The sequence below is a fragment of the Heptranchias perlo genome, chromosome X (genome assembly GCF_035084215.1).
Source record: "Heptranchias perlo isolate sHepPer1 chromosome X, sHepPer1.hap1, whole genome shotgun sequence".
Lineage (NCBI taxonomy): Eukaryota > Metazoa > Chordata > Chondrichthyes > Hexanchiformes > Hexanchidae > Heptranchias > Heptranchias perlo.
In genome coordinates this window covers 21,506,202-21,578,290 of record NC_090370.1, presented here as the reverse complement: position 1 = coordinate 21,578,290, position 72,089 = coordinate 21,506,202, and the positions used below count along the sequence as shown (strand labels likewise).

General features: G+C 43.7%; 2 long non-coding RNA genes across 2 annotated transcripts; one reads left to right on the top strand and one right to left on the bottom strand.

Moving 5' to 3' along the window:
• Positions 1-26,633: 26,633 nt before the first annotated feature.
• On the bottom strand, positions 26,634-71,056 carry LOC137307037 (uncharacterized). Its single transcript, XR_010959000.1, has 3 exons — positions 70,723-71,056; positions 68,955-69,050; positions 26,634-26,792 (listed from the first exon to the last, which is right to left on the bottom strand). It is a non-coding gene; the product is annotated as an uncharacterized lncRNA (long non-coding RNA).
• On the top strand, positions 45,242-47,259 carry LOC137307036 (uncharacterized). Its single transcript, XR_010958999.1, has 2 exons — positions 45,242-45,635; positions 46,964-47,259. It is a non-coding gene; the product is annotated as an uncharacterized lncRNA (long non-coding RNA).
• Positions 71,057-72,089: the final 1,033 nt, after the last annotated feature.

Sequence of the window (72,089 nt, the reverse complement as noted above, 5' to 3'; positions counted from 1 at the left end):
GTGAGTGTTAGTATTTACAGGATGTTGCTGAGTGAATGTCAGTATTTACAGGTTATTCTTGATTTACAGCTTATTCATGAGTGATTGTCAGTGTGAGTGATTGTCAGTGTTTACAGGTTGTTCTATAGTGAGTGTCAGTATTTACAGGTTGATCCTTAGTTCGTGTCAGCATTTACAGGATGTTCCTGAGTTAGTGTCGGAATTTACAGGATGTTCTTGAGTGAGTGTCAGTATTTACAGCTTATTCATGAGTGATTGTTAGTGTTTACAGGTTGTTCTATAGTGAGTGTCAGTATTTACAGGTTGTTCCTTAGTTCGTGTCAGCATTAACAGGATGTTCCTGAGTGAGTGTCAGCATTTACAGGATGTTCCGGAATGAGTGTCAGTATTTACAGGATGTTCCTGAATGAGTGTCAGTATTTCCAGGATGTTCCTGGGTGAGAGTTAGTATTTACAGGATGTTCCGGAATGAGTGTCAGTATTTACAGGATGTTCCTGAATGAGTGTCAGGATTTACAGGATGTTCCTCAGTTAGTGTCAATATTTACAGGTTGTTGCTCAGTTAGTTTCAGTCTTTACAGGATGTTCCTGGGTGAGTGTCAGCATTTACAGGATGTTCCTGAGTCAGTGTCAGTATTTACAGGATGTTCCTGGGTGAGTGTCAGTATTTACAGTTTATTCTTGAGTGAGTGTCAGTATTTACAGGTTGTTCCTGGGTGAGCGTCAGTGTTTACATGTTATTCTTAAGTGAGTGTCAGTATTTACAGGTTGTTCGTGAGTGAGTGAAAGTATTTACAGGATGTTCCTGGGTGAGTGTCAATATTTACAGGATGTTCCTGAGTGAGTGTCAGTATTTACAGGATTTTCCTGAATGAGTGTCAGTATTTACACGATGTTCTTGAGTGACTGTTAGTATTTTCACGCTGTTCCTGGGTGAGTTTCAGTATTTACAGTATACTCCTGGGTGAGTGTCAGTATTTACAGGTTATTCTTGAGTGAGTCTCAGTATTTACAGGTTGTTCCTGGGTGAGTGTCAGTGTTTACATGTTATTCTTAAGTGAGTGTCAGTATTTACAGGTTGTTCGTGAGTGAGTGTCAGTGTTTACAGGTTATTTTTGAGTGAGTGTCAGTACTTACAGGTTGTTGCTCAGTTAGTGTCAGCATTTACAGGATGTTCCTGAGTGAGTGTCAGTATTTACAGGATGTTCCTGGGTGAGTGTTAGTATTTACAGGATGTTGCTGAGTGAATGTCAGTATTTACAGGTTATTCTTGATTTACAGCTTATTCATGAGTGATTGTCAGTGTTTACAGGTTGTTCTATAGTGAGTGTCAGTATTTACAGGTTGTTCCTTAGTTCGTGTCAGCATTTACAGGATGTTCCTGAGTGAGTGTCGGAATTTACAGGATGTTCTTGAGTGAGTGTCAGTACTTACAGCTTATTCATGAGTGATTGTTAGTGTTTACAGGTTGTTCTATAGTGAGTGTCAGTATTTACAGGTTGTTCCTTAGTTCGTGTCAGCATTAACAGGATGTTCCTGAGTGAGTGTCAGCATTTACAGGATGTTGCTGAGTGAATGTCAGTATTTACAGGTTATTCTTGATTGAGTGTCAGTATTTACAGGATGTTCCTGAGTGAGAGTTAGTATTTACAGGATGTTCCGGAATGAGTGTCAGTATTTACAGGATGTTCCTGAATGAGTGTCAGTATTTACAGGATGTTCCTCAGTTAGTGTCAATATTTACAGGTTGTTGCTCAGTTAGTTTCAGTATTTACAGGATGTTCCTGGGTGAGTGTCAGCATTTACAGGATGTTCCTGAGTCAGTGTCAGTATTTACAGGATGTTCCTGGGTGAGTGTCAGTATTTACAGTTTATTCTTGAGTGAGTGTCAGTATTTACAGGTTGTTCCTGGGTGAGTGTCAGTGTTTACATGTTATTCTTAAGTGAGTGAAAGTATTTACAGGATGTTCCTGGGTGAGTGTCAATATTTACAGGATGTTCCTGAGTGAGTGTCAGTATTTACAGGATTTTCCTGAATGAGTGTCAGTATTTACACGATGTTCTTGAGTGACTGTTAGTATTTTCACGCTGTTCCTGGGTGAGTTTCAGTATTTACAGTATACTCCTGGGTGAGTGTCAGTATTTACAGGTTATTCTTGAGTGAGTGTCAGTATTTACAGGTTGTTCCTGGGTGAGTGTCAGTGTTTACATGTTATTCTTAAGTGAGTGTCAGTATTTACAGGTTGTTCGTGAGTGAGTGAAAGTATTTACAGGTTATTCTTGAGTGAGTGTCAGTATTTACAGGTTGTTCCTCAGTTAGTGTCAGCATTTACAGGATGTTCCTGAGTCAGTGTCAGTATTTACAGGATGTTCCTGGGTGAGGGTCAGTATTTTCACGCTGTTCCTGGGTGAGTTTCAGTATTTACAGGATACTCCTGGGTGAGTGTCAGTATCTACAGGTTGGTCCTGAGTGAGTTTCAGTATATACAGAATGTTCCTGAGTGAATGTCACGAATGATAAAATATTCCTTGGTAATTGTCAGTATTCAACAGGATATTCCTGAGTGAGTGTCAGTATTAACAGCATGTTCCTGATTGAGTGTCATTACTTGCAGGATGTTCCTGAGTGAGTGTCATTACTTACAGGATGTTCCTGAGTGAGTGTCAGGATTTACAGGATGTTCCTGAGTGAGTGTCAGTATTTACAGGTTATTCGTGAGTGAGTGTCAGTATTTACAGGATATTCCTGAGTGAGTGTCAGTATTAACAGCATGTTCCTGAGTGAGTGTCATTACTGACAGGATGCTCCTGAGTGAGTGTCATTACTTACAGGATGTTCCTGAGTGAGTGTCAGGATTTACAGGTTGTTACTGAGTGAGTGTCAGTATTTACAGGGTGTTCCTGAGTGAGTGTCAGTATTGACAGGGTGTTCCTGAGTGAGTGTGAGTATTCAGAGGAAGTTCCGAGGTGCGTGTCAGTATTTACACGAAGTACCTGTGTGATTGTCAGTATTTGCAGGATGTTCCTTGGTGAGTGTCAGTATTTAAAGGATACTCCTGGTTGAGTGTCAGTGTTTGCAGGTTATTCTCGAGTAAGTGTCAGTATTTAGAGGTTATTCTTGAGTGAATGTCAGTGTTTACAGGTTATTCTTGAGTGGGTGTCAGTATTTACAGGTTATTCTTGAGTGAGTGTCAGTAATTACAGGATGTTCCCGTGTGAGTGTCAGTATTTACAGGATGTTCCTGAGTGAGTGTCAGTAATTACAGAATGTTCCTGAGTGAGTGTCAGTGTTTACAGGATGTTCTCGTGTGAGTTTTGGTATTTAATGGATGTTCGTGAGTGAGTTTCAATATTTCGTGTGGGATCCTCGATGAGTGTCAGTATTTACAGGATATTCCTGAGTGAGTGTCAGAATTTACAGGATGTTCTTGAGTGAGTGTCAGTATTTACAGCTTATTCATGAGTGATTGTCAGTGTTTACAGGTTGTTCTATAGTGAGTGTCAGTATTTACAGGTTGTTCCTTAGTTCGTGTCAGCATTTACAGGATGTTCCTGAGTGAGTGTCAGCATTTACAGGATGTTCCTGAGTGAGTGGCAGTATTTACAGGATGTTCCTGAGTGAGTGTCTCCATTTACAGGATGTTCCTGAGTGAGTGGCAGTATTTACAGGATGTTCCTGAGTGAGTGTCTCCATTTACAGGATGTTCCTGAGTGAGTGTCATAATTACAGGATGTTTCTGATTGAGTGTTAGTATTCACAGGTTGTTCCTGAGTGAGTGTCCGTATTTACAGGATTTTACTGAGTGAATGTTAGTATTTACAGGTTGTTCCTTGGTGAGTGTCAGTGTTTACATATTATTCTTGAGTGAGTGTCAGTATTTACAGGTCATTCGTGAGTGAGTGTCAGTATTTAAAGGTTATTCTTGAGTGAGTGTCAGTATTTACAGATTATTCGTGAGTGAGTGTCAGTGTTGACATGTTATTCTTAAGTGAGTGTCAGTATTTACAGGTTGTTCGTGAGTGAGTGTCAGTGTTTACAGGTTATTTTTGAGTGAGTGTCAGTATTTACAGGTTGTTGCTCAGTTAGTGTCAATATTTACAGGTTGTTGCTCAGTTAGTTTCAGTATTTACAGGATGTTCCTGGGTGAGTGTCAGCATTTACAGGATGTTCCTGAGTCAGTGTCAGTATTTACAGGATGTTCCTGGGTGAGTGTCAGTATTTACAGTTTATTCTTGAGTGAGTGTCAGTATTTACAGGTTGTTCCTGGGTGAGCGTCAGTGTTTACATGTTATTCTTAAGTGAGTGTCAGTATTTACAGGTTGTTCGTGAGTGAGTGAAAGTATTTACAGGATGTTCCTGGGTGAGTGTCAATATTTACAGGATGTTCCTGAGTGAGTGTCAGTATTTACAGGATTTTCCTGAATGAGTGTCAGTATTTACACGATGTTCTTGAGTGACTGTTAGTATTTTCACGCTGTTCCTGGGTGAGTTTCAGTATTTACAGTATACTCCTGGGTGAGTGTCAGTATTTACAGGTTATTCTTGAGTGAGTGTCAGTATTTACAGGTTGTTCCTGGGTGAGTGTCAGTGTTTACATGTTATTCTTAAGTGAGTGTCAGTATTTACAGGTTGTTCGTGAGTGAGTGTCAGTGTTTACAGGTTATTTTTGAGTGAGTGTCAGGACTTACAGGTTGTTGCTCAGTTAGTGTCAGCATTTACAGGATGTTCCTGAGTGAGTGTCAGTATTTACAGGATGTTCCTGGGTGAGTGTTAGTATTTACAGGATGTTGCTGAGTGAATGTCAGTATTTACAGGTTATTCTTGATTTACAGCTTATTCATGAGTGATTGTCAGTGTTTACAGGTTGTTCTATAGTGAGTGTCAGTATTTACAGGTTGTTCCTTAGTTCGTGTCAGCATTTACAGGATGTTCCTGAGTGAGTGTCGGAATTTACAGGATGTTCTTGAGTGAGTGTCAGTACTTACAGCTTATTCATGAGTGATTGTTAGTGTTTACAGGTTGTTCTATAGTGAGTGTCAGTATTTACAGGTTGTTCCTTAGTTCGTGTCATCATTAACAGGATGTTCCTGAGTGAGTGTCAGCATTTACAGGATGTTGCTGAGTGAATGTCAGTATTTACAGGTTATTCTTGATTGAGTGTCAGTATTTACAGGATGTTCCTGAGTGAGTGTCAGTATTTCCAGGATGTTCCTGGGTGAGAGTTAGTATTTACAGGATGTTCCGGAATGAGTGTCAGTATTTACAGGATGTTCCTGAATGAGTGTCAGTATTTACAGGATGTTCCTCAGTTAGTGTCAATATTTACAGGTTGTTGCTCAGTTAGTTTCAGTATTTACAGGATGTTCCTGGGTGAGTGTCAGCATTTACAGGATGTTCCTGAGTCAGTGTCAGTATTTACAGGATGTTCCTGGGTGAGTGTCAGTATTTACAGTTTATTCTTGAGTGAGTGTCAGTATTTACAGGTTGTTCCTGGGTGAGTGTCAGTGTTTACATGTTATTCTTAAGTGAGTGTCAGTATTTACAGGTTGTTCGTGAGTGAGTGAAAGTATTTACAGGATGTTCCTGGGTGAGTGTCAATATTTACAGGATGTTCCTGAGTGAGTGTCAGTATTTACAGGATTTTCCTGAATGAGTGTCAGTATTTACACGATGTTCTTGAGTGACTGTTCGTATTTTCACGCTGTTCCTGGGTGAGTTTCAGTATTTACAGTATACTCCTGGGTGAGTGTCAGTATTTACAGGTTATTCTTGAGTGAGTGTCAGTATTTACAGGTTGTTCCTGGGTGAGTGTCAGTGTTTACATGTTATTCTTAAGTGAGTGTCAGTATTTACAGGTTGTTCGAGAGTGAATGAAAGTATTTACAGGTTATTCTTGAGTGAGTGTCAGTATTTACAGGTTGTTCCTCAGTTAGTGTCAGCATTTACAGGATGTTCCTGAGTCAGTGTCAGTATTTACAGGATGTTCCTGGGTGAGGGTCAGTATTTTCACGCTGTTCCTGGGTGAGTTTCAGTATTTACAGGATACTCCTGGGTGAGTGTCAGTATCTACAGGTTGGTCCTGAGTGAGTTTCAGTATATACAGAATGTTCCTGAGTGAATGTCACTAATGATAAAATATTCCTTGGTAATTGTCAGTATTCAACAGGATATTCCTGAGTGAGTGTCAGTATTAACAGCATGTTCCTGATTGAGTGTCATTACTTGCAGGATGTTCCTGAGTGAGTGTCATTACTTACAGGATGTTCCTGAGTGAGTGTCAGGATTTACAGGATGTTCCTGAGTGAGTGTCAGTATTAACAGCATGTTCCTGAGTGAGTGTCATTACTTACAGGATGCTCCTGAGTGAGTGTCATTACTTACAGGATGTTCCTGAGTGAGTGTCAGGATTTACAGGTTGTTCCTGAGTGAGTGTCAGTATTTACAGGGTGTTCCTGAGTGAGTGTCAGTATTGACAGGGTGTTCCTGAGTGAGTGTGAGTATTCAGAGGAAGTTCCGAGGTGCGTGTCAGTATTTACACGAAGTACCTGTGTGAGTGTCAGTATTTGCAGGATGTTCCTTGGTGAGTGTCAGTATTTAAAGGATACTCCTGGGTGAGTGTCAGTATTTGCAGGTTATTCTCGAGTAAGTGTCAGTATTTAGAGGTTATTCTTGAGTGAATGTCAGTGTTTACAGGTTATTCTTGAGTGGGTGTCAGTATTTACAGGTTATTCTTGAGTGAGTGTCAGTAATTACAGGATGTTCCCGTGTGAGTGTCAGTATTTACAGGATGTTCCTGAGTGAGTGTCAGTAATTACAGAATGTTCCTGAGTGAGTGTCAGTGTTTACAGGATGTTCTCGTGTGAGTTTTGGTATTTAATGGATGTTCGTGAGTGAGTTTCAATATTTCGTGTGGGATCCTCGATGAGTGTCAGTATTTACAGGATATTCCTGAGTGAGTGTCATTATTGACAGTGTGTTCCTGAGTGAGTGTGAGTATTTACAGGAAGTTACTAGGTGCGTGTCAGAATTCACATGATGTAACTGGGTGAGTGTCAGTATTTGCAGGATGTTCCAGGGTGAGTGTCAGTATTTACAGGATGTTCTTGAGTGAGTGTTAGTATTTTCAGTCTGTTCCTGGATGAGTGTCAGTATTTACAGGATACTCCTGGGTGAGTGTCAGTATTCACAGGTTATTCTTGAGTGAGTTTCAGTATTTACAGCTTATTCATGAGTGATTGTCAGTGTTTACAGTTTGTTCTATAGTGAGTGTCAGTATTTACAGGTTGTTCCTTAGTTCGTGTCAGCATTTACAGGATGTTCCTGAGTGAGTGTCAGAATTTACAGGATGTTCTTGAGTGAGTGTCAGTATTTACAGCTTATTCATGAGTGATTGTCAGTGTTTACAGGTTGTTCTATAGTGAGTGTCAGTATTTACAGGTTGTTCCTTAGTTCGTGTCAGCATTTACAGGATGTTCCTGAGTGAGTGTCAGCATTTACAGGATGTTCCTGAGTGAGTGGCAGTATTTACAGGATGTTCCTGAGTGAGTGTCTCCATTTACAGGATGTTCCTGAGTGAGTGGCAGTATTTACAGGATGTTCCTGAGTGAGTGTCTCCATTTACAGGATGTTCCTGAGTGAGTGTCAGTAATTACAGGATGTTTCTGATTGAGTGTTAGTATTCACAGGTTGTTCCTGAGTGAGTGTCCGTATTTACAGGATTTTACTGAGTGAATGTTAGTATTTACAGGTTGTTCCTTGGTGAGTGTCAGTGTTTACATGTTATTCTTGAGTGAGTGTCAGTATTTACAGGTCATTCGTGAGTGAGTGTCAGTATTTAAAGGTTATTCTTGAGTGAGTGTCAGTATTTACACATTATTCGTGAGTGAGTGTCAGTGTTTACATGTTATTCCTGAGTGAGTGTCAGTATTTACAGGTTATTCTTGATTTACAGCTTATTCATGAGTGATTGTCAGTGTGAGTGATTGTCAGTGTTTACAGGTTGTTCTATAGTGAGTGTCAGTATTTACAGGTTGTTCCTTAGTTCGTGTCAGCATTCACAGGATGTTCCTGAGTGAGTGTCGGAATTTACAGGATGTTCTTGAGTGAGTGTCAGTATTTACAGCTTATTCATGAGTGATTGTTAGTGTTTACAGGTTGTTCTATAGTGAGTGTCAGTATTTACAGGTTGTTCCTTAGTTCGTGTCAGCATTTACAGGATGTTCCTGAGTGAGTGTCCGCATTTACAGGATGTTGCTGAGTGAATGTCAGTATTTACAGGTTATTCTTGATTGTGTGTCAGTATTTACAGGATGTTCCTGAGTGAGTGTCAGTATTTCCAGGATGTTCCTGGGTGAGAGTTAGTATTTACAGGATGTTCCGGAATGAGTGTCAGTATTTACAGGATGTTCCTGAATGAGTGTCACTATTTACAGGATGTTCCTCAGTTAGTGTCAGTATTTACAGGTTGTTGCTCAGTTAGTATCAGTATTTACAGGATGTTCCTGGGTGAGTGTCAGCATTTACAGGATATTCCTGAGTGAGTGTCAGTATTAACAGCATGTTCCTGAGTGAGTGTCAGTATTTACAGGATGTTCCTGAGTGAGTGTCCGGATTTACAGGTTGTTCCTGAGTGAGTGTCAGTATTTACAGGGTGTTCCGGAGTGAGTGTCAGTATTGACAGGGTGTTCCTGAGTGAGTGTGAGTATTCAGAAGAAGTTCCGAGGTGCGTGTCAGTATTTACACGAAGTACCTGTGTGAGTGTCAGTATTTGCAGGATGTTCCTTGGTGAGTGTCAGTATTTAAAGGATACTCCTGGGTGAGTGTCAGTATTTGCAGGTTATTCTCGAGTAAGTGTCAGTATTTAGAGGTTATTCTTGAGTGAATGTCAGTGTTTGCAGGTTATTCTTGAGTGGGTGTCAGTATTTACAGTTTATTCTTGAGTGGGTGTCAGTATTTACAGGTTATTCTTGAGTGAGTATCAGTAATTACAGGATGTTCCCGTTTGAGTGTCAGTATTTACAGGATGTTCCTGAGTGAGTGTCAGTAATTACAGTATGTTCCTGAGTGAGTGTCAGTGTTTACAGGATGTTCTCGTGTGAGTTTTGGTATTTAATGGATGTTCGTGAGTGAGTTTCAATATTTCGTGTGGGATCCTCGATGAGTGTCAGTATTTACAAGATATTCCTGAGTGAGTGTCATTATTTATAGATCATTCCTGGGTCATTGTCAGTATTTATACGGTATTCTTGTGTGAGTGTCAGAATTTACAGGATGTCGCTGAGTGAGTGTCAGTATTGAAAGGGTGTTCCTGAGTGAGTGCGATTATTTACAGGAAGTTCCTCGGTGCGTGTCAGTATTTACACGATGTACCTGGGTGAGTGTCAGTATTTGCAGGATGTTCCTGGATGAGTGTCAGTATTTACAGGATGTTCCTGAGTGAGTGTCAGTGTTTACAGGATGTTCCTGAGTGAGTGTCAGTGTTTACAGCATGTTTCTTCGTGAGTGTCATTATTTCCAGGCTATTCCTAGCTGTGTATCAATATTCACAGGATGTTCCTGAGTGAGTGTCAGTATTTACAGGACGTTCCTTGGTTAGTTTCAGTATTTAAAGAATGTTCCTGGTTGAGTTTCAACATTTTCAGGATGTTTCTGAATGAGTGTCAGTATTTACTGGATCTTTCTTTGTGTCTGTCAGTAATAATAGGGTTTTCCTAAGTGATTCTCACTATTTACTGGATGTTCCTTTTTGCGTGTCAGTACTTGTGGAACGCAATCACCTTTTTTGTATTCCATTTTTATTTTAAAATCTGAGAGGTTTTCTCATCGACGTGTTTAAAGTCATAAATGCATTGAATAGGATAGATACCGACAAAATGTTTTCTATTCTGATCGAATCCAAAAGAAAAGGGCAAAATGTTCCATTTAGGAGCGAAATCAGGAGGCATTTTTTCACCCAACGGGTAGTGGAAACCTGAAACACTCTTCCCCAAATGACTGTGTGTATTGGGTCAATTCACATTTTCGAGACTGAAATCGACAGCTATTTGTTTATTGACAAATTATATGGATCAAAAGGGGGGTAAAAATGAGTTGAGATGCAGATCAGCTGTGATCTAATTGAATGGTGAAGAGACTCGAGCGGCTGAATGGCCTGCTCCTGATCCTGTGTGCTGGGTTCGCATTGACTTCTTGTGATAGAATCTGTACATATCAACGCACTCGGGGATTCCCTGAATGTGCACGCTCCCTGGTAACCCTGTGAATATTGACTCACCCACCCATGTAAACACTGACGCATTCTGGCGTCTGCCTGAATTTGTACACGCTCTGGTATTCCTTCGTTCGGCCTCAGCTGGATTCTGGTAACCATACTTTAGAAAGTTCGTTAAGAAACAGTGATGAGGACATTTGCTAAAATGGTAGCAGGGATAAAGGATTTGACTATGTGGAGAGACTAGAGAAGCTGGGATTGTTCACTTAGAGCAGAAAAATCCATGGGGAAATTGAATAAAGGTGTTTAAAATAATGAGGGGTTTTGAGAGAGTAAACAAGTCGAAACTGTTTCCACTGGCAGGAGGGTCGGTAACCAAAGGAACGGATTTGAGATAATTGGCAAATGAAGCAGGGGAGATGAGGAGAATGCTTTTTATGCAGCGAGTTATTATGATCTGGAAGGCATTGTCTGAAAGGTGGTGGAAGAAGATTCAACAGTAGCTTTCAAAAGGTAATTGGAAATATACTTGAAAAGGAAACATTTTCAGCGCTGTAAGGAAAGGGCAGGAGAGTGGGACTAACTGGATAACTCTTTCAAAGAGCCGACACGGGCACGGTGGCCCGAGTTTCCTCCTTGAGTATTAATATTTACACTTGTATCAAAGGCTCTACCAATATTTACAGGGGGATCTGAATCATTGGAAACCTATTATCTTTCATGTGTAATTTAATCCCGTTCTTTTATTTACTTCTCAATCCACTCCTGATTCCAGCAGAAATCCCTGTTTGTTTCTCTATTTCCCAGTCCAATCACTATTATTGTATTTAAACTCTGTCTGCAGTAGAAAGCCGTATCACAAGTATAATAATCAGATCCATCACTGGATGCAGTAACAAAGCAGCAAATTTCACCCCGAACTCCATCAAACTGCAGCTTTTGCTCCCAGCCTGATGTATAATTTCCCTGTTCATTTTCCTTCCTTACAGTTAACTTCGTGACGATTGTGATCCTGTCTCGGGGAAAGTGCGGTCTCTCCAAATGTGTCACTCGCTACCTGGTGGCCATGGCAGCGGCGGATCTACTGGTCGTTATCACCGATCTGATATTGAGGCAGATTCCGATTGTTTATTACGAACAATTTATTTTCCTGTACGACATCCGCGTGTGTAATATCCACGCCGTCCTGCTTTATGCAGCCACAGACTGTTCTGTCTGGTTCACCGTCACTTTCACCTTTGATCGATTGATTGCCATTTGTTGCCAGAAACTGAAAACTAAATATTGCACCGAGAAAACGGCGGCTGTGGTTCTGGGAACAGTGACTGTGCTGAGCTGTTTAAAGAACAGCACCTGGTACTTCATGTTATCGAGTTGGTATACTCTTGGTAACCTCCCCTGGTTTTGTACTGTATTCGGTCGTGTTAACAATTCCCGGGTATGGGGAGCAATCGAACTCCTTCATTATATTCTAACCCCGGGGGTCCCATTTGTTCTCATTCTGCTGCTCAATGTTTTAATCGTCAGACACATTGTAGTGGCCAACAGAGCCCGCAGGAGACTCCGGGACCACAGCAGTGAAGAGAGTCCCAGTGACCCAGAAATCACGAGTCGACGGAAGTCCATTATTTTACTGTTCGCCATCTCGGGGAATTTCATTCTGTTATGGGCGATGTTTATGTTGTATTCTATATGGATGCGGGTGTTGGGCTTTACCTATCAGCATGTAATTCCGCCTGTCCTTCTAATGGAACTGGGATTCATGCTCCAGCTCCTGAGTTGCTGCACGAACACTTGTATTTATGCTGTGACCCAGACTAAATTCAGAGAGCAGTTGAAGAAAATGCTGAAATATCCCTTTTCTCTAATTGTCAAAATCATGAGAATAACAGAAGAATTCCCAGCATCAGAACTCAATCCTCTTTCATATTCTGTCCGACCCGCTCCGCCCCCGGGGTTTGTGATGTAGAGATATTGGGGTCAATCGGCAATGACACTGAACCAGTCCAAAATGGTTCCCAATTTGAATGGAGGTTTGGGTACGATCACAGCCAATGAGGTCCCTGCGGTGGCTCTTGAATGGGGCCGGCAATTTCACTACTGCTTCCTGTCGAGACATTGTGGGACTGGCCAATCTTTGGAAGATGTTTTAAATTATTGAAATAAATTATCAATTAAATGTTCAGTAACATGACGGAAGACTCCTTTGAATATTTGCAAACTTAAATGGACAACAAGTGAACATTTACACAGTCAAGAAACACCCAGTAAACATTAACAGACTCAAGGAACACGCCGTAAACATGACCAGTCGTACAGAATGGCCCTATAAATAATAACCGACTCACAGAAACACCCTGTAAACATCAACATTCACAGAAACCACCTGTAAAAAATAACAGTTTCACAGATACACCATATAAATATTAACTGTCTGAGAGAAACACCCTGTAAATATGAACAGACTCACAGAAATCACGTGTAAAGATCAACAGTTTCACCAAAACACCCTGTAAACATTAACAAATTCACAGAAATAGGTTGTAAATAATAACATACTCAAAGACACTGTAAATATTAATAGAATCACAGAAACACTGTAAAATTTAACAGACTCACACAAATACACTGTAAACTTTAACAGACTGTCAGAAACACTGTAAATATTTACAGATTTAATGAAACACCCTCACTGAGACACTCTGTACTTCATAGCCCACCGCCAGAGACACCCTGTGAACTGTAAACCACTCCCACTGATCTGAGGAATATTAACACCCTGACAGAGACAGAGGTGAATATTAACAACAATAACTCACATTTATACAGCGCCTTTAACGTAGTGAAACGTCCCAGGGCGTTTCACAGGAGCGATTATCAAACAAAATTTGACACCGAGCCGCCTGAGGAAATATTAGGACATGTGACTAAAAGCATTGGTAAAGAGGTCGGTTTTAAGGAACGTTTTAAAGGCGGAAAGGAAGGGTGAGAGGCAGAGAGGTTCAGCGAGGGTACTTCAGAGGTCAGGCAGCTGAATGCATGGCCGCCAATGGTGGGGCGAATCAAATCGCAAAACGCAGGAGGCCAGAATTGGAGGGGCGCAGAGATCTCGAAGGGTTGTCGGGCTGGTGGAGGTAACGGAGATAAGGTGGGGCGAGGCCGTAAATGGATTTGAAGGCAAGGATGAACATTTTAAAATCGAGGCGTTGCTGGACCTGGAGCCAATGTCGGTCAGCGAACACAGAGGGGTGATGGGATAATGAGACTTGATTCGAGCGAGAATTTGGGAGCAGAGTTTTGAATGAGCTCAAGTTTGGTACAAGGTTGGACGCCGACCAGGAGAGCATTGAAGTAGTTGAGTCTGGAGGTAACAAAGGCATGGATGAGGGTTTCAGCAGCAGATGAGCTGAGGCAATGGGTGGAGACGGGCGATGTTCCAGAGGCGGAAGGAGGCGGTCTTGGTGATGGAAAGGATATGGGGTCAGAAGTTCATCTCAGGGTCAAATGCCGCGTTAAGGTTGCGAATTGTGTGGTTCAGCCTCACACATTGGCCAGGGAGAGGGATGGAGTCACTGTCTAGGAAATGGAATTATTGGCAGGGACCGAAGACAATGGCTTCGGTATTCCCAACGTTTAATCGGAGGAAATGTCTGTTCATCTAATACTGGATGATGGGGAAGCAGCGTGACAAATCAGAGGCGGTGGAGGGGTCGGGAGAGGTGGTCGGGATGTGGAGCTGGGTCTCGTCAGCAGCCTGAACTGGTTCCTCCCGTACTGAGCAGGATTACCATTGCAACAACACATCATCAGTGGGGTAAAACTAACCTGTCTCACGATGGTCTAATCCGAGCTCACGTTCAATATTCGTGTGTGAACAATCCAGCGCTGGGTGAAGTCAACTTCACAATGATAGGAACAGCCGACAGCGAAGGATCAAAAAGCGACATCCCTTCGAGCGCTGGATCGCCACAGGCCGTCTGGAACCTGACGTTGTGTTTTCGGATGACCTCGGCGAGGGGCAGCATGTAGAGGAGAAATAGGCGGGAGCGGGAAGAGAAGCCATTGTAGTTGATTCTCTGACGATGACTGGATAGGTGGGAATGGACCAGGCGATGGCAGTCCCTCCTCGGCAAAGAGTGAGGGGAAAGACCGTACCAAAGTCAGAGGGAGAGAGAGACACACAGTGAAAGAAGTGGTGAGAAATAGAGCGGGACAGATGAGAGAGAGGTCGGAGAGAGAGAGAGAGGGGGAGAGAATTATGGAGAAACAGAGAAAAGGTGTGACACAAACTCAGACAGAGCACGAGAGAAAATGAGCATCGCACACTGGTCCAGAATTAATAGAGAGAATCGCAAATAAGACCCGGTTCAATAGGTCCCCGTGAACCCTCTTTTTAAACCTCCCTTTAATACCTCCTTTTTATACCAATTTTATCCCTCCTTATTAAATCCACTTTAAATTGTCATTTGAAACGTCATTAAACCCCTTTTAATCCCTTTTAAACCTCATTTTTAAACCCGACTATTGAAGCCATTTTGCCCCCTTTTTAAACCCATTTTTTGGAGAGACTGTCTTTCTCCAAACTCTCCCACTCTGGTTCCTTTTCAAACCCATCTCTTTCTCACCGAGCTGACAGTCTCTCTCCTAACCACATTTTAAACCCCTTTGAAACCTCTTTAACCCACTTTTAACTATTTAACCTCCTTAAACCGATTATTACCATCCTTTTTAAAACTTTTAACTTCTCCAAACACTTTTTTTTTATCTCCAACCCCCTTTTTAAACGTTAACCCCCTTTTAGCCTTTTAACTTATTTAAAACTCTTTTTAACATCTTAAATACCATTTCAACCAGTAACTTATTTAACCCCTTTTAACCCTCTTTTTAACCCCTTTATAACATTAGTCTCCTTTTAAACCCTTTTTAAGCTCTTTAACATTACTCTGAATCCCCTCCTGTGAGAGAAGCAAAGCGACCACCAGACATTGATCACAATGGAGGTTTGCAGATAGTGGGAGGGGCAAGGGCTCTGGCCTCGGTGCGTCTCACAGGAAGTGACCTCACCGCGTCAGACAATGACGACCCAACATGGCCGCTTCCAACGTTACTGCCCCGCCCACTCCGCATCGTTACCCAGAAGTAACCTCGCCACGTCGATGCCAGCTCACCGTATCCGCCTCTGGGCCCAGCTGGGCTCCGTCTGTTGCCCCGCACCCGAGTGCCCGTTTGTGGAGTCACATGGACAGGTGACGCCATATCCCAGAGTGCAGCGCATCCAGAGCTGTGGTTCGATGGGGGCTTTTCTCCGCCGCGCTGGATTGTGTGAAGGCGGGGTCGCCATTCCCGCATCCGTCCAACCTGCTCCTGAAATCGGCAAAACCGCCGCCCTTCAACGGGGACCGGCAGCGAAAGGAGCTACAGTTGGGATTCAAACCCCGGGAGGCAACCAGGATCGCCCGTCGGCTCCTTCCAACCACCTGAACACATTCCCCACCCCATAAACCCATTCCCACTCCCTCAAGCCCTTCCCCAAACTCTGAACGACTTCCCTGAACAGCTTCCAATTCCCTGAAGCCCTTCCCACACTCTGAATTCGTTACACTCACAATGAATCGCTTCCCATCCCCTGAACCCCTTTTCAACCCCATTAACCCATTCTCGATACACTCAACCGTTTCTCCTCCCCTAAACCCCTTCCCATCCCCTGAACACCTTTCTACCCGCTGATATGATTCCAAGCCGTTGAGCATCTTCCCCAAATTCTTACCATCCCCTGAACCACTTCCCATCCCCTGAATCGCTTCCCACTCCCCGAACTCCTTCACTCCCTCTGAAACCCTGCCCCACCCTCTGAACCATTTCCAATCCTCTCGACGCCTTCCCCTCTCCCAGAACACCTTCCCACCCAATAAACCCCTTCCGCAGCCCATGAATCCCTGATCCCGTCCCAAACCGCTGAACCTCTTTCCCACTCTCTGAATCCCTACCATCCCCTTCCCACCCTTGAAGCAGTTTCACACACCCTGATCCCCTTCCCCAACACTTGAACCCACAAGGATCTGCACTGAGGCATCAACTATTCAGTATATTTATTATTGACATGGATAACACAATAGAGAGCCATTTATCCAAGTTTGCAAATGAAACAAGGATTGATGGCACAGCAAGTCGTGTGCATGGGAGCCGAAAATTACAAAGACACATTTGTAGATTAAGTGAGTGGGTAAAACGGTGGCCAATGGATTTCAAAGCAGTTAAATGGGAGGTCATCCATTTTGGACCAAAAAAGGGTCGATCCGAGGATTTGTTTAAATGGCTGTCATTCCATTGAGAATAGAAGATTCTAATTCGAATCGAAGTTCCAATTGAAGCGTTTAAGATGATAGAGAGGAATTGTTCCCTCTGGTGGGGGAGTGAAGAACACCGGGAATAACCTTAAAATTGGAACCGGGCCGTTCAGGGGTGATGACAGATAGAACTTCTTCACACAAAGGGCAGTGTAAATGTGGAACTCTCGCCCCCAAAAGCTGTTGAGGCTGGGGATCCATTGAAAATTCCAAAACTGAGATATATAGACTTTTGTTAGGCACGGGTATGATGAGTAACGGAACCGATGCGGGTAGATGGAGTTAAGTTTCAGATCAGCCGTGATCGAATTGAACGAAACAGGCTCGAGGTGTTGAATGGTCTACTCTTGTTCCTATGTTCCAATGTCCCGATGTTCCTTTGTTCCAATGTCCCGATGTTCCTATGTTCCAATGTCCCGATGTTCCTATGTTCCTCTGTCCCGATGTTCCTTTGTTCCTATGTTCCGATGTTCCTATGTTCCTATGTCCCGATGTTCCTTTGTTCCAATGTCCCGATGTTCCTATGTTCCTATGTCCCGATGTTCCTTTGTTCCTATGTTCCGATGTTCCTTTGTTCCAATGTCCCGATGTTCCTCAGTAACTATGTTCCAATGGAGTAGGGGTGGAAGTGATTATCCGACGGGTCAGTGCTGGGCCCACATCTCCGCTCCGAGAATATGGACCATTCGGATTTGGGAATCGGGAGCACAATCGGAACATTTGCTGATGACACAACATTTGGAGTTTTTACAACCAGTAACGTAAATTTAAATGAGTTCAGGAAGTCATTGATGGTTTGGACTGGAATGGATTGACAGGTGGCAGATGCCGTTTAATGTGGAGAAGTGTGAAGCACATTGAATAATGGTCCGGCAACGCCTCGAAATTAAATTTCCAATCCTCCTGTTAAAATCCTTCCAGGGCCTCACCGCTCCCGATCTCTGTATCGTCCTCCAGCCCAACATCACCCCCCACACCCCGAGAACTCCGCACTCCTCCAATTCTTGCCTCTTGTGCATTCCCAATTTTCATCGCTCCAGTACTGGCGGCCGCGCCTTCAGCTGCCCAGTCCGCAAGCTCTGGAATTCCCTCCCTAAACCTCTCCGCCTCTCTACCTCTGTCTCCTCCTTTAAGACGTTCCTTAAAATCTACCTCTTTGATCAAGATTTTAGTTAACTGTCCTAATGCCACCTTATGTGGCTCAGTGTCAAACTGTGTTTGATAATGTTCCTGTGATGCGACTTGGGACGTTTTACCGCGTTAAATGTGCTATATGAATGCAGGTTGTTGTCGATTATAGATAGAGAATCATAGAATTATAGAATTGTTACATTACAGAAGGAGGCCATTCAGTCCATCGTGCCCGTGCCTGCTCTTTGTAAGAGCAATCCATTTAGTCCCATTCTCCTGCTCTTTCCTCCTAACCCTGCTCATTTTTTACCCTTCAAGTATTTCTCCAATTCATTTTTGAAAGCCACGATTGAATCTGCTTCCACCACGCTTTCAGACAGGACATTCCAGATCATAACTACTCGCTGTGTAAAAAAAGTTTTTCCTCATGTCACCTTTGATTCTTTTGCCAATCACCTTAAGTCGGTGTCCTTTGTTTCTCGACTCTTCGGCCAATCGGAACAGTTTCTCTTCATTTACTTTATGTAAACCCTTCATGATTTTAAACACTTACAATCTCCTCTCACCCTTCTCTGCTCTGAGGAGAACAACCCCAGCTTCCCCAGTGTATCCAGTATCTGAAGTCCCTCATCCCTGGAATCATTCGAGTAAATGGTTTCTGCACCCTTTCGAAGGCCTTCACATTCTTCAAAAAGCGCGGTGTCCAGGATTGGATACAATACTCCAACTTTGGCCGAACCAGAGTTTTATGAAGGTTGAAAATAACTTCCTTGCCATTGTACTCTATGCCTCTATTTATAAAGCCCAGGAGCCCGTATGCTTTTTTAACCGCGTTCTCAACACATTCTGCCACCTTCAAAGATTTGTGCACATATACCCCCAGGTCTATCTGGACCTGCACCACCTTCAGTATTGTACCATTTATTTTATATTGCCTCTCCTCGTCATCCAGGGAGCTCTGCCTTTGGTTTCCCGACCTTTCCCCCTCGTGGGAATGTACCTGGTCTGTCCCCGAACCACCGGCTCTTTAAAGGCTGCCCATTGTTCGATTATAGTTTTCCGTGGCAATCTTTGATTCCAATTTCCCAGGGCCAGATCCGTTCTCAACTCACCAAAATTGGCCCATTTCCAATTCAAGATTTTTACTCTCGATTGTTCCATGTCCTTTTCCATCACTAACCTAAACCTTAGGATATTATTATCACTGTTCCCTAAATGTTCCCCCACTGACACTTGTTCCACTTGACCCACCTCATTCCCCAGAACCAGATTCAGCATTGGGCCGGAAACATACTTGTCAGGGAAATTCTCCGAAACACACTTCAAAAATTCTTCCCACTCTCTGCCCTTTATAATATTACTATCCCAGTCTCTATTAGGATAGTTGAAGTCCCCAGTTATCACTACTCTGTATTTCTTGCTCCTCTCTGTAATTTCCCTGCAAATTTGCTCCTCTATCTCCTTCCAAAAATATGGTGGCCTATGAAATACACTGATTAGTGTATTGGCACCTCTATTGTTTCTTAACACTAACCAAATAGATTCTTTCCTTGATCCCTCAAGGACATCCTTTCTCTCCAGCACTGACATTTTCTCCTCAATCAATACTGCTACGAGCCCAAATCTCCCCGCATCCTTTTTTTCGTTCCCTATGTTTAATGAACACGTTGTATCCAGGAATATTTAGTACCCAATCCTGCCCTTATATGAGCCAGGTCTCTGTTATCGCCACAACACCATATTTCCATGTGGCTATTTGTGCCTGCAGCTCACCAACCTTATTTACCATGTTTGGTGCGTTTACACACATGCAGTCTAAACCTACCTTAGACCTTCTCGTATTCTCTATTAGTCTGATCCCACCTAATAATATATTATTTCTTACTCTAGTCTCTCCCAATCCTTTGTGGACATTGTTTCTCCTTTCTCATGCTCCATCCTGGTGCCCATCCCCGTGACGCGTATATCAATATTACCGAGTTTTCAATTCAGTATACACAGCAAACAATTTAATATTTTATTTTTTGTTTCAAATCAGCATTTGTATAATTTGTATATTAAGTATGAATCAAATGGCCTCCCTATAAATCCAAACAACATGTGGAGAATCGAAGGCAGCACTTGTATAATTTGCATATTTACCTCCCAAAAAATATATATATATATAAATATGTGTGTGTGTGTGTGTGTGTGTGTGCATGTGTAATTTAATGCAAGATATCTATCAATTAAAACCACATATCTAAAATTTCAGAGAACAAATATAACTTCAAGCATTGGATGAATCATTAAAAACCATATATTTATTAAAGCAGTTTTTGCTTATTTAAAGTAACATTCTTGTAATCGAAAGCAGCCATTTTTACAGACGATAACACCATCATTTAAACCAGCTTGTGGCAATTGATCTCTATCATCTAATTTGAAAATTCTCGTTCTCGTGTTTCGTATTCTTTATATGCCCATGTTCAAATTCACAGGAAACTGACCAGTTCAATGGGAGTAAGGAGAGAATGGATGACTTGTAAATGGAGATTGAATCTTCACTGCCTCCAATTATATCCTACCCTTCCATCGAGATCAGTTTGTAGCTCTATCGCCTCTGAGTCAGCAAGTCGTGGGTTCATTTCTCACTCCAGAGACATCGGCCCATGATCCAGGTTGGCACTCCCGGTGTCAGTACCGAGGGAGTGCCTCACTGTCGGAGGTACCATCTTTCAGATGAGACGTTAAACCGAGGCCCCATTTGTCCTCTCAAGTTTACATAAAAGATCCCACGGCAACGGTTGGAGGAAGAGCAGGGGAAGTTCTCCCTGGTGTCCTGGGACAACCAACATCACGAAAAACGGATTATCTGATCATTCTCACATTGCTGTTTGTGGGACCTTGCGCTGTGCAAATTGGCTGCCGCGTTTCCTACATTACAACAGTAACTAGGTTCATTGGCAAGAAAAGCGCTTTGGGACGTCCTGAGGACGTGAAAGTGGCTATAAAATGCAAATCTTTCTTTCACCTGAAAACTGCATTTGATTTTTCTTTCCAATTTCTTCAACAGTTTCTCACCGAAATATCTCGGGATTTTCTCTCTGCTTCGTATCTTTGGGATAATGGGCAGGTACTCAATTTGGCAGGATGTTACTGGTGGTGTGTCACAGTGATCTCTCTTGGTGCCTCAACTATTCACTGTATTTATTAGCGACTTAGATGACGGGATAGAGAGCCACATATCCAAATTTGTCGATGACACAAAGATAGGCAACATTCCAGTGTAGATGGAAACATAAAACTACAGAGAGATATTCACAGATTAAGTGAATGGGCAAAACTGTGGCAAATGGATTTCAATGTGAGCAAGTGTGAGGTCATCAACTTTGGACCGAAAAAGGATTGATCAGAGTACTTTCTAAATGGTGAAAAGCTCCAAACAGCGAAGGGCCAAAGAGACTTTGTACATAGATTATTGAAATGTCATGGACAGGTGCAGAAAATAATCAAAAGGGATATTGGGAATGCTGGCCTTTATATCTAGAGGACTAGACTACAGGTGGTAGAAGTTATGCTACAACTATACAAAGCCCCGGTTGGACCACTCCTGAATACAGTATTCACTTCTGTGCTCCGCACCAAGGAAAGATATATTGGCCTTGGAGGGAGTGCAGCGTAGATTTACTAGAATTATACCTGGACTCCAATGGTTAAATTACGAGGAGACATTGCACAATCTCGGGTTGTATGCCTTGGAATTTGGAAGACGAAGAGGTGATTTGATCGAAATTTTCAAGATATTAACGGGAACTGATAGGGTAGATAGAGGGAAACTATTTCCGCTGTTTAGCGAGTCTGGGATTAGGGGACATAGCCTAAAAACAAGAGCCATGATTTTCAGGAGTGAAGTTCGGAAATATTTCCACACGCAAAGGCTGGGAGAAGGTTGGAATCCTCTTCCACGGACAGCAGTTGATGCGAGCTCAATTGTTAATTTCAAACCTGAGATAGATAGATTTTTGTTATCCTTAGGTATTAAGGTGTATGGGGCTAAGGAGGGCGTATGGGGTTAGGTCACAGATCAGCCATGATCTTATTGAATGGCGGAACAGATTCGAGGGGTTAAATGGCCTCCTTCTGTCCCTATACAACACCTTAATAAATCACTGTGTTAGACCGCGGTTGGAGTACTGTGTCCAATTCTTGGGCACCACACTTTAGGAAGGATGTCAAGGCCTTGCAGAGGGTGCAGATGAGATTGACTGGAATAGTTCCAGGATGAGGCAGCTCAGCTACGTGGACAGACTAGAGAAGTTGGAATTGTTCTCCTTCGAACAGAAAAGGTTAAGAGGAGAAATATTAGAGGTGTTCAGATTTACAAGGGGTTTTCATATAGTTCAGAAGGAGAAATTGTTTCGACTGGCAGGAAGGTCGCTAACCAGAGGACACAGATTTAAGATAATTGGCCAAAGAACCAGAGAGGTGGGGTGATGAGGAATTTCGTTTACGCAGCGAGTTGTTATGATCTGGAATGCACTGCACGAAAGGGCAGAGGAAGCAGATTGAATGGTGACCATCAAAAGGGAATTGGATAAATACTTGAAGGGGAGAAAATTGCAGGGCTATGGGGAATGAGCAGGGGAGTGGAACTAATTGGATAGCTCTTTTAAAGAGATGACACAGGCACGATGGGCTGAATTACCTCTTCCTGTGCTGGAAGACTCATCAAACGCTGAGGTTTAATACTTCGTGCTTCCAGAAGATGGCAACTTTGCTAAAATATTCCCGCTCCCCCCACCCCCCGAGTGGACTGTTGGTGAAATGCAGCTAAGTTGGACCCTTTACATTTCACAGTAACTCTGGTGATATAAGTGATTCACTTGACATTGATCTTTCCATTCTCCCTCCTCCCACCCGCTACACGTACCGACTGTTGCTGAGGGACGGGCTCCACAGACCCAGGCTACCTCATTGACACTTCACACCAAGGGCCTTATCCCCTGTGTCACAACGGGCTCTCGTTGTCAGCCGCTACCGCACTTTCCAGCAGGGGTCAATGCTGACCAGGAGTGATGGAAGAGAGAGCGAGACAGACAGACAGGAGAGGGATAGATAGATAGAAGGTGAGAAAAAGAAAGAAAGAGAAAGACACACACACACACACGGAGACTGAAACAGAGAGAGAGAGGGGGTAGACAGAGAGAGGTGGAGAGAGAGAGAGAGGGAGAGAATATAAGATCACAAGAACATAAAAAATAGGAGCAGGAGTCGGCCATTCGGTCTCTTGAGCCTGCTCCACCATTCAATAAGATCGTGGCCGATCTTCTACCATAACTCCACTTTCCCGTCCAATTCCCATATCTTTTGATTCCCCATCAGTCCAAAAACCGATCGATCTCAGCCTTGAATGTATTCAACGACTGAGCATCCACAGTCCTCTGGGGGGAGAGATTTCAAAGATTCGCAAACCTCTGAGTGACGAAATTCCTCATCATCTCAGTTTTAAATGGCCGACCGCTTATCCTGCGACTATGCTCCCTAGTTCTAGAGTCTCCAGCCAATGGAAACGACATCTCAGCATCTATGCTGTCTCGTTTCCAGATTCTCTCGCCGAGGAAGCGGAAGCGAGAGGGAGAGGAAGTGGCAGGGAGAGGGAGAGAGACCGAGAGAGTGACGAACACACAAACTCAAAGTGACAGAGAGAGAGAGACAGGGAGAGAGGGAGAAAGAGAAGGAGAGAGATAGAGAGGGGGAGAAGGAGAGAGAGAGCAGGAGAGGGTGGGACGGGAGAGAAATAGAGAGACGGAGAGACATAGAGATATGGAGAGACAGAAAGAGAAAAACGACAGAGAGAGACAGAGGGGCAGAGAGAGACAGAGAGGCAGAGAGAGAAAGAGAGGGAGAGAGACGGAGATAGAGTCACATAGAGAGATAGAGAGAGATAGACAGAGAGACATACAAAGAGACAGAAAGCGACATAGCGAGAGGCAGATTGAGAGAGACAGAGAGAGAGAGACACACATACGGAAACACAGACAGGAAATGGGACAGAGAGAGAGACAGAGAGAGAGAGGCACAGAGAGAAAGAGACAGAGAGAGTCTGGAGAGGGAAGGGAAAAGAGACACAGCGGGACAGACAGAGGGAAACTGTGCAGCTTGAGGAAACGAATCTGTAATGATTAACAGAAAAAGAAGATAGAGAGTGAGAGAAAGATAGAGAGAGACAGATAGCGAGAGACAGAGAGACAGAGAAAGCGAGACACAGAGTAGGGATGGTGCAAAGGGGAAAACAATGAGAGAGAAAAAGACAAAAAGGACGCAAAGAGTGACAGAGAGTGAGTAGAGAAGAGTGAGACAGAGAGAGAGAGATAGGTGGAGACGGTAGCAAAGAGAGAGGTTGATGGAGTGAGCAATCCAGCTAGTCCCACTCCCCCGCCCTTTCCCCGTAGCACTGCATTTTTTCCTTTCAAGTACTTATCCAGTTCCCTTTTGATGGCCATGATTGAATTTTCCTCCACCACCCTCTCGGGCAGTGCATTCCAGATCCGAACCATTCACTGTGTAAAAAAAAATCCTCATGTCAGTTTTGGTTCTTTTGCAAATTACCTTAAATCTCACTCCTCTGGTTCTTGACCCATCCGCCAGTTTCTCTCTAAATGTTCCCCCTCTGACACTTGCTCCACTTGGCCCACCTCATTCACGAGATCCAAGTCCAGCAATGCCTCCTTCCTCGTTGGGCTGGAAACGGACTCGTTAAGAAAGTTATCCTGAATACATTTCAAAAATTCCTCCCCCTCTGTGCCGCATATATTATTACTACCTCAGTCTATATTAGGATGGTTGAAGTCCCCCGTTATCACTGCTCTATGGCTTTTGCACCTCTCTGTAATTTCCCTGCAAATGTGCTCCTCGATATCCTTCCCACTGGTTGGTGGCCGACAGAATACACCCAGTAGTGTCATGGCACCTCTTTTATTTCTTAACTCTCTGACCCCTCCAAGACATCCTCTCCCTCCAGTACTGCATTATTCTCCTTGGGTGCCTGTGAGATTTCAGCTACGATGGCCGATAGGTTCAGGTCGTTGGATTCGAAATCCATTGGGCTTTCCTCGGGCAGATTCTAACCCGGCTCGCAGTGGAACTTTTCAGTTATTCGATACCTGTTATTTTTCGTTCATCCTTTCAACCTGGAGATCACGGGCCCTGAAACTGCTCAGAGTTTTCTCCAATCGATTTTATTCTCGTGTCAGTGGCCGCGTGGTCGAATGGAAAAGGCGCTTGATTTCAGTCTGAATCGTGTTGCTGTTAGAAGATTACAGCTTCGAGTCCTGTCGCGTTGTTTTTAGACACAGGGCGTAACCTTTTCCAACATGTTCCGAATGTGTTTTACACCCGACCATTTCTAACTCAGAGTCTTCAGTCTGTCCGGCATTTTTTTACATCCCGTGGCGAGAGAGGATCTCTCACTGAAGTTTACTTACAAAAGTTGACTCTCCATTTTTAACATTGTCGAATTCCCATTCCCTCGAAGAACGAAGCCAAGCAGAAGGAGGGAATAACATCGAATTACAGAGAATGTTCAACACAGAAACAGGCCATTACGGCCCAACTGATCCATGCCGGTGTTTATGCTCCACACGAGCCTCCTCCCGACTGATTTCATCCAATCCTATCAATATAACCTTATAATCCCTTCTGCCTCAGTGATTGAGCGAGAGGTTTTAAAGATATTTTTGGGTGCTCTTGATCGGCACATAAAAGCCGGTCCGCCCATTTAAGGCTCGGTTTGGCACAAATCCAACCTCTCAGCAAGGACTGTGTTTGAAAACCCCACATTAATTTTAAGTAAGACCTTCAGATCCGTAGCGGCCGTAGTGTTGACTCTCTGTGACACCCAGCCGCTTGCTGAAGTTTGTTTTGAGTGCTGCACCTCGACTTTTCACAATTCACTATAAAATTACATCGAATTTACAGCACACAAACAAAGCCATTCGGCCCAACAGGTCCATGCCATAGTTCATGCTTCACACGAGTCTCTTCCCATCCTGCTTCACCTCACTCTATCATGATATCCTCACATTCCTTTCTTCCTCATGTACTTATCTCGCTTCCCCTGAAATGCATTCATGCTATTCAGCTCAACTACTCCTTGTGCTAACAAGCTCGATATTCCAACGACTCTCTGGGTAAAGACGTTTCTGCTGAATTCCTATTGATTTACTGCTGAATTTCTGATATTTTTGCATCCTAGTTTTGGTCTCCCCCACATGTGGAAACATTGTCCCTCCTTCTACCCAACAAAACCCCTTCATCATTTTAAAGACCTCCATCAGGTCACCTCTCGGATTTCACTTTTCGAGAAAAATGCACCGCAGCCTGTTCAGTCTTCCCTGATCGTTATAATGTCTCAGTTCTGGTATCACCATTGTAAATCATTTTGCACTTTTTCCAGTCCCTCTACGGGATTTTTGTACCATGGGGACCAGAAATGTGCTCAGTACTCCAAGTGAGGTCCATGCAAAGTGCTATATCATTTTAACATGACTTCTCTGCTTTTTAATTCTGTTCTTCGAGAAATTAACCCCAGTGCTTTGTTTGCACTTTCTATGGCCTTGTTGACCTGCCTCGGCCCTCATCTCTGGAATTCCCTCCCTAAACTTCTCCGCCTCTCTACCTCTCTCTCTTCCTCACGGACACTCCTTTAAACCTATCTATTTGACCAGACATTTGGTCACCTATCTCCTTATGTGGGTCCTTTTCAAATTTTGTTTGGTAACACTCCCGTTAAGTGCCTTGGGACGTTAAGGGCATGATATGAATGTAAGTTCTTGTTGTTGGAGCATTGCCACATTTAATAATTTATGAATCGATATCTCTCGGACTCTTTGTGCTTCTACGCCACTGAGAAACTTATTTTACAAGGAAATGTATGACAACGACCGGAGTTTAAACTGTCCACTATTTCCCAGGGGACTCCCGTTAACCTGCAAGTTCAAGCCCGAAGGGAAGTGGTGATTCTGTTCTGTCAAGGAATGGGAAAGCTTACCTGTGCTGTGTGCTCTTTGCTGCGGGCTTCAGTTGCAGTTCTACCGCTGTGGACACTTGAGGTCCGCAAGACCTGGTAGGACAGAAACACGTGTATTCATTGCAAAAATGTGCAACATGGGTTGAAACATCTGTCATCGCTACAACATTATGTAACAAAGGCCTGGAACATCTGCAATCGCTACAACAATGTGCGACATAGGCCTGAGACATCTCTATTCATTGCAAAAATCTCAACAAAAAGGTGTAACATGGGCCAGAAACAACTCTCGTCTCTGCAGCAATATATGAAATAGGCCTGGAACATTTCTAATCTCAGCAATATTCTGCAACAGGGCAGAAACATCTCTGATCTCTGCAACAAGTGTTACATAAGCCTGAAGCCCATCCATTAATTACAGAAATGTGCAACATAGCCTGAAACTTCATCACTCTTCGCAGCAATGTATAACATGTGCCAGAACAATCTGTCATCGCTGCAACAATGTGTCGCATGGGCCCGAAAAGTCTCTAATCTCTATCACAATGAGTAACCACATCTCTAATCTCTACCACAATGGGACTGGAACATCTCTAATCTCTGCAACGATGTGTGCATAGGCCTGATACATTTCTAACCTCTACAACAATGTATATAATAGACCTGGAACAAGTCTAATTTCTAGAAAAATGCGTAACATAGACCTGAAACATATGCAATCGCGACAACAAAGTGTAACATAGGCATGAAGCATCTGTAATCGTTCTAACAGTGTACAACATAAGCCTCAAATATATCTAATCTCCACAACAATGTATAAATTAGGCCTGAAACATGTCTAATCTCTCCATCAATGTATAAAATAGGGCTGAAACACCTCTAATCTCAACAACAGTTTGTATCGTCAACCTGAAACATCTCTAATCTCTGCAACAATCTGTAACATAGCCATGAAATACCTCAGCTCATTGCAAAGATGAGCAACATAGATATGAAACATTGTAATCTTCACAACAATATATAACATGGACCTGAAACATTTGTCGTTTAAAGAACAATGAGGAACACAAGACTGAAACATATCTAGTCTCTACCACAATGTATAACATAGACAGGAAACATTTCAAATCTCTGCAGCAATGTCTGACTTAAGCCTGAAACACCTACAATCTCTGCAACAATGTATAACATAGGCATGAAACAAATCTAATCTCTACAACAACCCGTAACATAGGTCAGAAATAGCTGTAATTTTTGCAACAATGTATAACTTGGGACTGAAACATCACGAATTTCTACAACAATGTGTAACATAGGCCTGACGACCTCTATTCATTGCAAAAAATCTGCAACATGGACCTGAAATATCTGTCATCTCCACAACATTATGTAACAAAGGCCTGGGACATCTGCAAACGCTACAACAATGTGCAACATAGGCGTGAAACATCTCTTTTCATGACAAAAATCTCAACAAAAATGTGTAACATGGGCCAGAAACACCTCTCGTCTCTGCAGCAATATTTGAAACAGGCCTGAAACATTTCTAATCTCTAATAATATATAACATAGGGCAAAAATATCTCTAATCTCTGCAACAATGTGCAACACAGGCCTGAAACACATCTATTAATTGTAGAAATGTGCAACATGGAATAAGAAAATCTGAAATCTTCGCAACAATGTATAACATGGCCCGAAAAATCTCTAACCTCGACAACAATGAGTAACTTGGTTCTGAAACATCTGTAATCTCTACAAAGATGTGTAATATAGGCCCAAAACATCTCTAATCTCTGCAACAATGTACAAAATAGACCTGGAATATCACTAATTTCTAGAAAAATGCGTAACATAGGCCTGAAACATCTGCAATCTCTCAACAATGTGTAGCATCGGCACGGGAAACCTGTAATCGCTAGAACAATGTGCAGCATAGGCTTGAAAAGGTATAATCTCTACAACAAACTGTAACACAGGCCTGAAACATCTGCAATCAGTACAAGAATGTTCAGCATTGGCATGAAAATGTGTAATCGCTACAACAATGTGTAACATAGGCTTGAAACAATTGTAATCTATCCAGCAATGTTTATCGTGAGCCTGAAATATCTCTAATCTCTACATCAATGTATGAAATTGGCTTGAAACATCATTAATCTCCACAACAATGTATAACACGGGAATGAAACATCACTAATCTCTACAACAATGTATAACACGGGAATGAAACATCACTAATCTCTACAACAATGTATAACAGGGGAATGAAACATCACTAATCTGTACAACAATGATGTGGAGATGCCGGTGATGGACTGGGGTTGACAATTGTAAACAATTTTACAACACCAAGTTATAGTCCAGCAATTTTATTTTAAATTCACAAGCTTTCGGAGATTTTCTCCTTCCTCAGGCAAATGTTTCAAGATCTCCTTGAAGCCTACGCATTTATACATATTGAACAATAATAAATGGTGTTTACAGACTGCCCCTGCAACTGCCCGTTGCCAAGGCAATCACCGTGTTCAGACAGAGAGGTGTTACCTGCAGAACCTCCGAATACACATTCAATAAAAAAACAAACAGGGAAAAAAAACAGAGAAAAAAAACACAGAGAGAGGCAGAAACATCCGGAAGGCAGAGAGAGCCAGCAAATGACCCATTATATTAAAAACAGATAACATTTGTTCGCTGGTGGGGTAACGTGTAGCGTGACATGAACCCAAGATCCCGGTTGAGGCCGTCCTCATGGGTGCGGAACTTGGCTATCAATTTCTGCTCGACGATTTTGCGTTGTCGTGTGTCTCGAAGGCCGCCTTGGAGTACGCTTACCCGAAGGTCGGTGGATGAATGTCCATGACTGCTGAAGTGTTCCCCGACTGGGAGGGAACCCTCCTGTTTGGCGATTGTTGCGCGGTGTCCGTTCATCCGTTGTCGCAGCGTCTGCATGGTCTCGCCAATGTACCATGCTCTGGGGCATCCTTTCCTGCAACGTATGAGGTAGACAACGTTGGCTGAGTCACAGGAGTATGAACCATGCACCTGGTGGGTGGTGTCATCTCGTGTGATGGTGGTATCTGTGTCGATGATCTGGCATGTCTTGCAGAGGTTACCGTGGCAGGGTTGTGTGGCGTCGTGGACGCTGTTCTCTTGAAAGCTAGGTAGTTTGCTGCGAACGATGGTCTGTTTGAGGTTGGGTGGCTGTTTAAAGGCGAGTAGTGGAGGTGTGGGGATGGCCATAGCGAGGTGTTTGTCCTCATTGATGACATGTTGAAGGCTGCGGAGAACATGGCGTAGTTTCTCCGCTCCGGGGAAGTACTGGACGACAAAGGGTACTCTGTTGGTTGCGTCCCGTGTTAGTCTCCTGAGGAGGTCTATGCGATTTTTTGCTGTGGCCCGTCGGAACTGTCGATCGATGAGTCGAGCGTCATATCCCGTTCTTACTAGGGCGTCTTTCAGCGTCTGTAGGTGTCCATCGCGTTCCTCCTCGTCTGAGCAGACCCTGTGTATTCGCAGGGCCTGTCCATAGGGGATGGCCTCTTTGACGTGGTTAGGGTGGAAGCTGGAAAAGTGGAGCATCGTGAGGTTGTCCCTGGGCTTGCGGTAGAGTGAGGTGCTGAGGTGCCCGTCTTTGATGGAGATTCGTGTGTCCAAGAAAGAAACTGATTCTGAGGAGTAGTCCATGGTGAGCTTGATGGTGGGATGGAACTTGTTGATGTTATCGTGTAGTCTCTTTAGTGATTCCTTGCCGTGGGTCCATAGAAAGAAAATGTCGTCGATGTATCTGGTGTATAGTGTTGGTTGGAGGTCTTGTGCAGTGAAGAAGTCCTGCTCGAACTTGTGCATGAAAATGTTGGCGTATTGGGGTGCGAATTTGGTCCCCATGGCTGTTCCGTGTGTTTGGGTAAAGAACTGGTTATCGAAGGTGAAGACATTGTGATCCAGGATGAAGCGGATGAGTTGTAGGATGGCTTCCGGAGATTGGCTGTTGTTGGTGTTGAGTATTGATGCTGTCGCAGCGATGCCGTCATCGTGGGGGATACTGGTGTATAGTGCCGAGACGTCCATCGTGGTGAGAAGTGTTCCTGGTTCAACTGGTCCGTGGGTACTGAGTTTTTGTAGGAAGTCTGTAGTGTCACGACAGAAGCTGGGGGTTCCCTGTACGATGGGTTTCAGGATGCCCTCGATGTATCCAGAGAGGTTCTCACACAGGGTTCCGTTGCCTGATACGATGGGACGTCCGGGTGTGTTGGCTTTGTGTATCTTTGGGAGGCAGTAGAAGTCTCCCACGCGGGGATTACGTGGGATGAGAATGCGTAGGATGCTTTGAAGGTCTGGATCGAAGGTCTTGATCAGTTTGTTGAGCTGGTGGGTGTGTTCTTTGGTCGGATCTGCGGGTAACCGTCTGTAGTGTTCCTGGTTGTCCAGTTGTCGGTATGCTTCTTTGCAATAGTCTGTTCTGTTCTGTATGACTATGGCTCCTCCTTTGTCCGCTGGTTTGATGACGATGTTGCGGTTGGTCTTGAGAGCATTGATGGCGTTGCGTTGTGCTCGGGTGACATTCTGGACTGTCTTCTGAGTGCGGCTGATGAATCTGGCATTGACGCATTTCCTGACAGCTTGAGCATACATGTCCAGCTGAGGGCAGCGACCCTCCGGAGGAGTCCAGTTTGACTCTTTCCTCTTCGGTTGCTGTACCGCGGATCCCTCTGTCTGCTGTTCCGGATCGTCGATTGTCTCATTGGGTTCGCTGCTGAAATCTTGGGGTTTGTGGTAGAATTCCCGGAGCCTCATTCTCCTGATGAATTCCTCTGTGTCCGCCGCGAGACTAGTGGGGTCCATTTTGGTAGTGGGGCAGAAATTGAGCCCTCGGCTGAGAACTTCGATTTCGTCTGGTTGAAGGGTGTGGTCGGATAAATTGACAATAGACTTCCCTGTGGTTGCAACCGTGGTACCAGGGGAAGCTTGGTCGTTGCTGGTGGTGATGCCGAGTTTCTCAAGCTTCCTGCTCTTGGTTTTCATGTAGGCAGCGTAGTTCCGTTGCCTCGTCTGTTTGGCGGTATAACGTAGCTGGTCTGCTGTGTCCTGAGTACAGGTTGAGAGTATGGACTCTATCTTGGTTTCGAGGTTGTGGCGTCTGCTGTAGAGTTGGTGTATGAGATGGTTGCGGAGTGTGCGAGAGGTACGGCGGCAGAGTCTCTCAGCGTAATCCGAGTTGTATGTGGACTTGAGTGGGTTCGTGATCTGGAGTCCTTTCGGGATCTTGTCTGCTTTCTTGCAGCTCTGTAAAAACTTGATGTCTGTGTCTAAATGCGCGATCTTCTTGGATATCCTTTCCACTGTGAGCCGGCAGTTTGTGGTGTCGATGGTAGTCATGATGTGGAGATGCCGGTGATGGACTGGGGTTGACAATTGTAAACAATTTTACAACACCAAGTTATAGTCCAGCAATTTTATTTTAAATTCACAAGCTTTCGGAGATTTTCTCCTTCCTCAGGCAAATGTTTCAAGATCTCCTTGAAGCCTACGCATTTATACATATTGAACAATAATAAATGGTGTTTACAGACTGCCCCTGCAACTGCCCGTTGCCAAGGCAATCACCGTGTTCAGACAGAGAGGTGTTACCTCTCACCACGATGGACGTCTCGGCACTATACACCAGTATCCCCCACGATGACGGCATCGCTGCGACAGCATCAATACTCAACACCAACAACAGCCAATCTCCGGAAGCCATCCTACAACTCATCCGCTTCATCCTGGATCACAATGTCTTCACCTTCGATAACCAGTTCTTTACCCAAACACACGGAACAGCCATGGGGACCAAATTCGCACCCCAATACGCCAACATTTTCATGCACAAGTTCGAGCAGGACTTCTTCACTGCACAGGACCTCCAAGCAACACTATACACCAGATACATCGACGACATTTTCTTTCTATGGACCCACGGCAAGGAATCACTAAAGAGACTACACGATAACATCAACAAGTTCCATCCCACCATCAAGCTCACCATGGACTACTCCTCAGAATCAGTTTCTTTCTTGGACACACGAATCTCCATCAAAGACGGGCACCTCAGCACCTCACTCTACCGCAAGCCCACGGACAACCTCACGATGCTCCACTTTTCCAGCTTCCACCCTAACCTCGTCAAAGAGGCCATCCCCTATGGACAGGCCCTGCGAATACACAGGGTCTGCTCAGACGAGGAGGAACGCGATGGACACCTACAGACGCTGAAAGACGCCCTAGTAAGAACGGGATATGACGCTCGACTCATCGATCGACAGTTCCGACGGGCCACAGCAAAAAATCGCATAGACCTCCTCAGGAGACTAACACGGGACGCAACCAACAGAGTACCCTTTGTCGTCCAGTACTTCCCCGGAGCGGAGAAACTACGCCATGTTCTCCGCAGCCTTCAACATGTCATCAATGAGGACAAACACCTCGCTATGGCCATCCCCACACCTCCACTACTCGCCTTTAAACAGCCACCCAACCTCAAACAGACCATCGTTCGCAGCAAACTACCTAGCTTTCAAGAGAACAGCGTCCACGACGCCACACAACCCTGCCACGGTAACCTCTGCAAGACATGCCAGATCATCGACACAGATACCACCATCACACGAGATGACACCACCCACCAGGTGCATGGTTCATACTCCTGTGACTCAGCCAACGTTGTCTACCTCATACGTTGCAGGAAAGGATGCCCCAGAGCATGGTACATTGGCGAGACCATGCAGACGCTGCGACAACGGATGAACGGACACCGCGCAACAATCGCCAAACAGGAGGGTTCCCTCCCAGTCGGGGAACACTTCAGCAGTCATGGACATTCATCCACCGACCTTCGGGTAAGCGTACTCCAAGGCGGCCTTCGAGACACACGACAACGCAAAATCGTCGAGCAGAAATTGATAGCCAAGTTCCGCACCCATGAGGACGGCCTCAACCGGGATCTTGGGTTCATGTCACGCTACACGTTACCCCACCAGCGAACAAATGTTATCTGTTTTTAATATAATGGGTCATTTGCTGGCTCTCTCTGCCTTCCGGATGTTTCTGCCTCTCTCTGTGTTTTTTTTCTCTGTTTTTTTTCCCTGTTTGTTTTTTTATTGAATGTGTATTCGGAGGTTCTGCAGGTAACACCTCTCTGTCTGAACACGGTGATTGCCTTGGCAACGGGCAGTTGCAGGGGCAGTCTGTAAACACCATTTATTATTGTTCAATATGTATAAATGCGTAGGCTTCAAGGAGATCTTGAAACATTTGCCTGAGGAAGGAGAAAATCTCCGAAAGCTTGTGAATTTAAAATAAAATTGCTGGACTATAACTTGGTGTTGTAAAATTGTTTACAATTGTCAACCCCAGTCCATCACCGGCATCTCCACATCATGACTACCATCGACACCACAAACTGCCGGCTCACAGTGGAAAGGATATCCAAGAAGATCGCGCATTTAGACACAGACATCAAGTTTTTACAGAGCTGCAAGAAAGCAGACAAGATCCCGAAAGGACTCCAGATCACGAACCCACTCAAGTCCACATACAACTCGGATTACGCTGAGAGACTCTGCCGCCGTACCTCTCGCACACTCCGCAACCATCTCATACACCAACTCTACAGCAGACGCCACAACCTCGAAACCAAGATAGAGTCCATACTCTCAACCTGTACTCAGGACACAGCAGACCAGCTACGTTATACCGCCAAACAGACGAGGCAACGGAACTACGCTGCCTACATGAAAACCAAGAGCAGGAAGCTTGAGAAACTCGGCATCACCACCAGCAACGACCAAGCTTCCCCTGGTACCACGGTTGCAACCACAGGGAAGTCTATTGTCAATTTATCCGACCACACCCTTCAACCAGACGAAATCGAAGTTCTCAGCCGAGGGCTCAATTTCTGCCCCACTACCAAAATGGACCCCACTAGTCTCGCGGCGGACACAGAGGAATTCATCAGGAGAATGAGGCTCCGGGAATTCTACCACAAACCCCAAGATTTCAGCAGCGAACCCAATGAGACAATCGACGATCCGGAACAGCAGACAGAGGGATCCGCGGTACAGCAACCGAAGAGGAAAGAGTCAAACTGGACTCCTCCGGAGGGTCGCTGCCCTCAGCTGGACATGTATGCTCAAGCTGTCAGGAAATGCGTCAATGCCAGATTCATCAGCCGCACTCAGAAGACAGTCCAGAATGTCACCCGAGCACAACGCAACGCCATCAATGCTCTCAAGACCAACCGCAACATCGTCATCAAACCAGCGGACAAAGGAGGAGCCATAGTCATACAGAACAGAACAGACTATTGCAAAGAAGCATACCGACAACTGGACAACCAGGAACACTACAGACGGTTACCCGCAGATCCGACCAAAGAACACACCCACCAGCTCAACAAACTGATCAAGACCTTCGATCCAGACCTTCAAAGCATCCTACGCATTCTCATCCCACGTAATCCCCGCGTGGGAGACTTCTACTGCCTCCCAAAGATACACAAAGCCAACACACCCGGACGTCCCATCGTATCAGGCAACGGAACCCTGTGTGAGAACCTCTCTGGATACATCGAGGGCATCCTGAAACCCATCGTACAGGGAACCCCCAGCTTCTGTCGTGACACTACAGACTTCCTACAAAAACTCAGTACCCACGGACCAGTTGAACCAGGAACACTTCTCACCACGATGGACGTCTCGGCACTATACACCAGTATCCCCCACGATGACGGCATCGCTGCGACAGCATCAATACTCAACACCAACAACAGCCAATCTCCGGAAGCCATCCTACAACTCATCCGCTTCATCCTGGATCACAATGTCTTCACCTTCGATAACCAGTTCTTTACCCAAACACACGGAACAGCCATGGGGACCAAATTCGCACCCCAATACGCCAACATTTTCATGCACAAGTTCGAGCAGGACTTCTTCACTGCACAAGACCTCCAACCAACACTATACACCAGATACATCGACGACATTTTCTTTCTATGGACCCACGGCAAGGAATCACTAAAGAGACTACACGATAACATCAACAAGTTCCATCCCACCATCAAGCTCACCATGGACTACTCCTCAGAATCAGTTTCTTTCTTGGACACACGAATCTCCATCAAAGACGGGCACCTCAGCACCTCACTCTACCGCAAGCCCACGGACAACCTCACGATGCTCCACTTTTCCAGCTTCCACCCTAACCACGTCAAAGAGGCCATCCCCTATGGACAGGCCCTGCGAATACACAGGGTCTGCTCAGACGAGGAGGAACGCGATGGACACCTACAGACGCTGAAAGACGCCCTAGTAAGAACGGGATATGACGCTCGACTCATCGATCGACAGTTCCGACGGGCCACAGCAAAAAATCGCATAGACCTCCTCAGGAGACTAACACGGGACGCAACCAACAGAGTACCCTTTGTCGTCCAGTACTTCCCCGGAGCGGAGAAACTACGCCATGTTCTCCGCAGCCTTCAACATGTCATCAATGAGGACAAACACCTCGCTATGGCCATCCCCACACCTCCACTACTCGCCTTTAAACAGCCACCCAACCTCAAACAGACCATCGTTCGCAGCAAACTACCTAGCTTTCAAGAGAACAGCGTCCACGACGCCACACAACCCTGCCACGGTAACCTCTGCAAGACATGCCAGATCATCGACACAGATACCACCATCACACGAGATGACACCACCCACCAGGTGCATGGTTCATACTCCTGTGACTCAGCCAACGTTGTCTACCTCATACGTTGCAGGAAAGGATGCCCCAGAGCATGGTACATTGGCGAGACCATGCAGACGCTGCGACAACGGATGAACGGACACCGCGCAACAATCGCCAAACAGGAGGGTTCCCTCCCAGTCGGGGAACACTTCAGCAGTCATGGACATTCATCCACCGACCTTCGGGTAAGCGTACTCCAAGGCGGCCTTCGAGACACACGACAACGCAAAATCGTCGAGCAGAAATTGATAGCCAAGTTCCGCACCCATGAGGACGGCCTCAACCGGGATCTTGGGTTCATGTCACGCTACACGTTACCCCACCAGCGAACAAATGTTATCTGTTTTTAATATAATGGGTCATTTGCTGGCTCTCTCTGCCTTCCGGATGTTTCTGCCTCTCTCTGTGTTTTTTTTCTCTGTTTTTTTTCCCTGTTTGTTTTTTTATTGAATGTGTATTCGGAGGTTCTGCAGGTAACACCTCTCTGTCTGAACACGGTGATTGCCTTGGCAACGGGCAGTTGCAGGGGCAGTCTGTAAACACCATTTATTATTGTTCAATATGTATAAATGCGTAGGCTTCAAGGAGATCTTGAAACATTTGCCTGAGGAAGGAGAAAATCTCCGAAAGCTTGTGAATTTAAAATAAAATTGCTGGACTATAACTTGGTGTTGTAAAATTGTTTACAACTGTACAACAATGTGTAAGATAGGCCTGAAACATCTCCAATCTCTGCAACGATATAAAACATAAGCCTGAATCAAAACTAACCTCCACAACAACCTCTAACATCGACAAGAAACTTCGGTAATTTTTGCTATAATGTATAACATGGGCCTGAAACATTTCTAATTTCTGCAACAGCATGTATCATAGGCCTAATTACCTCTATTCATTGCAAAAATGTGCAACATGGGCCTGAAACATCTGTCATCTCCACAACGTGATGTAATAAAGGCCTGGAATATATGCAATGACTGCAACAATGTGTAACATAGGCCTTTAGCAGCTCCAATATCTACAACAATATGCAACATAGGCCTGGAGCATCTCTAATCTCGACAACATTGTATAACATGGGCCTGGAACATCTCCAATCTCCAGAACAATGTGTAACAAAGGACTCAATCATTTCTACTCATTGCAAAATTGTGCAAGAGACCTGAAACGTCTGTAATCTTCGCAACAGTGTGTAAGAGAGGCCTGAAACATCTCTAATTTCTGAAACAATGTATCACATAGGCCAGAAACAGCACTAATCTCTACAACGATGTGGAACACAGACCTAAATGACCACTTTTCATTGCAAAAATGTGCAACGCAGACCTGAAATAACTGTTATCTTCGCAACAATGTACAACATGGGACTGAAACATCGGTCTTCGATACAACTATGGTAACACAGGCCTGAACATTTGTAATCGATAAAGCAATGTGAAATATAGGCCTGAAGCATCTCTAATCTCTATAGCAATGTGCAACATAGGACTAGAACATCTCTAATCTCGACAACAACCCGTAACGTCGGCCTGAATCATCTGCAATCTCTGCAACAATGTATAACGTAGGCCTGAGACATTTTTAATCTCGACAACATTGTGTAAAATAGACCTGGAACCTCTCTAATCTCTACAACAATGCGTAACAAAGGCCTGAAAAAACTCAAATCTTTACAACAATGTAAAAAAATAGACCTGGAACGTCTCTAATCTGTACAAAGATGCGTAACATAGGCTTGAAACATCTGCAATCCCAACAACAATGTATCACATGAGCTAGAAACATTTCTAATCTCCATAACAATGTGTAATATAGGCCTGAAACATGTTATCTATACAACAACGTGTAACACAGGCTGGAACGTCTGTAATCGCTACTGCAACGTGCAGCATCGTCCTGATAGATGTCTAATCTCTACTACAATGTCTAAAGTCGGCTTCAAACATCTTCAATCTCTACAACAATGTGTAACATAGGCCTGAAACATCTGTAATCTCTTCAAAAATGTGTAACAAGGCCCTCAAACATCTCGAAGCTCAAAAGCAATCTATAACATAGGCTGGAAACATTTCTAATCTCGGAAAATGTCTAACATAGGCCTGAAACATCTCTAATCTCTACAACAATGTGTTACATAATATTACAACATATAAAAGTGACAGGGCCATGTTATACAGTGTTGCAACGATCACAGATGTTTCGGGCCTATTTTACAGATTGTTCTGGAGATTAGAGATATTTGAGGCCAATGTTATATATTGTTGTAGAGTTTACAGACGTTTCAGACCGACATTGTACATCGTTTCAGAGATTAGAGATGTTTCTGGTTTATGGTACATATTGTTGTTGAGATTGGAGATGTGTCAGCCCTATTTTAAACATTGATGACGAGGTTATAAACATTTCATACCTATGTTATACATTTTTGTAGGGATTACAGATGCGTCAAGACAACGTTACACATTATTGGAGAGATTAGACATGTTACAGGCCTGTGCGATGCATGGTTTTATAGATTAGAGATTTTTCAAGCATATGCTGCACATCGTTGCAGAGATGAGAGATGTTCCAGACCTATGTTACACATTGATGTCGAAATTAGATATATTTCAGACATATGTTATACACTGTTGCAAGAGATTGGAGATGTTTCAGGCTTATGTCATACATTACTGTAGGGATTGGAGACGTTTTAACCCTTTGTCATACATTTTTGTAGTGATTATTATCTGAATGGTGATAGATTGTGAAAAGGGGAGGTGCAATGAGACCTGGGTGTCCTTGTACACCAGTCGCTGAAAGCAAGAATTCAGATGCAGCAAGCAGTTCGGAAGGCGAATGGTATGTTGGCCTTCATTGCAATAGGATTTGAGTACAGGAGCAGGGATGTCTTTGTGCAGTTATACAGGGACTTGGTGAGACCACATCTGGAGCATGTGTGCAGTTTTGGTCTCCTTATCTGAGGAAGGATGTCCTTGCCATGGAGGGAGTGCAACGAAGGTTTACCAGACTGATTCCTGGGATGGCAGGACTGACGTATGAGGAGAGATTGGGACGACTCGGCCTGTATTTACCAGAGTTTAGAAGAATGAAGTGTGATGTCATCGAAACACATAAAATTCTAACAGGACTCGACAGACTCGATGCAGGGAGGATGTTCCCGATAGCTGGGGAGTCCAGAAACAGCGGTCACAGTCTCAGGATACGGGGTGTGCCATTCACAACCGAGATGAGGAGAGATTTCTTCATTCAGAGGGTGGTGAACCTGTGGAATTCTCTACCACAGAAGGCAGTGGAGGCCAAGTCATTAGATGTATTTGAGAAGGAGATAGATATATTTCTTAATGCTAAAGGGATATGGGGTACAAGCGGGAACAGGATACTGAGTTAGACGATCAGCCATGATCATTTTGAATGGCGGAGCAGGCCCGAAGGGCCGAATGGCCTCCTCTTGCTCCTATTTTCTATGTTTCTATGTTTCTATGATTAGAGTTGTATCAGGCCCATTTTCTACATTGTTGCAGGCCGATGTTATGCATTGTTGTAGAGATTAGAGATGTTCCAGGTCAATTTTATCTATTGTTGTATAAATTAGTGATTTTTGAGGACCATGTTATATATTGCTGTAGCGATTGCAGATATTTCAGGCCGATGTTGCACATTGTTGTAGAGATGCCAGCTGTTTCAGGATAATGTTATACATTGTTGCAAAAATTACAGATAGTTGAGGGCTTTGTTGCTCATTGTTGCAATGGGTAGAAATGTTTCGGGCCTGTGTCCCACCTTGTTTTACAGATTAGTGATGTTTCAGTCCTACGTTACACGTTGTTTTAGGCATTGGAAATGATTCAGGTCTTTGTTATACATTGTAACAGATGTTACCGATGTTTTAAGCCTATGTTACATCTTGTTGCAGAGATTAGAAATGATCCTGGCCTATATTGTACATTGCTATAGATATTAGAGATGATTCATGCCTATTTTATATCTTGTTGCAAATATCAGAGCCGCTTGCTGCCTATGTTATATATTATTGTTGAGTTTAGAATGGTTTCAGGCCTTTTTCTTATATTGTTGCAGAGAGTAAAGATTTTTCTGGCATGTGTAACACATTTTTGTTGAGATTAAAGATGCTTTAGTTCTTTTTTATACATTGCTGTAGAGATTAGATATGTTTAAGGCCTATGTTACATATTGTTGCAGAGATTATATATGTTTCAGGCCCATGTTGTACATTGTTGTAGATATTGGAGCTGATATAGGCCCATGTTATACATTGTTGTAGCATTTAGAGAAGTTTCAGACTTATTGTATACATTGTTTAAGAGATTAGAGACGTTTCTGGTTTATGGTACACATTGTTGTTGAGATTAGAGAAGTTTTAGCATTATTGCATACATTGATGTCGAGATTAAATGTGTTTCAGGCACATGATATATATTGTTGCAGACAATAGAAATGTTTCAAGCCTGTTATATATTTTTGTGGAGTTAAGAGAAGTTTTAGACCCATGTTATACATTGTTGTCGTAATTCGAGATGTTTCAGGCCTATTTTATATATTGTTGCAAATATTAGAGACGTTTCTGGCCTAAGTCATATATTATTGTTGAGATAGCGATGTTTCAGAGCTATGTTATACATTGTTGCAGGGATTGGAAATGATGCAGGCCTATGTTACAAGTTGTCGAAACGATTGCAGATGTTTCAGGCCTATTTTATACATTGTTGCAATGATTGCCGATGTTTCAAGCCTATGTTACACAGTGGTTCAGAGATTAGTGATGTTTCAGGCCTGTGTTACACATTGTTGTGTACATTCGAGATGTTTCAGGCCTATGTTACACATTGTTGTGTACATTAGAGATGATTCAGGCCTATGTTACACATTGTTGTGTGCATTAGAGATGATTCAGGCCTATGTTACACATTGTTGTGTACATTAGAGATGATTCAGGCCTATGTTACACATTGTTGTGTCCATCAGAGATGATTCAGGCCTATGTTACACATTGTTGTGTATATTAGAGATGATTCAGGCCTATGTTGCACATTGTTGTATACATTAGAGTTGATTCAGGCCTATGTTACACATTGTTGTATGCATTAGAGAAGTTTCAGGCCTATGTTACACGTTGTTGTTTCTATGAGAGATGATTCAGGACTATGTTACACATTGTTGTATACATTAGATGTGATTCAGGCCTATGTTACACATTGTTGTATGCATTAGAGAAGTTTCAGGCCTATGTTACACGTTGTTGTTTCTATGAGAGATGATTCAGGCCTATGTTACACATTGTTGGATGTATTATTGATGTTTCAGGCCTATGATACACATTGTTGTGTCCATTGGAGAACTTTCAGGCCTATGTTACACATTGTTGTGTACATTAGAGATGATTCAGGCTATGTTACACATTGTTGTACAGATGAGAGATGATTCAGGCCGATATTACACAGTTTTCAAAGACTTGACCCCATCGTGCCTGTGACAGCTCTGTGAAAGGCCTGTTCAATTAATCTCATTTCACTGCTCTTTCCTCAAAGCCCTGCAATTTTTTACCCTTCAAGGATTTATCCAATTCCCTTTTACACATTAGTATGAAAGTTACTATTGAATCTGCTTCCACCACTTTTCAGGCAGCGCATTCCAGATCATTACAACTCGCTGCGAAATAAAAACGACTGCATATCTTCACTGGCTCTTTTGCCGATCATCTTAAATCTGAGTCCTTTGGTTACCGAGCCGTTTGCTACTGCAAACAGCTTCTAATTATTTACTCTATCAAAACTGTTAATGATTTTCATACCTCTATCAAATCACCCCTTAACATTTTTTTGTTCGAAGGAGAAAAAAAGCAGTTTCTTCAGTCACTCCACATAATTGAAGTCCCTCATCCCAGGAATCAATCTGGTAAATCTCTTCTGTACCTTCTCTGAGGCTTTGACATCCTTGCTAAAGTGCGGTGCTCAGATTGGATATAATACTCCCGTTGAGGCCAAAGCAGTGTTTTATAATGTTTTAGTATATTATTCTTCTATTTGTCTTCTATCCTCTATTAATAAAGTCCGGGATCTCTCATCTTTTACTGCCTTCTCAACTTGTCCTGCCACCTTCAAAGATTTGTGAACATATACCCACAGATCGCTCTGTTCCCCCACATTGTCTCTCCTATTCTTCGAGCAAACGTATCACTTCACACTTTTCTTCGTTAATTTACATCTGCCATGGATGGACCCATTTCACCAGTCTGTCTGTGTCCTCCTGAAGACTGTTACTATCCTCTACATTGTTTACCCCGTTTCTGAGTTTCGTCTCTTCTGCTAACTTTCAAATTATATCCTGTATACCCAAGTCCAGATGATTAATATATACCAGTCCAGGATCAATCTGGGCCTGTTTAAAAGGGATGTGCTGTCAGTCACGGATCGCTCTGGGCCTGTTTAAAAGGGATGTGTTGTCAGTCCCGGATCATTCTGTGCCTGTTTAGTTGGGGTGTGCTGTCAGTCCCGAATCATTCTGTGCCTGTTTAGAATGGGTGTTCTGTCAGTCCCGAATCATTCTGTTTCTGTTTAAATGGGGTGTGCTGTCAGACCCGGATCATTCTGTGTCTGTTTAAATGGGGTGTGCTGTCAGACCAGGATCATTCTGGGCCTCTTTAAAGGGGTGTGCTGTCAGTCCCGGATCATTCTGGGCCTGTTTAAAAGGGGTGTGCTGTCAGCCCCGAATCATTCTGTGGTTGTTTAAAAGGCGTGCGCTGTCGGTCCCAGATCATTCCATGCCTAGAATCATAGAGTCATAGAAAAATTCCGCAACAGAATGAGGCCATTCTCCCCATCGTGTACGCGCCAGCTGAGAAACGAGCCACCCAGCCCAATCCCACCTTCCCGCATTTTGTCCATGGTCCTGTTGGTCAAGGCTCTTCAGGTGCACATCCAGGCATTTTTTAAATGAGTTGAGGGTTTCTGCCTCTACCACCCTCTCAGGCAGTGTGTTCCAGACGCCCACCACTCTCTGGGTGAAAAAAGAATCCTCATTTCCGCTCTAAACATTCTACAAATCACTTTAAATTCATGCACCCTGATTATTGACCCCTCCACTAAGGGAAATAGGTCCTTCCTACCTGCTCTATCTCGGCCCCAAATAATTTAGGATACCTCAATCAAATCACCCCTCCGCCTCCTCTATTACAAGGAAAACAACACCAGCCGAGGTAAAATTCTCCAGTCCTGGCAACATCCTCGGAAATCTCCTCTGCAGCCTCTCTCGTGCAATTACATCCTTCCAGTAATGTGGTGATCAGAACTGTGCGCAGTACTCAAATGGTGGCCTCAGTTGTGTTTTATACAGTTCCAGCGTAACATCCCTGCTTTTATATTCTATGCCTGGGCTAACAAAGGAAAGCATTCCATATGCCTTCTTAACCACCTTATCAACCTTTCCTGCAACCTTCAGGGATCTGTCGACATGCACTCCAAGGTCCCTCACTTCATCTATACCTCACAGTATCCTCTCATTTATTGTGTATTCCCTTGCCTTGTTTGCTCTCCGGATTGAATTCCATTCGCCACTTTTCTGCCCACCTGACCAGTACATTGATACCTTCCTGCAGTCGACAGCTTTCCTCATCACTGTCAACCACATGGCCTATCTTTGTTTCATCCGCAAATTTCTTAATCATGCCCCCTACGTTTAAGTCGAAATCGTTAATGTATACCACAAAAAGAAAAGGACCTGGTACCGAGCAGTGCGGCACCCCACTGGAAACAGCCTTCCAGTGGCAAAAATATCCGTCAACCATTACAATTTGCTTCCTGCAAAAGAGCCAATTTCGGATCCAATTTGCCACTCTCCCTTGGATCCCATGGGCCTTTACTTTTTTGATCAATCTGCCATGTGGGACCTTGTCAAAAGCCTTGTTAAAATCCATGTAGACTACATCAATTGCGCTACTCTCATCGATCCTCCTTGTCACCTCATCGAAACATTCCATCCAGTTAGTCAGACACGATCTCCCCTTAACAAATCCGTGCTGACTGTCCTTGATCAGTTCATGCCTTTCTAAGTGACAGTATATCCCGTTCCTCAGAATTGATACCAATAATTTGCCAACCACTGAGTTTAGGCTGACTGGCCTGTAATAATCGGCCTATCCCTCACTCCCTTTTTAAACAGCGGTACAATGTTCGCAGTCCTCCAATACTCCTGCACTGCCCCTGGATCCAGTAAAGTTTGAACAATGTTTGTTCAAGCCTCCGCTATTTCCTCCCTGACTTCTTTTAACGGCCTCTGATACATTTCATCCGGCCCGAGTGATTTATCCAGTTTCAAAGAAGTTAATTCTCTTAATACTTCCTCTCTCACTATGTTTATCCCATCCAATATTTCACACTCCTCCTCAACTTCAATCCCCAATCATTTAGTTTTTATTTAAAAGGGATGCGCTGTCACTTCCGGATCATTCTGTGTCTGGTTAAAAAGGGTTTGCTGTTCGTTCCGGATCATTCTGTCCCTGTTTAAAAGGGGTTTGCTGTCAGTCCCGGATCATTCTGTATCTGTTTAAAAGGGGTTTGCTGTTAGTCTCGGATCATTCTATCCCTGTTTAAAAGGGATGTGCTGTCAGTCCCGGATCATTCTGTGTCTGTTTACCGGTGGAACAGAGATCAGACCGTGAAATATTAAAGTGCACGGGGAGCGTGCATGAAAGAGGGGTCTGATTTCGAGCTCATGTGGATGCAATACTTCGGGTGGAGTTAAGGGTGAAATGTCCTGCTTGTGTGCCTGGCACATCCTGTCAGATCAGCTCGAGTTTTAAAACCAGAAGTGGGGCCAAAAACACAACCTTGTGATCTGAAAGATAGAGAACTGCCAACTGAGGCAAGCTGCCAACTGATTCACGGTTACACAGAAGGGAAATTCGTTTTCTCCGAATATTTTCAGAGAGTCCCTCCCCGTGTATGCGATTATAAATACAGCAAACTCTCTGAGTCCAGATACAGAACTTGTGAACTCCAGCCGTCTGACCCTGACTCTGAGGAACTCAGCGGAAGATGATGAAAGTCCTGCTCTTGGTATTTGGAGTCCTGGTGCTGACTCAGTCCATCCCTGCTGATCGGTGGAGGTTGGAAGGAAGAGCATTTGTCGGAAGTACCATACGTAAGTTTCTCTGATCTCTCAGCACCAAGTTTTGTTTAAACTATTTTATGATCTGAATGAAGCTTACGGTTTGATTGGTTAAATTAATATTATTGTAAGAATGATTGAAGAATTTAACCTGAACCAACTAAATCCCCCGATTGTTTAGTCGGTACCTGAGCGGGTCGTGGGGATGGTGGGTGTTGTTTGATGATCCAAACAGACCAGGAATTAAAGCACAAATTACTGGCCAGTGCCAAGTCAGTGGATCTCAGCCGGAGCATTGACCTGTTTGGGAGACTCAGTAATTGGCCTCAGTGCCCAGGTATTACGGAGGGCGAAACACACAGTTCCTGCTCCCGATCAGTGCTACCTGCTACAAAGTGTGAGAGTGCGAACGGCATCAGGAACTCCTTCAGCCCCTTTCCCTCACACTCACTGCTCAGACCCAGATGAAGAATGGTGAATTGGGAGCGATACTGGAGGCATCTGTGGAACCGGACCCCAGACACGAGTCAGATTTTCATAACATGAGGGGAGGGGATTGGATCAAAAGGGTTTCAAAACAGGTTTCTGAATCCTAATAATTCTGCAGTCTTCATAGAGATCAGAATGTGAGGACATGAACTAAGTAGAGGAATCAACGGTGAAACTATCAAGTTTCAGTCGCCGGGTGTCAGTTTGCCTCAGTTGGGAATTGAGTGAACATGTTGTGGGTTGATGTGCCACTCCAGTACATACAGCCCAGCACTGGGGGAGTGCTGCACTGTTAGAGGTGTCATTTTTTGAATGAATCGTTAAACGGAGACCTTGTCTTCCCGTTCATGGGGCAGCAAACATTTGGTGGCATTATTTGAAGAGCTGGGAGTTCTCCTGGTGTCCTGGACCAACATTACTCTCTCAACGAACATGACCAGAAACTCCCCACACTGTCAAGTCTCATTTGCTGTTTGTGGGACTTTGCTGTGAGCAATTTGGTTTCAAAAAAGTGTCGGCACTTCAGAAATAATCCTTTGTCTTTGAAACACCTTCGACCCTTCTGTTGACGGGAAAGGCTCTATATAAATGTCAGATCTTTCTTTTCTTTGTCTCTGGTCTCAGAGAGCGGGAATGGTGGGCTCCATTCTGTGGAAAACCTATTGGGCTGTCCTTGAGAACAAAGAGTGAGTCTCTGCAGGTCGGGGAGAGGTCAATGTGAGGTTTAATGAAGTACAAATGAGCTGAGGTTCATGTGTGGTGCAGAGTCAGTCCCAGTAACACGGACAGACTCAGCTTCATGTTTTCTCATTGATCTCCCACCCTCTGTGTTCAGAACGGTCAATTAATTAACTCTTCATTTTGGATTTTAGTGCACTTGTTCAACTGTAGCTCGGTTGGAGCAATGTGTCGTGAGGGATCTTGTAACACAAACGAGGCGACTCTGCTGCTGATCTGCCACGATGGGTTCCAATGTTGCAGACCGAACTAGTTAAAGATCCAGTGATGGATTCTCACCAGCTCAAGCGCTCCAAGTTCTCACTGAATGAACCCTTCGTTCACGGGGAGCAGGCTCTGTTTGATTGTGTGCGTCCCATAACCCTCTGACCCTGTATTACTGCTGTCTGAATAATGGGCTGTACTCAGAAATAAATCTCACTGCATTGATCACAGCTTCATATCCGTGTCTTGTTTCTCTTTTGGATCATTGTGTCCCAGGTTTGCGTGCTCAGGGGTCTTATGAGACTGCGGGAAGATGTGGGAATCGTAGGTAATGAGAAGAGGAGACCAGAGCAGGGAATCTCTGAAAGTGCCTAATAACACATTCAGAAAGTTACTGAAATAAGACAGGCGTTCAAGGTTCAAGATATCTCACTTGACCGGGTTTCTTCAGAAGGTTGGAAGGCGACACACATTGCATCAGGTCCATCAGATTGCTTGATTGGTCATTGAAGCGGGAGCTTCAACTTTGAATCTAACCCGTGCTCTTCCTGCCCTGGGAGTATTTGATGGAGACAGTGTAGAGGGGGCTTCACTCTCTATCTAACCCTTGCCGTACCTGCCCTGGGAGAGTTTGATATACCAGTGTTGAGGGCGATTGAAAAGAGACCCATGTGAAGCTGGCAGTATAACTCGATGCTGTTGGATGAAGCTGCTCTGACATCAGTAACTATGTCAAAATCATTACTTACTGAACACAATGGTATGGGTTCAAAATCTGTGATTATAACCCAACAGCGCTCTTATAATAGAAGAATAAAAATATAAGAAATATTTAACTGTGTTGGGAAGCAAAGATAAAACATATTCCACCTTCTGTCTCTCTCTCTGCCTCTGCCGCCTCCCTCGGTCTCGTTTTCACTCACTCTTTCTCTCTTTGACTTATTTTATCTCTCTCTATGCTTCATCTTTCTCTACATCTGATTTATCTGCATTTGTTTATTTAACTCTGGCGCTGTCACTCCCTGCCTCGTTCTCCCTCTTTCATTCACCTTGACGGGGTCTCTCTTTTCTGTCTCTCAATCTCTCTCTCTCTCTCTCTACCTCTCGCTTATTTCACTCTGCCTCGTCTCTCTTACACTTCCTGCTTTACTCTCTTCTCTATCTCTCGTTCCCTCTTCTTGCCTCGCTCTCATTCCCCCTCACTCCATCTGTATCGTCCCTCTCTCTTCTCTCTGCCTCATTTTTTCTCGCCAACTCTGCCGCTTTCCTGTCTCTCGCTCGTCTTTCTCTCTCTGCCTCATTCTCTTCCTTTCCATCTCTGCTGCTTTACCTTCCCTCCCGCCTTTCTATCTCTCTGCCTCATTCTATCTCGCCTACCCTCTCTTTTCTCTCTCTCTAAATCTCCCCCTCTCTCTCTTATTTCCACCTGTCACTGTTTCCTATCTGTCTGTCACTTACCCACTTTTTCTCTCTATCCGTGTCTTCTTTCTAAGTTAAGATCCCTGATGCAACAGGACGATCCAAACACAAAGACTTTCACACTGATCCCAGCCTGTACTCTGAACACATTGCATGAGCTGATCACAGCTTCTGCACCCATAGTTCGCAAATTAGCTGCTCAGGATGTGCAAGGCCCACCAGTGGCATGGAATCCTGCAAGATTTTGACATTGCTCGAGAGCGAAGCCTGCTTTTGGTCCTAACTTCTGCTGCACCTCTGCCTCCACGTCTCATCCAGCCTCGATTCTTGAACTAATTTTATTATCTTCCATCCTCAAGTGACATTTACACACTCTTCTTCATCCATGAATTATCCATGCCTCTGATTTGGTTCTCTCTGCGAATCTTTTGGACCTTGTTTCTCCTTATTTTTGACAGTCCGTCTCTGTTACTGAATCTGTTTGTTCATTTTCTAATTTGATGTGAAATTTTTGAATAGCTGGCAAGCAATACCTGATATTTTGCTCAGCGTATTTCCACAAATAGAGATGAATCTAGGGAGCAGAAATTAACCAAATGAACCTTCTTTGAATCTTCTCTTTGGCAAGTATATCTTTCTTTGGGTAAGGAGGCCAAAACTGTACACATTACTCCAGGTGCGATCTCACCAGAGCCCTGTACAATTGCAGCAAGTCCCCCTTACTATTTAACCCAACCCCCTTGCAATAAAGGCTAACATGCCATTTGCCATCCTAATTGTTTCTCGTACCTGCATGCTAACTTTCTATGATTCCTCCACAAGGACACCCAAATCCCTTTTAAATCCAGATATAAACACACGAGGGAGAAATGAACAGAAGGGTATGCTGATAGGGTTAGATGAAATCGGGTGGAGGAGAGATAGAACAGGAGTTAAAGTTCAATATTGGGTTAAGGCCAATTTTACTAAGCTGAGAAGTGATTTAGCAAAAGTGAAATAGAAACAGCTACTTGAAGGTAAATCAGTGTCAGAGCAGTCGGAGCCATTAAAAGGGAAATTCAAGGGTTTCAGAGTAAACGTGTTGGCACAAAGATAAAGGGTGGGACTGCCAAATCTAGAGCCTCCTGGGTGACAAGTAGCATACAGGGTAAGATAAAGCAAAAAAAAGGAATCTTATGTCAGACACCAAGTGCTCAATACTGCAGAAAGCCTAGAGGAGTATGGAAAATGAAATTAAATTAAATAGGTGAAATTTAAAAGGAAATTAGGAAAGCAAAGAATAATACTGGTAATTAAAATTATGGAAAACCCAAAAAATGTTTTATAAATGCATAAAGAGCAAGAGGATAACTGTGGAAAAAGTACAGACTATTGGAGATCAAAAAGCTAACCCATGTGTGGAGGTGGAAAATGTGGGTCTGGTTCTAAATGAATACTTTAATTCTGTCTTCACAAAGGAGAGGGATAATGCAGGAATTGAAGTTAAGAAGGAGGAGTGTGAAATATTGGATGGCATAAACATAGCGAGAGAGGAAATATTAAGGAGATTGGAATTTTTGACAGTCGATAAATCACTCGGCCCGGATGAAATGTATCCCAGGCTGCTCAGAAAAAACAAGGGAGGCACTAGCGGAGGTTCTGACCATCATTTTCCAATCCTCCCTGGCTGCAGGTATTTTGCCAGAGGATTGGAGGACTCTTCAATCTGTACCATTGTGTAAAAAGGGAGAAAGAGATAGATAGAGTAATATATCCAGTCAGTCTAACCTCGGTGGTGGGCAAATTATTGGAATCGATTCTGAGGGATAACATTAACCTTCATTTAGAAAGGCACGGGTTAATCAAGGACAGTCAGCTTGGATTTGTTAAGGGAGGGTCGTGTCTGAATAACTTGATTGAATTTTTTGAGCAGGTAAGAAGGAGGGTAACGCGTTTGATCTCGTGTACATGGATTTTAGCAAGGCTTTTGACAAGCTCCCACATGGCAGACTGGTCAAAAAGTACAATCCCATGTGATCCAAGGGAGAGTGATTGATTGGCTCAGTCGCAGGAAGTAAAGGGTCATGGTCGAAGGGCATTTTTGCGACTGGAAGGCTGTTTTCAGTCGGGTTCCGCAAGGTTCAGTGCTCGGTCCGTTGCTTTTTCTGGTATATATTAATGGTTTGGACTTGAATGTGGTGGGCTTGATCAAGAAGTTTGCAGGTGATACAAAAATTGGCTGTGTTGTTGTCAGTGAGGAGCAAAGCTGTAGACTGCAGGAAGATATTAATGGACAAGTCAGGTGGGCAGAAAAGTGGCAAATGGAATTCCATCCAGAGAAGTGTGAGATAATGCATTTGGGAAAGGCAAACAAGGCAAGGGAATAAACAATAAATGGGAGGATACTGAGAGTTGTAGAGGAACAAAGGGACCTTGGAGTGCATATCCGCAGATCCCTGAAGGTAGCAGGACTTGTAGATAAGGTGCTTAAGAAGGCATATGGAATACATTCCTTTATTAGCCGAGGCATAGAATATAAGAGCAGGGAGGTTATACTAGAACTGTATAAAACATTGGTTAGGCCACAGCTTGAATACTGCGTGTTGTTCTGGTCACACATTAAAAGAAAGATGTGATTGCACTCAGTAGGGTGCAGAGGATATTTACGAGGACATTGCAAGGGCTGGAGAATTTTAGCTATGAGAAAAGATTGGATAGGCTGGGGTTTGTTTTCATTGGAACAAAGGAGGCTGAGGAGAGATTTACTTGAGGTACATAATATAATGATGGGACTAGATAGAGTGGATAAAAATTACCTATTTCTCTTAGCAGAGATGTCAGTGCCAGGGGACACAGATTTAAAGGAATTGGTAGAAGGATTAGAGGGGAGTTGAGGACAAAGAAATTCATCAAGAGGGTGGTGGGGGTCTGGAACTCACTGCCTGAAAGGGTGGAAGTGGCAGAAACTCGCAACTCATTTAAAAAACACTTGGATGAGCACTTGAAGTGCCGTAACCTACACGGCTACGGACCAAGTGCTGGAAAGTGGGATTAAGCTGCATAGCTCTTTATCGGCCGGCACGGACACAGTGGGCCGAATTACCTCCTTCTGTGCTTTAGCTTTCCATGATTCTATACCTTTATGTTTGTGTATGTGTATGTCTGTGCATGTGCCTTGATATGTGTCCATGTGCCTTTATGTGTGTGTATTTGCCTGTATGAGTATGTATGAATATTTGTGCGTATCTACCTTTATGTGTGTGTGTGTGGCTTTATGTGTGTGTATGTGTATATATGTGTGTATGTTCCCGTATGTGTGTGTATGTGCCTTTCTGTGTGTGTGTGTGTGCCCGTATGAGTGTGTGTGTGTGTATATGTATGTATGTGCCTTTTTATATATATATATATATATATATATATATATATATATATACATGTTTGTGTTTTTGCCCTATGTGTGTGTCTGTGACTTTATATGTATGTATATGCGTGTATATGTGTGTATGTGCCTGTCTGTATGTGTATGTTCATGTTTGTGTGTATGTGTGTGCGCATCTGTGACTTTATGTGTGTGGATGTGCTTTTCTGTGTATGGATGTGCCTATATGTGTTTGTATGTGTGTGCATGTGACTGTATATATTTGTGTGTGATGAAAGTGCTGCTCTCGGTACTTGGAATCATGCTGCTGACTGCCCGAGAGGGGCGGGTGGAAGAGAGACCTGACTCGGTGAGATATTAAAGAGTCGAGCAGCGAGCAGGAGAGAGAGGTCAGATTTAGTGATGCATCAAGATTAGAGATGATTCAGGCCTATGTTATACAATTTTACAGAGTTTAGAGATGTTTCAGGCCTATGTTATACAATGTAACAGAGATTAGAGATGTTTCAGACCTATGTTATACAATTTTACAGAGATTAGAGATGTTTCAGACCTATGTTATACAATTTTACAGAGATTAGAGATGATTCAGGCCTGTGCTACACGTTGTTTCAGAGATTACAAATGTTTCAACCCTACGTATTCATTGTTGCAGAGATTACAGATGTTTCATGCCTATGATATACATTGTTGCAGCGATTACAAATGTTTGAGGCCTACGTTATTCATTGTTGCAGAGATTACAGATGTTTCAGGCCTATGTTATACATTGTTGCAGAGATTACAGATATTTCAGGCCTATGTTGTACATTTTCATAAATTGCTACCCTCCAGCAGTTCCTTTGATAGACAGCTGCAGAGGATTTGTTTCCCGGGAATGCCAACTTGCAAAGCAAATTGAAAGTGCCAGAAGCTCTTCTAGGAAGTGGCCGGTTAACTCTGTGTCAGTTTAAAAGGGTTGGGCTGTCAGTCCTAGAACATTTTATGCCAGTTTAAAATGGGTGCGCTGTCAGTCCCGGATCACAGAATCAAGTTGCTGATCATAACCTGAACCCGCAGACAGCTCCATCACACTGGAGATCTCAACACACTGAGGTGAACTGGGGCATGAAAAACATTCATTTAATGAAACAAATACTTCAAACAGGGAGTATTGAGCCTACACAGAAATACGGAGATCAGAGGAGCCTGCAGCAAAGGCAAAGCAGTTAGGAAGGGAGATTTTAATTTTCACATAGACTGGGACATAAGGGCAATACATTTCTAGAGTGCATCGAGCTCAGTTTTCTCAAACAATATCATAGAACTGAGAGGTTGCACATGTCAGGAAAGAGAGAACAAGCTGGGGCTCTTTTCTCTCGAAAAGAGAAGACTGAGGACTTACGTGATCGAGGTTTTTAAGATTAATGATCTGTTTGATAGGGTAGACGTAGAGAAGATGTAGGGGAGACCAGAACCAGGGGTCATTATTATAAGATAGTTACGAATAAATCGAATTGAATCGAAAAATGAATGCAGGAGAAACTTCTTTCCCCAGATGGTGCTGAGAATGTGAAACTTGCTACCACAAAGGATAGTTGAGACGAATAGCAAAGATGGATTTAAGGGGAGATACATGCAGAGAGAGGGAGAGCCTGCTCCGCCATTCAATCAGATCATGGCTGAACTTCCACCTCAACTCCAATTTCCCGCCCGATCCCCATACCCCTTGATTCCCCTAAAGTCCAAAAATCTATCAATCCCAGCCTTGAACATACTCAACGACTGAGCATCCACAGCCCTCTGGGGGAGAGAATTCCAAAGATTCGCAAACCTCTGAGTGAAGAAATTTCTCCTAATCTCAGTCGTAAATGGCCGACCCCTTGTCCGAAGACTGTTCGCCTTTGTTCGACACTCGCCAGCCAGGGGAAACAATCTCTCAGCATCGATCCTGTCAAGCCCCCTCCGAATCTTATATTCTATTTTATATGTTTCAATGAGATGCGAAATGAATAGAAGGATATGGTGATGGGGTTAGATGAAGAAATATGGGAGGGGGCTCGTTTGGAGCATAAACACTGGCATGGAACTGTTGGGCCGAATGGCCTGTTTCTGAGCTGTACAGTCTACGAAATCCTGGAATTTACCACACATTCGGCCCGTCATACCTGTGCTGGCACTTTGAAAGAAGTGCCCGATTTATTCCCACATCCCATCTTTTTCCCCACAACCCTGCAAATTAGTCCTCTTCAAGGGCATGTCCAATTGCCTTTTGAAAGTTCTTATGGAATGTGGTTTCACTGTTCTTTCATATGTTGCATTCCAAATCATAATAAACCTCAGTGAAAAGTGTGTCCTCATTTCCCCTCTGGATCTTTTGCCAATTAGTTTATTATCACAGAGAGGACGGGTACAGAGAGAGAGAGAGTAGAGGGCAAGAGAAAGGGAGAGTATAGAGGGAGAGAGAGAGAGAGAGAGAGTAGAGGCAGAGCGATTAAGAGAGAGAGAGAGAGAGACAGAGACAGAGACAGAGGAGGGTGAGAAAGAGAGAGTAAAAGGAGACAGAAGGTAGAGGGAGAGAGAGTGGGGCAGAGAGAGAGAGATAGAAAGAGTAAGGTGAGAAAGAGAGAGTAGAGAGAGAGAGGTTCAGAGAGAGAGAGAAGAGGGGATGAGGCAGAGAGAGGATAAAGAGAAGGAGAGCACAAAAAGTTAAAAAGAGACAGAGGGGAAGACTGAGAAAGACAAGGGGGAGAGTGAGAGTGACCGATCGAGGGACGCGAGAGAGAGAGAAACAGGCAGAGAGAGAGAAACAGGGGAGATACATGCAGAGAGAGGGAGAGACGGGGACTGGGTGAGTGATAGAGACTGGTCAGAGTGAGAGTGGAATGACAGAGAGAGAGAGAGAATCAGGGTCACAGCATCACAGAGAGGTGGAATCACCGAGAATGGGGGGAGGCAGTGATCTCTGGAGAAGGCCCAGGCAACATCCCGGCCTCTGTTAGTAGATCTCATCCGGTGTCGGACTGGCACCCACACACAGAGCATGGGAGAGTGTTGATGGAGCTTTACTCTGTATCTAACCTCTGTTGTACCTGCCCTGGGATTGTTGAAGGGACAGTGTTGGAGGAGCTTCACTCTGTATCTAACCCGAGTTGGTCCTGCCGTGGTTGACGGTTGTTTTTGCGACTGGAAGGCTGTTTCCATTCGGGTCCCGCAAGGCTCAGTAGTAGGTCTCTTCTGCTTTTTGTGGTATATATTATTGATTTGGCCTTGAATGTGAGGAGCTTGACCATGAAGTTTGCAGATGATTCACAAATTGGCCGTGTGGTTGACCGTGAGGAGGAACGCTGTGGACTTCAGGACGATATCAATGGACTGGTCAGGTGGGCAGAAAAGTGACAAATGGAATTCAATGCAGAGAATTGTGAGGAAATGCATTTGGAAACGGGAAACAAGGCAATGGAGTACACAATAAATGGGGGGATACTGAGAGGATTAGATGAACCAACGGACCTTGGAGTGCATGTTCACAGATCCCTGATGGTAGCAGGACAGGTAGATCAGATGGTTCGAAAGGCATACGGGATACTTTCCTTTTTTAGCGGAGTCATAGAATACAAGGGAGGTTATGCTAGAACAGCATAAAACATTGGTCAGGCGACAGCTTGAATACTTGCTGCAATTCTGGTCACCACATTACAGTAAAGATGTGATTGCACTCGAGAGGGGACAGAAGAGATTTGCCAGGATATTGCCAGCGCTGGAGAATTTTATCGATGAGTAAAGATTGAACATGCTGGGTTTGTTTTCTTTGGAACAGATGTTCAATAAAGCTCCGTCAACGCCAACACAGAAATCTCCAGAGCAGGGTCTTTGGTCAGAGTGTGGTCTGTCTTCAGAGTGTGGTCTGTGTTAAGCGTGGGGTCTGTGTTTAGAGCGTGATCTGTGTTCAGAGTGGGGTCTGTCTTCAGAGTGGGGTCTGTGTTCAGAGTGTGGTCTGTGTTCAGAGTGTGGTCTGTGTTCAGAGCGTGATCTGTGTTCACAGTGAGATCTGTGTTAAGCGTGGGGTCTGTGTTCAGAGTGGAGTATTTGTACAGAATAGGGTCTACTTGTTCAGAGTGGGGTCAATGTTTAGAGAAGGGTCCATGTTCAGAGTGGGATCTTTGTTCAGAGTGGAGGTCTGTGTTCAGTGTTGAGTCAATGTTCAGAGTGGGGTTTGCTTAGAATGGTGTCTTTGTTCAGAGTGGGGTCCGTGTTCAGATTGGGGTCTTTGTTCAGAGTGGGTTCTGTGTTCAGAGTGCGGTCTGTGTTCAGAATTGGATTTGCGTTCAATGTGTGTCTGTGTTCAGAGTGGGGTCTGTGTTCAGAGTGGGGTCTGTGTTCATAGTGGGGACAGTGTTCAGAATGGGGTCTGTGTTCCGTGTGGGATCTGTGTTCAGTGTCAAGCTTTGTTTATAAATAGATTCCTCAGACGAATTTATAAAGGATTCAACTGCTTGCAGAATGTCTAAGAGCGTGCGGCTCAAAGAGATAGATGGAGGCAAAGCTCTCTGAAGAAATTTGTTTTATAGCAGCTTTTGAAGGCACTTGCAGACACCTTACAGACTATTTACCAATTCGGGACTTATTAAGGATGTCTTTTCATTACTGGCTCTAAATATGTTACGGTCTGAACTCTGCGCAGCAATATTATCTGAGATATTTAGTTCCCAGGGGTGAATGTTCATAGTGTTCCCCTCATGTGACACAGGTCCCTGTCTCACAGTTTGTTCTGGACACAATTTTGTGAGAATTGCGCCTTCAACAAAACAGAATTCTTGCTTCCCCCTCAGCAATCTCTGTTCAGTATGAAGATATATTCTGTCGATGAGGTGGCTTTGTTGCTAGGAATCCGAAGTAAGGAATTCAGTTGAAAACTGACCAAAGTGCTACATTTACAGAGAAAAACAGCTAAAATGGGGAAAATAAAAAAAGCAGATTTACAGCATACTTAGAGAAAGAAGTAAAGTGGAGGAGAGGAAGATTCGATGGCGAAGAGGAGGGGGAAATGTAAATGACATATGTAATGTAACAAAGGTAAGTGCAGCCATGGAGGGAGAAGGAGAAGTGAGGGGAGAGGAACAGCATCGTCCAGATGTACAATAATGTTTCCTGTACACTAACAAAGACATCTTCAGATGCTCAGAGTAGGGTCCGTGTACAGACTGAAGAACTGTATTCAGATTGGGATCTGTGTTCAGTGAGGGGTCTGTGTTCAGAGTATGGTCCTTATGCAGTGGTAGTTGGTATTCAGTGTCAGGTTTTGATTATAAATCGATACCTCAGGATACTTTACAAAGACTGTGTGAGAGAGTGCGGATTAAAGCGAAAATTGAGGAAATGCCCTTTGAAGAAATAGGTTTTATTGATTCCTTTGAGGGCACATGATCGGCACCTCAGAGCAACTTTGCCAATTCAGGGACTTATAAAGGAAAACGGTTCCGACAGTGAGCATGATTACAATTCCTCCCACCCCGCATCCTATAGGTTCTGTTTCTGGAGTGGGGACAGTGTTCAGAGTGGAGCTTGTGTTCAGAGTGGGACAGTGTTCAGAGCGGGGACAGTGTTCAGAGTGGTATCTGTGTTCATCGTGGGAATGTGTTCATAGTGGGAAATGAGTTCAGAGTGGGGTCTGTGTTTAGAGTGGAGTCTGTGTTCAGAGTGGGTTCTGTGTTCAGAGTGGGGTCTGTATTCAGATTGAGGGATGTGTGCACAGTGGGGAATGTGTTCAGAGTGGGGTCTGTGTTCAGTGTCGGTCTGTGTTCTGTGTCAGGCTTTGTTTGTAAATATATATCTCATATTGCTTTACAAAGAATTCAACTGCGTGCAACATATGAGAGAGAGAGAGAGAGTGCGGGTTAAAGAGATTTTTGAAGGAACTTGATTGGCATCTTAGAGCAACTTTACCATTTCCGGTACTAATGAGGACATCTTTCATTACTGGCACGAACTATGTTATGCTCTGAACTCCAAATAGCAATTTTACCTGAGATCTTTAAGTGTCAGGGGTGAATGTTCAGAGTGTTTCTCCTCACGTGATTGGAGGTCCTGCCTCACAGTTTGTTTCGGACAGAATATTGGTTCAATTCGAAATTCAACAAAACAGATACCTACTTCCCTCTGAGCAATCTCTGTCCCGTATGAAAATATATTCTTTCGATGAGGTGGCTTTGTTGCTTGCGATGCAAAGTAAGGAATTCAGTTGGAGAATGACCAAAATGTTCCTGTTACTCACTCAGGCAGATAAATTGGTGAAAATAAAAAGCAGATTTAAAGAAGGTTATTAAAAAGAACTAAAGTGGTGGGGAGGAGGATTCGGGGATGAAGAGGAAGGGGCAATGTAAATGACATATGTAATGTTCCAAAGGTGGGTGCAGCCACGGGGGTGAAGGAGAAGTGAGGAGAGAGGAACAACACCGACCAGATGTACAATAAAGCTCTGTCTTCACTAACACAGAAATCTTCAGAGTGGGGTCTGTGTTCAGAGGGTCGTCTTTTTACCAATTCAGGACTTACAGCCTCTTTACCAATTCAGGACTTATTAAGGGCATCTTTACGTTGCTGGCAGTAAATATTCTAAGGCCTCAACTCCGCACAGTACTTTTATCTCAGGTATTTAGGTCCCAGGGGTGAATATTCATAGTGTTCGCCTTATGTGACACAGGGCGCTGTCTCATAGTTTGTTCTGGATACAATTTTGTGAGAATTCCGCCTTCAACAAAACAGGATTCCTCCTTCCCCCTCAGCAATTTATGAAAATATATTCTGTCGATGAGGTGTCTTTGTTGCTAGGAATCCAAAGTAAGGAATTAAGTTAAAAACTGACCAAAGTCTTATATGTGCAGAGAAAAGCAACCAAAATGGCGAAAATAACAAGCAGGTTTACAGTATACTTAGAGAAAGAAGCAAAGTCGCTGACGAAGATGAGGGTGAAATGTAAATGAAATATGTAATGTTACAATAGTGTGTGAAGCCATGGAGGGTGAAGGAGAAGTGAGGGGAGAGGAACAGCATCGTCCAGATGTAAAATAAAGTTTCCTGTACACTAACAAAGACATCTTCAGAATGGAGTCTGTGTTCAGAGAGGGGCCGCTATTCAGAGTATGGCCCTTATGCAGTGGTGGTCGGTATTTAGTGTCAGGCTTTGTTTGCAAACCGACACCTCAGATGACTTTACAAAGAATTCGAATGCACGCAGATTGTGTGAGAGAGTGCGGGTGAAAGAGAAAATGGAGAAAAAGCCTTATGAAGAAATAGGTTTTCTTTTGCGTCCACATGATCGGCACCTCAGGGCAACGCTGCCAATTCAGCGACTGATTGAGAACACCGGCTCTCACCGCTACATTGACAACAACACCTCCCACCCCGCTTCCTGTGGGCTCTGTGTTCCCAGAGTGGGGACAGTTTTCAGAGTGGGCACAATGTTCAGTTTCAGTCTGTATTCGGTGTCAGGCTTTGTTTGTAAATAGATATCGGAGGTTGCGTTACAAAGAATTCAATTGCGCGCAGAATGTGAGGGAGAGACAGTGCGGGCTAAGGAGACAGGCGGAAAAACGAACTTTGAAGAAAGAGGTTTGAAACAGGTTTTTGAAGGCCCTTGAATGGCAATTTAGATCAACTTTACGAGTTCTGGGTCTATTAAGGATAACTTTCATTGCTGGCACGAAATATGTTCGGGTCTGAGCTCCAGACAGGAATTTTATCTGAAATCTTTTGTCCCTGAGGTGAATGTCAGGAGCGTTTCTCCTCGTGTGACACAAAGTCCTGTCTCACAGTTTGTTTTGGACAGAATATTGTTTGAATTCGAACTACAACAAAACAGATACGTCCGTTCCCCATGAGCAATCTGTGTCCCTTACGAACACATATTCTGTTGATGAGGTGGCTTTGTTCCTTGGTATGAAAAGTAAGCAATTCAGGTGGAAAATTACCAAAATGTTTCAGTTACTGAGTCAGGCAATAAAATTGGGAAAATAAATAGCAGATTTAAAGAAGATTTTCAGAAAGAACTAAAGCGGAGGAGAAGAGAATTCGGGGTTGAAAAGGAAGGGGGAAATGTAAATGAGATATGTAATGTTCCGAAGGTGGTAGAGCAACGGGGGTGATGGAGAATTGAGGAGGGAAGAACAGCATCGTCCAGATGTACAATAAAACTCTGTCTACACTAACACAGGAATCTTAAGAGTGGGATCTGTTTTCAGAATGGTGTTTGCGTTCAGTGTGAAGCCTGCATATGGAGTGGGGTCTGTGTTCAGAGTGGGGTCTGTGTTCAGAGTTGGGCCTGTGTTCAGAGTGGGGTCTGTGTTCAGAGTTGGGCCTGTGTTCACAGTGGTGTCTTTGTTCAGAGTGTGGTCTGTGTTTCGGCTTTGGTCTATGTTCAGAGTGGAGTCTGTGTTCTGAAATGAGTCTGTGTTCCGTGTGGGATCTGTGTCCAGTGTCAGGCTTTGTTTAACAAAAGAAAACTCAGACTAATATATAAAGGATTGAACTGCGTGTATACTGTATGAGAGAGTGCAGCTTAAAGAGATAGATGGAGGGAAAGCTCTCTGAACAAATTGGATTTAAAGCAGCTTTTGAAGGCACTTGCAGACACTTCACAGCCTCTTTACAAATTCAGGATATATAAAGGGAATCTTTTCATTACTGGCGCTGAATACTTCAAGGCCTGAACTCCACACAGTAGGTTATCTCAGGTATTTAGTTCCCAGGGGCAAATGTTCATAGTGTTCCCCTCATGTGACACAGGGCGGTGTCTTACATTTTCTTCTGGATACAACCTTGTGAGAATTACGCCTTCAACTGAACAGAATTCCTCCTTCCCCCTGAGCAATCTCTGTCCGCGTGAAAATATATTCTGTCGATGAGGTGGCTTTGTTGCTCGGAATCCAAAGGAATTGAATTGAAAACTGACCAACGAGTTATATTTACAGAGAAAAGCAACTAAAGTGGGGGAAATAAAAAGCAGATTTACCGCATACTTTGAGAAAGAAACAAAGTGGAAGAGAGGAAGATTCAATGACGAAAAGGCGGGGGAAATGTAAATGACATAAGTAATGAAACAACGATGGGTGGAGCCGAAGGGGTGGTGCGGGGAGAAGGAGAAGTGAGGAGAGAGGCACAGCGAAGTCCAGATGTACAATAAAGTTTCCTGCACACTAACAAAGACATCTTTAGATTAGGGTCTGTGTTTAGAGAGGGGTCTCAATTCAGAGTATGGCCCTGATGCAGTGGTGGTCGGTATTCAGTGTCAGGCTTTGTTTATAAATAGATATCTCAGATGACTTTACAAAGAATTCGAATGCACGCAGATTGTGGGAGAGAGTGCGGGTTGAAGAGAGGATGGAGGAAAAGCCTTTTGAATAAATCGGTTTTCTTTTGTGTCCACATGATCGGCACCTCAGAGCAACTCTGACAATTCAGGGACTTATTCAGAACACCTGCTCTCACAGCTACATTGATACACCACCTCCCACCCCGCTTCCTGTGGGGTCTGTGTTCCCAGAGTGGGGACAGTTTTCAGAGTGGGGGCAATGTTCAGTTTCGATCTGTTTTCAGTGTCAGGCTTTGTTTGTAAATAGATATCGGAGATTGCTTTACAAAGAATTCAACAGCGCGCAGAAGGTGAGGGAGGGACAGTGCGTGGTTAGGAGATAGGTGGAGAAAATAACATTGAAGAAACAGGTTTTAAATGGGTTTTTGATGGCACTTGAATGGCAACTTAGAACAACTTTATCAGTTCAGGGACTATTGAGGATGACTTTCATTACTGCACGAAAAATGTTCGAGTCTGAGCAAAACATAACAATTCTACCTGAGATCTGTAGGTCCCAGGGGTGAATGTTCGGAGTGTTTCACCTGATGTGACACAAAGTCCTATCTCACAGTTTGTTTTGGACAGAGTATTGTTTGAATTCGAACTTCCAAAAAACAGTTACCTCCGTTTCCCCTGAGCAATCTGTGACCCTTACGAAAACGTATTCTGTTGATGAGGTGGCCTTGTACCTTGGTAGGCAAAGTAAGCAATTCAGTTGGAAAATGACCAAAATATTTCAGTTACTGGGCCAGGATGGTAAAAAGGGGAAATAAAAAGCTGATTTAAAGAAGATTTACAGAAAGAACTAACTTGGAGGAGAGGAGAATTCAGAGATGAAAAGGAGCGGGCAATGTAAATGAAATATGCAATGGTGCAAAGTTGGGTGGAGCCCTGGGGGTGAAGGAGAAGTGAGGAGAGAGGAACAGCATCGTCCAAATGTAGAATAAAGCTTCCTCTGCACTAACACAGAAATCTTCAGAGTCGGGTCTTTGTTCAGAGTGGGGTCTGTGTTCAGAGTGGGGTCTATGTTCAGAGTGGGGTCCATGTTCAGAGTGCGGCCTATGTTCAGAGTGGGGTCTATGCTCAGAGTGGGGTCCGTGCTCAGAGTGGGGTCCGTGCTCAGTGTGGGGTCCGTGCTCAGTGTGGGGTCCGTGCACAGAGTGGGGTCCGTGCACAGAGTGGGATTCGTGTTCATAGTGGGGACAGGTTTCAGAGTGGGGACAGTGTTCGGAGTGGGGACAGTGTTCGGAGTGGTGTCTGTGATCATCGAGGGGACTGTATTCAGAGTGGGGTCTATGTTCAGTTTCAGGCTTTGTTTGTGAATCGATATCTCTGATTGCTTCACAAAGTATTCAACTGCGTGCAGATGGTGAGGGAGTGTGCGGGTTAAAGAGATAAATGGAGGAAATACCTTCTAAGAAAAGGGTTTGAAACAGTTTTTTGAAGGCACTTGATTGGCAGCTGAGAGCAAGTTTACCATTACCGGTACTTGTAAACAATTTTACAACACCAAGTTATAGTCCAGCAATTTTATTTTAAATTCACAAGCTTTCGGAGATTTTCTCCTTCCTCAGGCAAATGTTTCAAGATCTCCTTGAAGCCTACGCATTTATACATATTGAACAATACAAGGTGTTTACAGACTGCCCCTGCAACTGCCCGTTGCCAAGGCAATCACCGTGTTCAGACAGAGAGGTGTTACCTGCAGAACCCCCGAATACACATTCAACAAAAAAACAAACAGGGAAAAAAAAACAGAGAAAAAAAAAAACACAGAGAGAGGCAGAAACATCCGGAAGGCAGAGAGAGCCAGCAAATGACCCATTATATTAAAAACAGATAACATTTGTTCGCTGGTGGGGTAACGTGTAGCGTGACATGAACCCAAGATCCCGGTTGAGGCCGTCCTCATGGGTGCGGAACCTGGCTATCAATTTCTGCTCGACGATTTTGCGTTGTCGTGTGTCTCGAAGGCCGCCTTGGAGTACGCTTACCCGAAGGTCGGTGGATGAATGTCCATGACTGCTGAAGGAATGTTATCTGTTTTTAATATAATGGGTCATTTGCTGGCTCTCTCTGCCTTCCGGATGTTTCTGCCTCTCTCTGTGTTTTTTTTTTTCTCTGTTTTTTTTTCCCTGTTTGTTTTTTTGTTGAATGTGTATTCGGGGGTTCTGCAGGTAACACCTCTCTGTCTGAACACGGTGATTGCCTTGGCAACGGGCAGTTGCAGGGGCAGTCTGTAAACACCTTGTATTGTTCAATATGTATAAATGCGTAGGCTTCAAGGAGATCTTGAAACATTTGCCTGAGGAAGGAGAAAATCTCCGAAAGCTTGTGAATTTAAAATAAAATTGCTGGACTATAACTTGGTGTTGTAAAATTGTTTACAATTGTCAACCCCAGTCCATCACCGGCATCTCCACATCATGATTACCGGTACTAACAACGACGACTTTCATTACTGGCACGAAATATGTTGGGCTCTGAACTCCAAATAGCAATTTTACCTGAGATCTTTAATCTCAGGGGTGAATGTTCAGAATGTTTCTCCTCATGTGACACAAGGTCCTGCCTCACAGTTTGTTTCGGACAGAATATTCGTTGAATTCGAAATTCAAAAAAACAGATACCTACTTCCCTCTGAGCAATCTCTGTCCCGTATGAAAATATATTCTGTCGATGAGGTGGCTTTGTTCCTTTGTATGCAAAGTAAGGAGTTCAGTTGGAGAATGACCAAAATGCTTCAATTACTGAGTCAGGCAGGTGAAATGGAAAAATAAAAAGCAGATTTAAAAAAAGATTTGCAGAAAGAACTGAAGTATAGGAGAGGAGAATTCGGGGATGAAGAGGAAGGCGGAATGTAAATGGCATATATAATATTCCAAAGGTGGGTGGAGCCACGGGGATGAAGGAGAAGTGAGGAGAGAGGAACAACATCGCCCAGATATAAAATAAAGCTCCATCAACGCTAACACAGAAATCTTCAGATTGGGTCTTTGTTCACAGTGAGGTCTGTGTTCAGAATAGGATTTGCTTTCAGTGTGATGCCTGTGTGCAAAGTAGAGTTTATGTTCAGAGTGGGGTCAGTGTTCAGAGTGGGGCCTGTGTTCAGAGTATTGTCTGAGTTCTGAGTAGTGTCTTTGTTCAGAGTGGTGTCTTTGTTCAGAGTGGGGTGTATGTGTGCAGAGTGGGATTTGTGTTCAGAATGTGGCCTGTGTTCAGAGTATGGTCTGAGTTCCGAGTAGTGTCTTTGTTCAGAGTGGTGTCTTTGTTCAGAGTGGGGTGTATGTGTGCAGGGTGGGATTTGTGTTCAGAATGTGGCCTGTGTTCAGAGTATGGTGTGAGTTCCGAGTGGTGTCTTTGTTTAGAGTGGTGTCTGTGTTCAGAGTGGGACCTGTGTTCAGAGTGGGGTATGTGTTCAGAGTGGGATTTGTGTTCCGTGTGGGATCTGTGTTCAGAGTGGGACTTGTGTTCAGAATGTGGCCTGTGTTCAGAGTGTAGTCTGTGTTCTGAGAGGAGTCTGTGTTCCGTGTGGGATCTGTGTTCAGTGTCAGGCTTTGTTTATAAATAGATACCTTAGACTAATTTATAAAGGATTCATCTGCTTGCATAATGTGAGAGAAAGTCCGGCTTAAAGAGATAGATGGAGACAAAGCTCTTTGAAGAAACTGGTTTTAAAACAGCTTTTGAAGGCACTTGTCGACACCATAGAGAAATTTTATAATTCAGGACATAATAAGGACATCTTTACATTACTGGCACTAAATATTTTAAGGCCTTAACTCCGCACAGTACTTTTATCTCAGGTATTTAGGTCCCAGGATTGGATGTTGATCGTGTTCCCCTCATGTGACACAGGGCGGTGTCTCATAGTTTGTTCCGGATACAATTTTGTGAGAATTGCGCCTTCAACAAAACAGAATTCCTCCTTCCCCCCGAGCAATCTCTGTCCCGTATGAAAATATATTCTGTCGATGAGGTGGCTTTGTTGTTAGGAATCCAAATTAAGGAATTAAGTTCAAATCTGACTAAAGTGTCATATTCACAGAGAAAAGCAACTAAAATGTTGAAAATAACAAGCAGATTTACAGCATACTAAGAGAAAAAAATAAAGTGCAGGAGAGGAAGATTCGATGACGAAGATGAGGGTGAAATGTAAATGAAATATGTAATGTTACAATAGTGTGTGAAGCCATGGAGGGTGAAGGAGAAGTGAGGGGAGAGGAACAGCATCGTCCAGATGGACAATGAAGTTTCCTGTACACTGACAAAGACAACTTCAGAATGGAGTCTGTGTTCAGAATATGTTCCTTATGCAGTGGTGGTCGGTATTCAGTGTCAGGCTGTTTATCAATAGATGCTCAGATGACTTTACAAAGAATTCGACTGCACGCAGAATATGGTAGAGAGTGCGGGTTAAAGAGAAAATGGAGGAAAAGCATTTTGAAGAAATAGGTTTTCTTTTGGGTCCACATGACCTGTACCTCAGAGCAACGCTGCCAATTCAGTGACTTATGAAGAACACCGGCTCTCACCGCTACATTGATTACAGCGCCGCCCACCCCACCTCCTGTGGGCTCTGTGTTCCCAGAGTGGGGACAGTGTTCAGAGTGGGGGCAATATTCAGTTTCGATCTGTATTCAGTGTCAGGCTTTGTTTGTAAATAAATATCGGAGATTGCTTTACAAAGAATTCAACAGAATGTGAGGGAGGGACAGTGTATGGCAAGGAGATAGGTGGAGAAAATAACATTGAAGAAACAGGTTTTAAATAGGTTTTTGACGGCACTTGAATGGCACCTTAGAACAATTTAATCAGTTCATGGACTATTGAGGATGACTTTCATTACTGCCACGAAACATGTTCGGGTCTGAGCAAAACATAACAATTCGACCTGAGATCTGTCGGTCCCAGGGGTGAATGTTCGGAGTGTTTCACCTCATGTGACACAAAGTCCTATCTCACAGTTTGTTTTGGACAGAATATTGTTTGAATTCGAACTTCAACAAAACAGATACCTCAGTTGCCCCTGAGCAATCTGTGTCCCTTACCAAAACGCATTCTGCTCCTTGGTATGCAAAGTAAGCAATTCACTTGGAAAATGACCAAATATATTTCAGTTACTGGGTCAGGCTGGTAAAATGGGGAAAATAAAAAGCTGATTTAAGGAAGATTTACAGAAAGAACTTAAGTGGAGGAGCGGAGAATTCGGGGATGGAAAAGTAGCTATGAACCATACATTCGTCATAAGCCTCAATTTTCTGTTACATTTTAATCTCTATTTCTTTACTCATCCAGGGAGCTCCAGCTTTGGGTGCCCTTCCTTTCCCTCTCGTAGGGATGTGTCTACTAAACAGACACAGAATGATCTGAGACTGACAGCACACCCATTTTAAACAGACACAGAATGATCCGGGACTGACATCACACCCATTTTGAACAGACACAGAATGATCCGGGACTGACAGCACACCCATTTTAAACAGACACAGAATGATCCGGGACTGACAGCACACCCCTTTTGAACAGACACAGAATGATCCTGGATTGGTTAAAGGAAAGAAACAGAAAGAATGAATAAACGGCTCATTGTCGGGTGGGCAGGGTGCAACTGTTGGGGTGCCGCAGGGATCAGTCCTTGGGCCTCAGCGATTTACAATCTATATTGATGAATTAGATGAAGGGACAGTGTAATGTGTCCAAGTTCACTGACGATACAAAGCTAGGTTGGAAAGTGAATTGTGAGGAGGACACAAATATTCTGCGAAAGGATAGAGACAGATTACGTGAGTGGACAAGACGGTGACAGTTGGGGCATAATGTGTGGAAATGTGAGGTTATTCACTTTGGTAGGAAGAATGGAAAAACAGAATATTTTAAAATGGTGGGGGACTATTAAATATTGGTGTTCACAGAGACTTATCCTTGTGCAAGAAACACAAAAATGTAGTATGCAGCTATAGCAGGTAATTGGGAAAGCAAATGGCATGTTGGCCTTTCTTGCAAGGGGGTTGGAGTACAAGAGAGAGGAAGAATTATTAAAGCTTTAGTGAGACCTCACCTGGAGTATTGCGTCCAGTTTTGGCCTCCTTATTTAAGGAAGGGTTTCCTTGCCTTGGAGGCGTTGCAACGAAGTTTCAATAGATTAATTCGTGGGATGAGAGGGTTGTCCCATGAGGAGAGATTGAGTAGATTGGGCCTGTACTCTCTGGAGTTTAGAGCAACGAGAGCTGATCTAATTGAAGCATAGAAGATTATGAGGGGGGTTGACAGGGTAGATGCTGAGAGATTGTTTCTAGAACTAGGGGGCATTGTCTCAGGATAAAGGGTCGGCCATTCAAGATTGAGATGAGGAGGAATTTCTTCACGCAGAGTGTTTTGAATCTTTGGACCTCTCCACACCAGAGGGCTGTGGATGATGAGTCATTGAATATATACAAGGCTGAGATGGATAGATGTTTGAATTGTGATCAAATTCCATCCTATCTCCTCTCTAACTTCCTTTAACAGCCTCGGGTGCCTTATCTCTGAGTTCAGTGACTTATCTACATCGGCTATTAAATTCAGATCCAGATCCGTCTCCTCAGTTGACTCGAAATATGGTCCCACATCCTCCTCTGGTACAACAACATTTTCACACCTGCCATCACTTTTAGAAACAAAATAAAATAAAATATTTTGTTTCTCCCCAAAACCTCATCCACCACAGCCCAGTCTTATAGATACTGGATCATATCTCCCAAGATTCTGACTTTCCAAACGTATTTGGAATGATTTGTAGATTCACAGACATAACACACAACCTGAACTCCAATTCAGTGGAATGTTGACCCGTTCTCGTTTTTCTTCGCTTTTAATATCAAATTACTTCTCCTGTCACTACTTCAAAACCTCCTTCCGTTTTCCTGCTAATAACTTTTCACCATTTCATAAATCTTCTGTTCCTGCTCCAACAGTTTTATTATTTCCACTCTCTAGTCTCAGATCCGGATATTTCACACGCTCCAGTCCTATCAGGTGAAACCCTCCCACTGCTCCATGTGCTCAGTCTGTCAAACCGTTGTTGTTTGTCGGTTCAGATCGTAACCATCCCTTCCCTTCTTCCTGAACTCACCCTGGTGTCCCAATAACATGAACTCTTCCCTCCTGCTCCAGCCCTGCAGCCGCACATTGACCTGCCTCATATTGTCCTCCTTAAGCAGCCCAGCGCAAAACAATCCAGAGATCACCACCTTGAGGCCTTGTTTTTCAGTCCAGAGCTCAAGTATTAATATTCCCTCTGTAAACCTAGCTCTTTCCTTGTTATTGGTTGCGGCCATGACTATTTACTGCTCTCCTTTCCTTCCCAGAGATGGTCCCACCTGTTCCAGGAAGTTAGTCCCTCTGACATCAGGAAGGCAACTTACCAATTGGGACCTGTTCATGGCTGCAGAAGAGTATGTTTATTCGCCTGACTATAGAATATCGCACCACTATCGCTCCCCTATTCCTGTGCCCAACCTGCCTCTCATACCTGCCCCACTCGGGGTGTCCCCTTACTCCCTGGTGTCACACTATTACTCAGGAAGACCATCCTGACTCACTGTCTCTATCCACCTTACAGTCCCCAACACCAGTTATCAAGCGAACAGTTCCAGTACTGATGTCCCTCCACCTGAGACTGCACACTGCCCCATTAGATGTTCACTCACTTCCCTCTATCTACACAGTATCTGCTCGGTTTTCTCTTCCTGATTGAGCGGCAGGTTCTTGTTCGTGATCTGAACCGTTTATCAGGACACAATTGATATTTTTAAGGCTGTTCTGAACCAACCGGTGTCTATTCTCATTCTTGTTGATGATGTTGGATCTTCTCCCCTGTTTGGACCTTCAGCCATGGTGGTGACAGGCGTTCCAAGATCCTGATGCTCTGTAATGAATAGATTAATAGGAGGGTTAGACTGAAATATTAAAATAAGAAGGATAAAACGTCGCCTTGTCGCGATATCAAGTCCCTCCTCCCCCATCAGTGGAACAACTGTTCGCTCTGGAATTGTGCATTTCCCGACTGTTCCCAACAACTCTCCACATCGGGTGCGGCACAGACAGCTGCCCAGTGAAACCCAATGAGTCCCGCTGATCTCCACAACCCAGTTCCAGACGGCCGAGATTCTTCACTGGGAGCAACAATTGGTAAGATTTACTCACAGTGCAGGACAACACTAGAATTATTCCTGAGGGAGTGAATATTCTGGAGGGCAATTTTGAGCGAGGTGATGAATTAAATAATCCTTCACTCGGTTTTACCCAGTCTGGCGCTATTGTATTATTTTATTCACAGATTTGTTTTAATATTTTTGATTTGTTGAGTTTTGATATTAAATTCTGGCATTTTATGAACCTGATATCTATCTACATACACAAGATGGAGCTGGGTGTGATTTCTCTGCTCTCTATGGGTAGTGACATTGTCCGTGTGTTCATGGAGATGTGTTTTGTTTGATGCTTCTATTTGAATATATTTACCATATCTCTCATGGTATCAGCACCTAACTAATGAGCACTGGAGGAGGTAAGGAATTTTATACCATTCAATAATATTAGCACTAATGTATAATGTTATGAATCGTGTAACTTTAAACAGGTGTTGCACATTTATTTTTGGAGCATCTTTAGGGGTCTTCCAATCTCGGAAAACACCACAAATATATAATTTGTAAATTTGACGGCTGTTTTACAATCATTATTCCCAATTGTGTGTGTGCCTCGCTGTGTGTGCGCACAAAGGCAAGAGCAACCAATCAAACTATTAGTCACCGTAATTTCCTGTCCACACTGTGGAAATGTCAAAGAGATTAATCTCGGACAGTAATTTCATCAAACTATAGTTTAAGTTATTCTCTGGCAATAATGTACAACCAAGTTTGAGACCTTGTAAGATGCAGTTATCTGTTGTTTCATTCACTCTAACACGAGTGTAATAAAAGAAGAGCAACAAAAACTTACATTTACATGTACACTAATTACATTAGAGTTATCAAACACAAGATTAATTTGAGTGCTCAGTTATTTTTTTATATAAAGCCGAGGGAACGGGTCCTCCTACCTGTTGGTAATTTCAGTAGTTACTTTCTGTATAAAGATTAGTGATGGACCCTCCGACCTGTTGGAAATTTTAGCAGTTATTTTTTGTGCAAAGATTAGTGATGGACCCTCCTACCTGTTGGTAATTTCAGTAGTTATTTTTTGTGTGAAGATTAGTGATGGACCCTCCTTCCTGTTGGTAATTTCAGTAGTTATTTTTTATATGAAAATTAGTGATGCACCCTCCTACCTGTTGGTAATTTGAGTGAATATTTTTCCATAAAGATTAGTGATGGATCCTCCTACCTGTTGATATTAAAAGTAATTACTCAAATTCCTAAGATTAGCGATCAGGAACCACCTATCTGTGTGAAAGATGGTTTCAGCCCTGAACCGGTTTCCCTTTAAAACATTCCTGAAGTTTGTTTCTGTTTGCACGGAGCGGCCTTTCTTTCTTCAGTTGAACCAATTTAACAAATAACATCCTCAATAACACATTTTAGAAAAAACTGAAGTACCTGCTCCATTCCTCCACCAAATTCCGATTAAACCAATTAATTATAATTCATCAGGAACAAGTTTTGTCTCCGATTTTGCTCCTATCCTGTGATTGGATGGCGTTCAGTCCTCCCTCGGGTTACCATCGGTTGATTTTCCAAGGACCCAGCAGAGAGCGATTCTTGGCCATTGCGAATGTGTTAACCCTTTACTGAGCTGAACTGTGTGTTCGATCTGTCTTTGATCAGTTCAATAAAAGTGCACCGGGAACGAAACATTTCAGTGAGTAAAACGAGCGAGTGTCAAAGTTAAAAATAAATGCTTATAGAGTGAGAAAGGTCAGTTTCCCACCCGTGTTCACTGAATATCAAATTCTAACATGGGGAGGAGGCACATCTGGACGAGGATGGTGTAAATCTCCAGAGTTCATGTTCCTGCTTTCCGTCCTGTAACCGCTTTAAAATGTGTCTCTGGGGAGATTGATGGGATCCATGTTGGGATGAGCCCTGAAATTCCCGGTGTAAAGTCGCCGGCCTTCAGTCAGTGTCTGAGCGAACAATTAGTGAATTGTTCCATCCGCGAGGAATGGAGAGCTCGCTCCGCCGGGGAACATATCTGACCGCGGGAAGTCGGCTTTAGAAAAGAGGAAGGGGCAGAAAAAGTTAATTAAAAAAACAAATTGAAACAACATTAACCTGACCTTGATCCCGCAAGGATTTTCCGCCTATCAATGTCCGTTTAGATTTTGCAAATTATATCCTTGTTATTTCATTACAACCAATCGAGTAAACGTTCCTTGCTTTATTTTAGCAAGTTGCAAATTGTGAATTTCATCTGATCCTTGTTGTGAGATTCAGAGCTCCGCCCTCTGTGAAAGCTGCTGCCAGACATCAGGATGGATTTCAACACAAACATTCCTCATTTGTTTCAGAACAGGGAAGGCCTTTCTGATGGAATCTAATCGAACCGGGTTGACAATTCGCTGCCACGTCAATTGTGAACGAAGTTGGTTGTAAATTTTACTTTTTCTCTTCTGGTTCCAGGGAAGTTCAGTAAAACAGATACTTGGTTCGAAATAAATTGTTACATTTGCATCAGCGTCGTTGTTTGCTAAAAGTCCCATCGATTTTCTGATGTTTGCGCTTTCAACCCTGGGGCCAAAATCCAGTATTTCGTCAGTGAACTGAGGAGAGGCTGTTTCTCCAAGTGAGGACATTAACCATTTAACGGCCGAATCAAACTGTCGCTGAGCATCAATCACCTCAATCACTGGGGGAATGAGTACTGACTTTCCACAGTTACATTTATCACAGTAAATATTCAGCAGATAAACCAGTTACATCGTTAAATCCGGAAAGGGCCATTCCTGTGCTGTGATTGGTACAAG